Raw genomic sequence first — 60948 nt, forward strand, 5'->3', positions numbered from 1 at the left:
CAAAGACCACCATTGTCATTCCAATGCATTTTCTCTTACATACAGCACGTTTTTGTTTGTTTTTTTTTTGCCGTAATGTTCACAACCGCGCCAGATTTCACTTTTACTGTTAATATATGTTTGCATCCAAATTGAATAATCTGGTTGTATTATTTAATATTATATATTTTATATAATATATTATATTATTTTATATTTTTTACATTATATTTAATATTTGTAATATGCTTGCATCCAAATTGAATAATCTGGTTGCATTTTTAATATTTAATATTATATATTTTATATAATATATTATATTATTTTATATTTTTATATTATATTTAATAGTTGTAATATGTTTGAGTCCAAATTGAATAATCTGGTTGTATTTTTTTTATATTTAATATTATATATTTTATATAATATAATATATTATATTATATTTTGTATATTATATTTAATATTTGTAATATGATTGCGTCCAAATTGAATAATCTGGTTGTATTTTTTATATTTAATATTATATATTATATTATATATTTAATATTTTATATAATATAATATGTTATATTATTTTATAATTATTATACTATATTTAATATTTCATATTTTAATATGTTTGCGTCCAAATTGAATATTTGTATTGTATTTTTAATATTTAATAATATATATTTTATATAATATAATATTTTATATTTTTATATTACATTTAATATTTAATATTTTTAATATGTTTGCGTCCAAATAGAAAAATCTGGTTGTAATTTTTTAATATTATATATTGTATTATATATTTTATATAATATATTGTATTATTATATTTTTATACTATATTTAATATGTTTGCATCCAAATGAAATAATCCGGTTGTATTTTTTAATATTTAATATTATATATATTTTATATATATTGTTATTTTATAATTTTTAAATTATATTTAATATTTTTTTAAATATGTTTGCGTCCAAATAGAATAATCCGGTTGTATTTTTAGAGCATAATACAATTAGAAAGACGCCAGCCTCACAATGTCAGTGGGAGATTACAGCGATAGCTCCAAGGTTTTAATATGTCTGAATATATATTTAATATGAGAAAAGACAGCTTTGGGTGCTCCACACTGACTTCTAGCCGTCTTAAGCATTAATATTAAAGTGCATTAGGCGTTGATAAATAGGCTTATGTAAAGTTTATGTAGGCTAATCTCTCTCTCTTTCTCTCTTTTTCTCTCTCTCTTTCTCTCTCTCTCTCTCTTTCTCTCCCCCGGAATATGTCCAGACTCCTCCTCTTTATGATAATGTGACAGGAGCATCTCCAGCTCCGAGACAAGCCTCCATTCCGAATCAACTATGTGATCTCTTTTATCCTTTCATCCTCTCATCTTCGTCGATGAACTCCATCCCTCCCACAAAGCCTTCACGCCGCGGCAAAGTTACTTTCTTTCACTTAAAAGTTTACTTTTTTTCCCTCCTCCGATAATTCCACCGACCGGAATGGCAACGACAACTCCGGCCGCTCCGACGCTGCTCCCCGTGGCTCCGCTCGGCCACCACCCGGCGCCGAGTTCCGCCTCACCGGCCACTCACTCGCCGCCACCCGCGGCCACCTCCGCTACTTCCTCCCCGGCTCCTCCGGCGGCGCGCCCGACGCTGCTCCACCATTTCCGGGCGGACCTCTTACTCCCGAACGGGACCCAGCTGAAAGTCGGCCCGTTGTCCGGCGCCGCCGGCAAGCCCGTGTACGCCACGCCGTCTCCGGTGGAGAGCACGCCGCAGAACAACGAGTGCAGGCTGGTGGAGGTGAAGGGGGCCAAGCTGGCGTCGTTCACCGTGAAAGACACGGAGCTCATTTGCCTGCCGCAGGCCTTCGACGTGTTCCTCAAGCACCTCGTCGGCGGGCTCCACACCGTCTACACCAAACTCAAGCGGCTGGACATCACGCCGGTGGTGTGTAACGTGGAGCAGGTCCGAGTGCTCCGGGGACTCGGGGCCATCCAGCCCGGCGTCAACCGCTGCAAGCTCATCTCCAGGCAGGACTTCGAGACGCTCTATAACGACTGTACCAATGCGAGGTGAGCTCCGGGGAACGTGGGGGTGGTGAGGTGGTGGGGTGGTGAGGTGGGGGGGCTGACCCGGGGGGGAGGGTGGTGGTGGGGATTTCGGGGTATCTTGTTGGGTAACTGTCCACCCGTGATGTCAAGCTGTGGATGAGGTTAAAACTACTTCTGGTGTAAAGTAGCAGCACAGGAGTATGAGGGCTTGGATAATTGCTGGAGTACAATTCCCATCCAATTGACACCATTGGGAGAGGTGGACCGGAACACGGAATAAGGTAGCGGGGTCATATAAAAACTGAAAATAATGCAAAAGTCCAAACTCCCTCACCTCTTGTTTGTATTTATGTACCTTTTTAATACCTTAATTAATTAATTAATACCTTAATTAATGCATTTCACTTCACAAATCACATCATAGCAATAATACACAATGACACAAATAATCCAAAAATCAAACCCTCAAAGTCATTATGTGTAACAAAATGTCATCTAATTAATAATATTTCTCCTGTCGCTGGTTCTTCATGATAACTGCCACATTTCATTATAGCAATGAAATACCACAGCTCAAAATCATCCAACAGTCCAAACCCACGCCATGCCCACTCAACCTTGCCTACACTTAATAAAGCTGTTTCATTGTTACAAGCGACCAAAGTGAGTGGTTGGGTTCTCGCATTGAGATAAGATGAGAACCTAGAAGCACTCTTGTCCCCACTTGGAGTAGAACCACCGTATTGAGTCAGGAGTCAGGTGAGGTGGCTTCTATAGTCAGGATGCCTCCCAGACGCCTCTCTGGTGAGGTGTTCAGGTGCACGTCTGACCAGTAGAGGGCCTCGGGGGGAGAACCAGGACACGTTGGAGAGACTATGTCTCTCAAACTGATCTGGGAACATCTCGAGATCTGCTGGGAGGAGTTGGGTGAAGTGGCCAGGGGAGTCTGGACTTCCTGGATGAGAGTTGTGGGGGGTGCTGGAGCCTATCACAGATGTCTTCGGGCGAGAGGCGGGGTACACCCTTGACTGGACTGGTGGCCAGCCAATCACAGGGCACATATAGACAAACAACCATTCACACTCACATTCATACCTATGGACAATTTGGACTCGCCAATTAACCTAGCATGTTTTTGGAATGTGGGAGGAAACCCACACAAATCTCCACCCAGAGATGGCCGAGGGTGGGATTGAACTCGGTTCTCCTAGCTATGAGGTCTGCACACTAACCACTAGACAGCCCTCCTGTATTTTATCAGAAAAAAGTTTGTTTCTACCTTTTTTCGTTCCTTAGTAATCAGCAGTGGAACGTAGGTAAGTTTCAGGAAAATATCAGTTCCCAACTAAAAAAGAGAGCATAACTTTCACTTTGACATAAATTGGGTTGCCAATTAACCTAGCATGTTTTTGGAATGTGGGAGGAAACCGGAGTACCTGGACAAAACCCACACAAACCTCCACACAGAGATGGCCGAGGGTGTGATTGATCTCGGGTCTCCTAGCTGTGAGGTCTGCGCACTAACCACTAGACCACTAGACCACTGTGCAGCCCTCCTGTATTTTATCAGAAAAAAAGTTTGTTTCTAGCTTTTTCCGTTCCTTAGTAATCAGCAGTGGAACGTAGGTAAGTTTCAGGAAAATATCAGTTCCCAACTAAAAAAGAGAGCATAACTTTCACTTTGACACAAATTGTTTTTTTTGCTTTTGTGACAACTTTAATATGTAAGCAACTATATCACAACAAAAACAACACAAACAAGCATGCATGGGGAGAACATGCAAACTCCACACAGAGATGGTTGAGGGTGGGATTGAACTCGGTTCTCCTAGCTGTGAGGTCTGTGCACTAACCACTAGACGACCGTGCAGCTTTCCTGTACTTTATCAGAAAAAAAAGTTTGTTTCTACCTTTTTCAGTTCCTTAGTAATCAGCAGTGGAACATAGGTAAGTTTCAGGAAAATATCAGTTCCCAACTAAAAAACAGAGCATAACTTTCACACAAATAATTTTTTTTTGCTTTTGTGACAACTCCGATATGTAAGCAACTATATCACAACACAAACAAGGTAACAAGCAGCATGTGTCTCCTAGCTGTGAGGTATACACGCTAACCACTCGACCACCGTGCAGCCTGCTATGACTACATACGTATGCATAATAAAGGTGTCATTTATTTCAAGTAAGTAAGTTATTAGTTTGCAACTAATTCATGACAACAGCCACAGTCAGGGAAAGTCAGTGGGGGCCAGTGGGGGCCAGGAGAAGGCCACCCCCAGACTGGTCCCTCGGTAAATCCCAGCAGGGCACATATACCAAACACCCATTCATACTTTTTTGCTGTAATTTTAGACCATGGAAAACCAGAACTCAGAACCATCCCAACGGAGAATAGAACCCTGCAGTCATGATACCGTACCACTTGTCCACCGCGCGGCCCAGAGTGTTACTTATTATGGCAAATTAATCCCATAATAGGCCAGGATATGTCATCTCCAAGTGAGTGGAGCCAGTTGTCTCTTTGTACTTGCCACATTTAATTTCTTGCTCTGTTGCTAATCATAATTTTAACGCATGATAAGAGTTATGATGGCGGCGATAATGAACTCTAGTAAGCCTCATAAAAAAAAAAAATGAAAAAAAAACACAAAGTTTGTCATGTTATCGTAAGCTGCGATCTCTTGCTCTCACTAACACACACACACACACACACACACTCGCTGTTTGACATATACACAAGCATCCGTGCACTTGGCGAATCTGACACCGTCATTCTTAGAAATTGATTCTTCACAGAAATTAATTAATTTTCATTTGGCCCCAAGCGGCAGCTCAAATCAGGACAAGCTCTCTCACTCTGTGATCCCTTCACTCTCGCGTTCTCTCTCACCTCCCTTAATAACTCACTGTCTTATCATATCAACACTCTTTAGCCCAGAGCATCAGAACAGAGGAGATGATTAAATGAATTCTCAGAATTTATGATGAGATTATGGAAATGAGCTGTTTTTGCAGAACGCTGATGATGATGATGGTGGTGGTTGGTGGTTGGTGACCAACCACGTGGGTTCATCAATGCAATATACCGCAGAGATGTTTGGATAAAGGCGGGCTAAATTGGCTGGGATTTGTGGCTTCCCGTGGAAGACCACATGCTCATAACAGCACGAGATGTGCAAGCAGAAGTTTGTGGATTAGCCCCCCCCCCCCATTCCACACACCCGTATGGGGAATTTGTATTGTTTGGCGGCTAATCCCTGATCTTTGGAGTCTGAGTGATCCAATTTACACCTGCCACTAAATGCAGATGAGGATATGTCAACACCGGTGCGCTTCTTTTCCCAGCATTTTTTTAACCCGAGCTTCTTAACTGTAGATCAGATCTGTCAACTGTGTTAATTTTCACCCGCTGGACACTCGCACGGTGTGGGAAAAAAAAAATAAAAGTTGTACCGTAGCAAGGAAAAAAAAAATTGTAAAAAAAAAAAATACAGCTAACATGAGGGATGATGGATTTGACCTCCAGGCGTCTTGAGAATTATTACACTATTTAACCTGCAATGTGGAATATTTGGGATGAGGTTACTGCGGCCTCGGTGAGGTCAATAACTGATTATAGAATTGATTTGGATGCATTCAAATTTTTGGAGCTCTTATAACAACTTTGACCTAACCATAGATAAAACTTATTATTCATAGATTTCATAGGTTTTATGCAATTTTTTCACAAGAAAAACATTAAAAAAAAACAACAAAATATACACTTTTGTACTATATTCAGGATAAAATGATTACAGCCTTGACCAAGGACGCTACATGAATACGAATGTATTATATTATTATGTATTATATATATTCTGCCATAGAACAGAAAATCCGCCATGATGGAGACCAAGAGAGGTGGGCGGGGCTTGGTGCACAACCGTGTATAATGCATATAATGCATATTATAATGCATATATACAGTATTTTCTGGACTATAAGTCGCTCCGGAGTATAAGTCGCATAAATCCAAAAATGCATAATTAGTTGGAAAAAAAAACATACATAAGTCACACTGGAGTTTTAGTCGCACAAGGCCAAAAATGCATAATTAGTTGGAAAAAAAACATACATAAGTCACACTGGAGTATAAGTCGCACAAGGCCAAAAATGCATAATTAGTTGGAAAAAAAACATACATAAGTCACACTGGAGTATAAGTCGCACAAGGCCAAAAATGCATAATTAGGTGGAAAAAAAACATACATAAGTCACACTGGAGTATAAGTCGCACAAGGCCAAAAATGCATAATTAGGTGGAAAAAAACCATACATAAGTCACACTGGAGTATAAGTCGCACAAGGCCAAAAATGCATAATTAGGTGGAAAAAAACATACATAAGTCACACTGGAGTATAAGTCGCACAAGGCCAAAAATGCATAATTAGGTGGAAAAAAAACATACATAAGTCACACTGGAGTATAAGTCGCACAAGGCCAAAAATGCATAATTAGGTGGAAAAAAAACATACATAAGTCACACTGGAGTATAAGTCGCACAAGGCCAAAAATGCATAATTAGGTGGAAAAAAAACATACATAAGTCACACTGGAGTATAAGTCGCACAAGGCCAAAAATGCATAATTAGGTGGAAAAAAAACATACATAAGTCACACTGGAGTATAAGTCGCACAAGGCCAAAAATGCATAATTAGGTGGAAAAAAAACATACATAAGTCACACTGGAGTATAAGTCACACAAGGCCAAAAATGCATAATTAGTTGGAAAAAAAACATACATAAGTCACACTGGAGTATAAGTCGCATTTGACCAAAACAAACTACTTGACCAAAACAGACATTACATCCTCTTGGAAGGCAAGTTCTAAGTCCTGAAGTCGCCGTGACACTTGTGTTAGATTGCTACTATTTAGTGCAGCTGCCAGGTGACGACCTTAAACTACACACTCTCAGATATTTGTCTTCAGTTGTTGTATCGTTTTTGCGTCCTTGTTAGACCCAGTTTGTGCTGCTCTCTGAAGTGAGTAGTTAACAGCATGGTAAGAGATTTTAGTTTTTAGATTTTTAGATGGCTTTTCTAATCATCTATTAGCCTTATAAAATGATGAACTTGGATTAGCAGCCATACCAGGAGATTGATGCAGAGGACTGACAGTTGTTGATAGTAGGCCTCTATGCAAAAATGTACATCCTTCTTTGAAAATCATATGATTCATTTTAATTGTTTGTAAAATGGAAAAAAAATTGTTTGTGAAATGCATGAAAATGTGTTTTTCTTTGGTAAACAAAGAAATTTGCAAGTGATCCCAAACTTTTGAGCGGTAGTGTATATATGTATATAATATATGCATATTCTTTATTTGACTTAACTGGCAGTATTTACACAATACAACATTTATTATTTGAGTAAGGGCATTGTTAACACAATTAATAGAGTATAACCTAAATCATCTGACTTGTCATTAATTCAACTAATCACCCATAGAAACAAATAAGCCTAAAGCTACTATATATTGTGTGGGACACTCTGGAGTTTTGGCACGGTCCTGTGTCCTATTGGCAACAACCAAAGTTATAAATCCACAAAATTTTTACGACACACACTTGTCTTTGTTTTTGGAGAACTTGAAAATGACAAATCTGTTTTTTTGGAGCATTAATTAATGGCGGAGCATTGTGCTGAGGTCATGTTGACAATGCAATGTCTTTGAATTCTGCTCACCATCATGGCGGCCAAACCCACGTAGTAGGGCATACTAAGAAAGTAGATGCCCAGTTGATTGTCCTGTTCAGAGAGTTGATTCCAAAAACTTTTCACCCTTGGGTCCTAAGCTAGGCCCTCTCATAAAAGTTTATTATTAAAAAATAAGCAAAACTTATACATTTTGTCCTCTAAGGTGCCGTAAGAGTTTTTAATTTGCTTTTATTTCCAGTATTGTAGTTCTGGATGACTGGCACCATCACAGAACGGGGTCAGTTTTCCATCTTTAAAGTCACTAGAGCAGGGGTGGGCAAACTTTTTGACTCGCGGGCCGCATTGATATGACAAAATTTACGGGGGGGGGGGGGCAGACTATATATTTTACACGTAACAGTCCACCTGGTATTATTGTATCTGTAAAATTGTCATGCAATCTGCTATTATTATTTATTATTTTATATTTATATTTAAATATTTAAAAAATAATAAAATATTATAATAATTACAATAAAATTAAATTAATAATTATTATATTATTATTATGTAAAATATGCAAATATAACAGTAATATTATATTTAATTAATATAATAATTAGCATTAATATAATAATTATAATAATCATAATAGTTCTAATAATAATAATAATAATAATAATAATAATAATAATAATAATAATAATAATTATTATTATTATTATTATTATTATTATTATTATTATTATTATTATTACTATTATGTGCTTGTGTCCCTTTTTTCAGGAGCACTTTGTAAACAACAGACCATGTCAAAAAACGATATACTTTGGAAAGATTGGGCGGGCCGTATTCAAACACTTGGCGGGCCGGATGTGGCCCCCGGGCCGTAGTTTGCCCACCCCTGCACTAGAGCCATAACAGAGGCGGGATGCCACCTGTGTGAAAGGGTAAGGCTTTGTCAGGTGTATAAATGGCGTTTCTGATATCTTGCTATTTTGTTGGATCTCTGTGTGAAAGAGGCTTCCCGTTCCACCGCCCCCCCCCCCCCGTATGTATGTGAGAACCCTGCAGCAAAAAAAACACTAAATCCCGATTCGTCTTATGGCTTCTCTGGGGATTTCTCCCATGTCAGGTGTTAATGGGAACGCTGTTATACAACGGCGGCAAGTGCGCAGCCTCCGCCGTGTCTCATTATCCACACAACACCCAAACAGTCTTAAGCTAATGAGATCTAAAAACATCAAACTCGTCGTAAATCTTCAAACGACTCGACTTTTTTTTTTTTTAACAGAGTGAAGACTTTATATTTGCGCAACGGCGTCAACGTCCTGCCGGAAGAATGGGAAAGATAGCTTCCAAGAACATCTCCGAGAACGTAATGTCAGGGCTCCCTGACTTTGTCAGGTCACAGCAGGTTACTGAATAAGACAACCGTCACTTATTACACGTCTGGGGGGGGGGGGGGGGGGACGGGGGGGGGGACAAACAACAGCCTGGACCGACGTGTTGACGTTAATGACAGAACAAGTAAACACTCCATTCTTGTAACTGCTTCCCTCGCGTTAAATGAAACCACTTAAAGGGACGGTCTCGGAACTGTTTGTCTCTCCTGGTTCCTTTGGTTTTTACTCCTGCTGTGCACTGAACTGACCGCTCATTAGCGCCATCTTTGCATGAATTCCCATCATAATGTGTTTTTGAGGAGGGCTAACAGGTAGTGTTGAGTATTCGACTCTGAAACTGGCGTATTTTTGACCGCTTTGGGGTTCTAGTCTGAGAACACAAAGTCATCAAATGGAGTCATCAACGTTAACCGCGGGTCAACTCATATTAGACTAAGGATCGACCGATACATCGGTCGGACGATATATCGGGCCGATATTTGCGTTCTTTACTTGAATCGGCGCATGGGTTCGCCGATGAATTGATTTACAGACAGGCATCCGCCGGGCAGCTTTGTGTTGCCGTAGGACCCCTTTTAAAGTTGATAATGCCGTTTAAATGTGTGTTTAAGAAAGCTCATTGTCTTTTTTTCATTTAAATTGAGGCAGCAAAAGCAGTATCGGCCACAAATATCGGCCCAAGCAAAATCGGCAATCGGCCGCATGATTTACAGACAGGCATCCGCCGGGCAGCTTTGTGTTGCCGGAGGACCTCTTTTAAAGTTGAGAATGCAGTTTAAATATGTGTTTAAGAAAGCTCATTGTCATTTTGTCATGTAAATTGAGGCAGAAAAAGCAGTATCGGCTACAAATATCGGCCCAAGCAAAATCGGCAATCGGCCGCATGATTTACAGACAGGCATCCACCGGGCAGTTTTATGTTGCAATCCTGTTGCAATCCTTCTTACCATCAATTCTCGAATATTAACCGTACCTGATTATAAGCTGCACCCACCAAATTTAAAGAGGAAAAACAAGTTGTACAAATAGGCCACACTTGTCTATAAGGTGTAATATGGGATATTTACACAGAAAGACACTATAAACCTTGCAATTCTCGTTAGACACGGTGTTCCTAGCGGCCCATGCAGTGGTCGATTAAACTTACTAAAGTCTTACTTAAGACTTAAAATCTTGATATTAGCATCCACTACACTTGTGCACTATAATCGGAATTGACGGTAAATGTGCAAGAAATGGTTGCCAACTGCTCATGTCGACAGAGACTTATCCCTTCATGGCGGCCATATTTTTTAACCAATCTTGCTCAAATTTTACAGACGTGCTTGTCAGTCCCCGAACCGCAACAATCCCTGTTACCGTCAATTCCCGACTATTATGGGATATTTACACAGAAAGACACTATAAACCTTGCCATCCTCGTTAGACACGGTGTTCCTAGCGGTGCAAAGCTGTGGTTGTAGTAAAGCTACACTCGATCAAACTTACTGAAGTCTTACTTAAGACTTGAAATCTTGATATTAGCATCCACTACACTCGTGCACTATAAGCATCATGGGAAGCGTAGTTCTTGTAGCCATAAATTAACCGCATAATTGTTTCCGCTTCAGGTTTCGATGCGTTTGTTGTTATAGTCCAGAAGTTGATGGTAAAGTTGACGGTAAATGTGCAAGAAATGGTTGCCAACCGCTTATGTCGACAGAGACTTATCCCTTCATGGCGGCCATATTTTTTAACCAATCTTGCTCAAATTTTACAGACGTGCTTGTCAGTACCCGAACCGCAACAATCCTTTTTAACGTCAATTCCCGACTATTATGGGATATTTACACAGAAAGACACTATAAACCTTGCAATCCTTGTTAGACACGGTGTTCCTAGCGGTGTAAGCTGTGGTTGTAGTAAAGCTACACTCGATCAAACTTACTGAAGTCTTACTTAAGACTTCAAATCATGATATTAGCATCCACTACACTCGTGCACTATAAGCATCATGGGAAGTGTAGTTCTTGTAGCCATAAATTAACTGCATAATTGTTTCCGCTTCAGGTTTCGATGCGTTTGTTGTTATAGTCCAGAAGTTGATGGTAAAGTTGACGGTAAATGTGCAAGAAATGGTTGCCAACCGCTTATGTCGACAGAGACTTATCCCTTCATGGCGGCCATATTTTTTAACCAATCTTGCTCAAATTTTACAGACGTGCTTGTCAGTCCCCGAACCGCAACAATCCCTGTTACCGCCAATTCCCGACTATTATGGGATATTTACACAGAAAGACACTATAAACCTTGCCATCCTCCTTAGACACGGTGTTCCTAGCGGTGCAAAGCTGTGGTTGTAGTAAAGCTACACTCGATCAAACTTACTGAAGTCTTACTTAAGACTTCAAATCATGATATTAGCATCCACTACACTCGTGCACTATAAGCATCATGGGAAGCGTAGTTCTTGTAGCCATAAATTAACCGCATAATTGTTTCCGCTTCAGGTTTCGATGCGTTTGTTGTTATAGTCCAGAAGTTGATGGTAAAGTTGACGGTAAATGTGCAAGAAATGGTTGCCAACCGCTCATGTCGACAGAGACTTATCCCTTCATGGCGGCCATATTTTTTAACCAATCTTGCTCAAATTTTACAGACGTGCTTGTCAGTCCCTGAACCGCAACAATCCCTGTTACCGTCAATTCCCGACTATTATGGGATATTTACACAGAAAGACACTATAAACCTTGCAATCCTTGTTAGACACGGTGTTCCTAGCGGTACAAAGCTGTGGTTGTAGTAAAGCTACACTCGATCAAACTTACTAAAGTCTTACTTAAGGATTGAAATCTTGATATTAGCATCCACTACACTCGTGCAATTTCCCGAATGTGCACTATAAGCATCATGGGAAGTGTAGTTCTTGTAGCCATAAATTAACCGCATAATTGTTTCCGCTTCAGGTTTCGATGCGTTTGTTGTTATAGTCCAAAAGTTGATGGTAAAGTTGACGGTAAATGTGCAAGAAATGGTTGCCAACCGCTTATGTCGACAGTCTTGAGGGGCGTCGACATGAACGGGATGCAGCTTTAACATCATTAAATTCAATCTACAGTATTAAATCCACTGTACTTTACTTTTGTAGTATTTCAATCCCGAGTTTGTAGTAACAAATTAGCTATTAGCATGTATAGCTTTCTCTTCCTGTGTATCGTATAGAGTCCCGTTACACCCCCACTAGTTCTAATTGCTGTTCAGGCATCACACACACACACACACGTACACACACACACACGTACGGTCACGGCTGTGTGTTTGCTTGGCCTCGCTGCTAAATGACATTAGTTCCACCGAGGGAACACGGCGTGTAGGAGGCAACCTGATCCTCCGTCCTTTTCTTTCACCATCACAAAGGAACAGTTTCATTCACTAGTAGAACCACACACATTAGGTCAAGCTGTTTGCATGTGTGTGTGTGTGTGTGTGTGTGTGAGTGTGTGTGTCGTCTATGTATGCTGACACATAAAAGAAGTGTAATGTAACAAACCGCAGCTCTTGTTACTATTAAAAAAGGGAGCATGTGTTCATAGCAACACATGGTTTCAGCTTTTGGACGCACAAAGACGTGAAATTTAAAGCGACAGTGCGCCTGAATAACACAACTTTGCACTTGTATCTCGGTTAGTCAACTAAATTGTTCTTTTTGACACTGAAAGATCTATTTATGTAACATGAGAGCTCAACAACAACAAAAACTGACTTAAAAAAATGACTTATGATTATTCTTTTTGATAGTTGCTAGTTTAGTTAGTTGCTAAGACATTTTCCTTGATTGCAGCCATGTTTTTCAACCAATCTTGCTGAAATTCTACAGACATGTGCTTATCACTCCCCTAAAGATGTGGAGCAATTTGTGTAGCATGTTGTGGCGATTTGGCGAAAAAAACGTGACGTTACAGTGTGTCTTTGCAGAGCTACGTGAGGCATTTGAGGTCAGTTTGACTCACGGGCTCAAACAGAAAATAACAGTCTAGCGCAGTCACAATCGTTTTGTCTGTTTTAATAATAATAATAATAATAATAATGAATTGTATTTGTATAGTGCTTTTCAGAGTACTCAAAGATGCTTTACAGTAGAAAAAAAAATAGAGTTGAGTAAAAACAGAGTAAAAGATGCATTAATGGTAATGGTTAAATTTCATTTGAACATGCATCAGATTACAATTGAATGCATCACATAATCAGTTCACAGTTCCACATGTCCAAAAGGAGTAGGAAGAAGCAAAGCTTATTAAATCCTACCCCTCCATCTGGTACTTTTACAATCAGTAACTGTTACATTTGTTCACTTCCTGCTTTCCATAATACAGTTTAAGGTTTTTTTTTGTTTTTTTTTTAAAATAATGTACCTCGTACCGAAGTTCGAGGTGATATATATATATATATATATATAACATTAAAAACGGATTTAAACAAGTGGGTTTTGAGTGTGAAAGAAAAACTCCAGGAAGTCGGTATCACGTGATGTTGATGTTTACGATTTACTGCGAATGCCCCATTGACTATTCTGGTTGATTATAGCATAGACACACGATTGGAATATTCTTTTCCATGGATACCATTGTTTTTGGAAAGATTCCATTCGGAATCCTCCTCATGTAAACATAGCTATTGTGGTACTTTGTTTACATTAGAAAAAACCTCCCATTTTCGCCGTCTTCATCCACCACCTCCTACTTTTCGCAACTTTGAAATCGCAGATAACTGATAAACGGGGGGGGGGGGGGGGTATGGGTGGTGTTTCTTTGCCTAAAATATCCCCAATCATGCAGCATAAGCAGATAAGTGCGGCACATTTATTCCTCTCGGGGGGGCGGGGGGGTGAATCTGGCCCTTTAAGGTAACCGACCGGAGATGGACTGGTGCTGAAACAGAATCAGCACTTTGTAAGCAAGGTTTCATGTCTGCGTGTGTGCGTGTCTGTGTGTGTGTGTGTGTGTGTGTGTGTGTCTTTGAAGCGGGCCCATTTATAAAAGAGCCAAATGTGAAGCAGGTGGAGAATAAACATGAGACCCAAGTTATGATGATAAATGATAAATGAGATGAGGCGGCCTGCAGAGTGCAACAAAAAACGCTCTTTGTGTGTGTGTGTGTGTGTGTGTGTGTGTGTGTGTGTGTGCTCATTTTTCTGTCTTTGTGTGGCACAACTTTGGACATCTCACCTTTTATTGTGGGGACATTTTGGCAAGAAAAATGCAGTGTGTGTGTGTGTGTGTGTGTGTGTGTGTGTGTATAGTCTTCAAAGCTGAGCCCCATTGCCATGTCATAACTCACTGTCAAAGCGAGCTCCATTAGAGCGATGGTTTTTCAAATGGCGGTGGCGGGGGTGGGTATTGTGTGTGTGTGTGTGTGTGTGTGTTTTCGGGTGCTGTGTTTAGCTCAACTTTAACCCTTGCACTCGTTTGATGTTGTATCAAGAAGAGCGGGATGAGAGATAGGGAATCTTCTTGACAGGCCGTAATGGAGTGAACACACACACACACACACACACACACACACACACACACACATGCTACTGACATCGTCTTGACCCTGGAATGTTAGAGAGGAATGCAAGACGGTATCAGTCTAGGAAATCGGATTCTTACCGTGATCAAACGTCCTGTGTCTGTGTGCATTAGTGTGTTTCATCCCGCCTGCTGGCTCCCATGACATCATCCCGCAGGATTCCCAATAACAGCACCGCTTTTTTTTTTTTTTTTTTTTTTTTGCAGATCCTTCGATTCGTCAAAAAAAAAAAAAAAAAAACGGTGTCCATGTTTATGATGATGATGGCGGCGGCGGTGGTGGTTATGATTTATCAAAGCCGTGTGACCGTGACGGCGAATACAAAAGGATAGGGATCATGGGAGCTGTAAAAGCTAATGTATTCCAAACGGAATCTCGCATGCTTCCCGATGTTCTCACACTGTGTGGCCTCCGCTCTAATAGACGCTTAATTAATCAGCGGGAAACAAAACTCCTTTCCGCCCCCCCCCCCAAATCCTAACATTTTAACTTTAACTTAAACTAACATTTAAACTGTCATGTAACATTTTGGTAAAAAAAAAAAAAAAAAAAATCCTGGTACCCACATTGGTGTCCCATTTTCGTAGAAGTAAAAGAAAGCTTGAGATAGTATTTTTATTTACTGATAGCCTTCAAAACGCATGCGCTGTGGCCCGCAGGACACTAGTTTGAGCCCCCCACCTTGATATGAAAGTTTAATGTTGATATGGATGCTGTATGGCAGGGGTCTCAAACACGCGGCCCGCGGGCCAAATGTGGACCGCAGGACACTAGTTTAAGGCCCCCCGGCGTTGATATGAAAGTTTAAGGTTATACAGATGCTGTAAGGCAGGGGTCTCAAACACGCGGCCCGCGGGCCAAATGTGGGCCGCAGGACAGTAATGTTAGCGTTCGGCATTCCTAATGCTAATGTGTAAGTTTTCATGTAATGTGAGTGAAAAGCTGCCTATAGGGGTGTTAGTGTTTGTCTAGAGGGCTCTAATAGTGGTAAAAACCGTATTGTAGATGACTTTTCTATGCTTTCTATGCTATACTCCGGTTTCCTCCCACATTCCAAAAACATGCTAGGTTAATTAGCGACTCCAAATTGTCCATAGGTATGAATGTGAGTGTGAATGGTTGTTTGTCTATATGTGCCCTGTGATTGGCTGGCCACCAGTCCAGGGTGTACCTTGCCTCTCGCCTGAAGACAGCTGGGATAGGCTCCAGCATAAACAACACAAAAATGGTCGTTTTACATGAAAATAACTATTTATTTACTAACATTACACTATTAACTATTTACAAATTTCACATTTGGAACATTTGGAGACCAGGGTTCAATTCCACCCTCGGCCATCTCTGTGTGGAGTTTGCATGTTCTCCCTGTGCATGCGTGGGTTTAGTCCGGTTTCCTCCCGCATTCCAAAAACACGCTAGGTTAATTAGCGACTCCAAATTGTCCATAGGTATGAATGTGAGTGTGAATGGTTGTTTGTCTATATGTGCCCTGTGATTGGCTGGCCACCAGTCCAGGGTGTACCCAGACAGCTGGGATAGGCTCCAGCACCCTTTGCATCTGACCTTTTGTAACGGATTAATGACCCAAATAAACCGAGGTTCCACTGTACCGGTACTACTATAAAAATACTATATACTATATACTAAATAAGCAGTTAGTGCCGCACCTCCGCTTGTCTCAGCATCGGAGTAAATAAACGCCGGTCGCTCCATTGAGGCAAAACACACAAACGCAGCTGCTCCCTATCAGCACCTTTAGCTGTTCCACTGTTTTGACTCCCAACGCTTCCTCTTCTTTCATTCCATTTCTCCCCGACTCCTGACTGCCGGTGTCTCCATTATGATCCTGATCTGTCATCTTTTGTTATGTTTTCTTTTCTGTTCCACCTGTGCTAAGCTACAGCTGCCATGTTGGCCGTTTCAAGTTACACACAGGTAACACACGCATACACAAAAAAGTCAGTAAGGGTAGATCTCAATGTATCGTCATGTGTGTGTGTGTGTGTGTGTGTGTGTGTGTGTGTGGCCAGTGCTGGCATGAGGGAGGACGTCTGGGTGAGATTTTAATTAAAGTTTGAGACAAAGAGGTCATAAGCCATACACCCCCCCTCCTCTGCACACCTTACACACACACACACACACACACACACACACACACACACACACACACACACACAATGCACTGTTTTCTCTTTCCCCCTCCTCACTCTCATTCCATCCCCTCAGCTTGATGACTTTTCCATGAAAGGCTTTTTCATTAATCCTACCTCAGGGAACCCAGCACTCTTCACCCTCACACACACACACACACACACACACTTACATGAACAACAACACACACACATATATAGACCTCCCTCTGCGGGTCACTTTGATGTATCAACACACTTGAAGACTAAACACAAAATTAGGTTCCAATTCTCTACCCCCCCCCCCCCCTCTCTCTTAATGCAACTCACACAAAGGTGCAGCGAGCCATCAGCAACACACAGGCCATTAATTAGTGTGTGCAAATAAACAATTGTGAAGGAAAGGGAAGCCACCGCTTTGTTGGTGTCGTACATTTCCACACTCCCAGTCGCTGTTGTTGCTTCTCATTTTGAAGTGTGTTATCATTTTCAAGGCGCGTTGCCTTCCAAGCCGGCCGCCTAAAAATATGTATCCTGCTTTTGTGTGTGGCCGTGTGTGCATTTGAAACTAATAAATAGGCTGGGACAAAAGTGGCGGTAGAGTTTAGAGCAGGGGTTTCAAACTTGTGGCCCGCGGGCCAAATGTGGCCCTCAGGATGCTAGTTTGAGGCCCCCCGCCTTGATGTGAAAGTTTAATGTTGATACGGATGCTGTATGGCAGGGGTCTCAAACACGCGGCCCGCGGGCCAAATGTGGCCCGCAGGACACTAGTTTGAGGCCCCCCCGCCTTGATATGAAAGTTTAATGTTGATATGGACGCTGTATGGCAGGGGTCTCAAACACGCGGCCCACGGGCCAAATGTGGCCCGCAGGACACTAGTTTGAGGCCCCCCCGCCTTGATGTGAAAGTTTAATGTTGATACGGATGCTGTATGGCAGGGGTCTCAAACACGCGGCCCGCGGGCCAAATGTGACCCGCAGGACACTAGTTTGAGGCCCCCCGCCTTGATATGAAAGTTTAAGGTTATATAGATGCTGTATGGCAGGGGTCTCAAACACGCGGCCCACGGGCCAAATGTGGCCCGCAGGACACTAGTTTGAGGCCCCCCCGCCTTGATATGAAAGTTTAATGTTGATACGGACGCTGTATGGCAGGGGTCTCAAACACGCGGCCCGCGGGCCAAATGTGGCCCGCAGGACACTAGTTTGAGGCCCCCCCCGCCTTGATATGAAAGTTTAATGTTGATACGGATGCTGTATGGCAGGGGTCTCAAACACTAGTTTGAGGCCCCCCGCCTTGATAGGAAAGTTTAATGTTGATACGGATGCTGTATGGCAGGGGTCTCAAACACGTGGCCCGCGGGCCAAATGTGGCCCTCAGGACACTAGTTTGAGGCCCCCCGCCTTGATATGAAAGTTTAATGTTGATACGGATGTTGTATGGCAGGGGTCTCAAACACGCGGCCCACGGGCCAAATGTGGCCAGAGTGGTTTTACTTTATTTTAGTTGTATTTAACTGTGGTTAATTTTATTTCTGCTTTTCTGTTGAGTCTTGGAAGTTACTTTAAACTTACTTTAGTTACATTAAACTCCACAACGTGACTGTTTTGCTCTGCAGACACCTTCTTCTCTAGATTTTACTTTTATTTGACCTCCAAGATGGTTAAAGTGTTATTTAAAACCTTTCCCATACTGCTCCAGAGTGGTTTTGCTTTATTTTAGTTGTATTTAACAGTGGTTAATTTTATTTCTGCCTTCATGTCGAGTCTTGGAAGTTACTTTAAACTTACTTTAGTTACTTTAAACTCCACAACATGACTGTTTTGCTCTGCAAACACCTTTCTGCTCCTTTACCTTGCTTTCATTAAACAGTGGTTAGCTTCTTTTTACGCTTGCATGACAGTATTGCTCTGCAAACACCTTCTTCTCTAGATTTTACTTTTATTGGACTTATATGATGGTTAAAGTATTATTTAAAACCTTTCCGATACTGCTCCAGAGTGGTTTTACTTTATTTTAGTTGTATTTAACTGTGGTTAATTTTATTTCTGCTTTTATGTCAAGTCCTGGAAGTTAAAGAAGATGGTTAAAGTGTTATTTAAAACCTTTTTCATACTGCTCCAGTGTGGTTTTACTTTATTTTAGTTATATTTAACAGTGGTTAACTTTATTTCTGCTTGTATGTCGAGTCCTGGAAGTTACTTCAAACTTACTTTAGTTTACTTTAGTAAACCTTTCCAATACTGCTCCAGAGTGGTTTTACTTTATTTTAATTGTATTTAACTGAGGTTAATTTTATTTCTGCTTTTATGTCAAGTCCTGGAAGTGAATTTAAACTTACTTTAGTTACTTTAAACTCCACAACGTGACTGTCTTGCTCTGCAAACACCTTCATTAAACAGCGGTTAGCTTCTTTTTACGCTTGCATGACAGTTAAGAATGTTAAACGGCTGCCTGTGCGGTTAATAAAGGTTCTCCGAGCCTCCAGTGAGTTATTTCACTTTACGTTATTTGCTGTGGGAAAATACCGTTTTGAAATTAGAACAACTTAGAAGTCAACCAGCGTCACAGAACAGATTGCGTTTGATGTCGCTGCCAAAAATACTTTTTAATACGCACATTTGCCGACAGACACCTATTACACATTCCTATGTGGTAACCTAAACGTGTGTGTGTGTGTGTGTGTGTGTGTGTGTGTGAGATATCTGATGTCAGCTGTCACATCCCAGTCGGTCTGGGCCCATAATAAGAGACAATAATAACAACTCATTAAAACCGAGGGCAGGAACTGTGGAGCTCATCGGCTCATCAAATTAACCTTTGAACACTTCACACACACACACACACACGTGCACACACACACACACACATGCACATGTGTGCTCATGCTACCTGTTTTTCTCCCAGTTAGCGGCTACATAATCTTTCTCTCTCCGCTCTCGCAGCCAGTGGGTGTGTCAACAGGGGATTGGTCCTTTCTGCTGGGTAATTGATGAATTATATGCAATATGCAAATGAGGCGCCATTAATCTCCTGACTGACAGCTTCGTTTATGGGGCCTTAATGACGGCTGGATTAGATTCTAATTAAAATCTGCTCAAAGACACCCCACGCTAGGAAACGGCTGCTGCTGCTCGTCTATCGCCCTCATTTTTTTTTTTTTTTGTTTTAATCTCTCGGACCCTCCTTCCATATATCTCTCCCTCCTCCACTTTTACTTCTCTTCTTCACACTTTCTTTGGCTGTGCTCTATCTTTTAATACCCCCCCCTCGCGGGCATACGAGCGCCCACAGGCTTCATGTTATGAAGTGTGTAGTACGAGAGGAGATGAGCCGCACCGCTTGTCATTAAGCCTGATGTGGCCCGTGTTATTCCCCCTGTCAGGACATTCACACCGTTTAGTCAGAGCCCAAGTGATGTCTGACAGCTTTTCAGCAACTGCACACCCCCATTTTCTCACCCGAGTGGGATTGATTGAGCGTATAAGGTCCACGCTCACGCTACACCGAGCGCTGCGTCGTACCGTATCCGAGCACGGTACACTTACCCGGAAGTGTTAATACACGATGTAAACGCGTACGGTCAAGAATGACATCATTTATTCGCTCAAACCAGAGCAGAAACAAACATTTATACTTGGAATACAATCGGCAAAACAGCATCACCTAGTGGCGAAAGGATGCAATTGAGCACAATTGAATGTTTGCAACTGAATTTGATTTTTAGTAAATGTAAGTTGAGTAAGCTGCACGGTGGTTGAGTGGTTTGTGCGCAGACCTCACAGCCAGGAGCCCCGAGTTCAATCCCGCCCTCCCGCCATGTATGTGTGGAGTTTGCATGTTGTCCCCGTGGGTTTTTTTTCCAGGTACTCCGGTTTCCTCCCACATTCCAAAAACATGCTAGGTTAATTAGCGACTCCAAATTGTCCATAGGTATGAATGTGAGTGTGAATGGTTGTTTGTCTATATGTGCCCTGTGATTGGCTGGCCACCAGCCTCTCGCCTGAAGACAGCTGGGATAGGCTCCGGCATAAACAATACAAAAATGGTTGTTTTACATGAAAATAACTATTTATTTACTAATATAACACCATTAACTATTTACAAATTTCACATTTGGAACTGAGACCCGGGTTCAATTCCACCCTCGGCCATTTCTGTGTGGAGTTAGCATGTTCTCCCCGTACATGTGTGGGTTTCCTCCCACATTCCAAAAACATGCTAGGTTAATTAGCGACTCCAAATTGTCCATAGGTATGAATGTGAGTGTGAATGGTTGTTTGTCTATATGTGCCCTGTGATTGGCTGGCCACCAGTCCAGGGTGTACCCCGCCTCTCGCCCGAAGACAGTTGGGATAGGCTCCGGCATAAACAACACAAAAATGGTTGATTTACATGAAAATAACTATTTATTTACTAATATAATACAAGTAACTATTTACAAATTTCACATTTGGAACTGAGACCCGGGTTCAATTCCACCCTCGGCCATTTCTGTGTGCAGTTTGCATGCTCTCCCCGTACATGTGTGGGTTTCCTCCCACATTCCAAAAACATGCTAGGTTAATTAGCGACTCCAAATTGTCCATAGGTATGAATGTGAGTGTGAATGGTTGTTTGTCTATATGTGCCCTGTGATTGGCTGGCCACCAGTCCAGGGTGTACCCCGCCTCTCGCCCGAAGACAGTTGGGATAGGCTCCGGCATAAACAACACAAAAATGGTTGATTTACATGAAAATAACTATTTATTTACTAATATAATACAAGTAACTATTTACAAATTTCACATTTGGAACTGAGACCCGGGTTCAATTCCACCCTCGGCCATTTCTGTGTGCAGTTTGCATGCTCTCCCCGTACATGTGTGGGTTTCCTCCCACATTCCAAAAACATGCTAGGTTAATTAGCGACTCCAAATTGTCCATAGGTATGAATGTGAGTGTGAATGGTTGTTTGTCTATATGTGCCCTGTGATTGGCTGGCCACCAGTCCAGGGTGTACCCCGCCTCTCGCTCGAAGACAGCTGGGATAGGCTCCAGCACCCCCTGCGACCCTCGTGAGGCTAAGAGAAAATGAATGACTCTTCATACTACATGTTCTTCTTCATGTAATATTTGGACTTTGTTCCCATAGTATTTCATTAATATTTAACATTCCCAAAGCTACTGTAATTCCAGATTTAGTTGGTTTATCATTATATTACAACTTTATGGCAACTTCTTTAATATTTCAACTTAGGTTAATTAGCGACTCCAAATTGTCCATAGGTATGAATGTGAGTGTGAATGGTTGTTTGTCTATATGTGCCCTGTGATTGGCTGGCCACCAGTCCAGGGTGTACCCCGCCTTTCGCCCAAAGAGAGCTGGAATACCCTCGTGAGGAAAAAGCAATAGAAAATGAATGAATGAATGAATTTTCTTGTCTTGTTTCTCCTGTTTAATTTTGTGAGTAAGTTCATGATGACATTTCTGGAAACGTGAATTTCTCTTGGCGGTATCAGTAGTGTGTAACCGTGATGGTGAAGAATTATGAAAAGAGAAGCAAACGTCCAAGTGAGGGAAGCAAGAGGAGTGGGCGAGCGCACATTTAATAAGCAAACAAATGAATGAGTAAGCTGAACTGTAATGAGGCCCTTTATTGATGCCATAGGGGAAACTCCTTTTCTGCTTGCTTTGTATCCACGGAGGTGGGAGGGCAGATTTGCTGTGTACAGCCTTCCAGGATTTCAGGTTTTTTTCTTCATTCATTGAGTTTCATGCACTCGAAGGCCATTTTCTCCACAAGCGGGCCACCCATCTCTTTCTCAGCGTGATTCAGAAAGAGAGAGAGAAGTAGTAAAAGTGGCTAATAAGCAATGTTGTGTTCTTGCAGTTCAAGGCCCGGACGACCGCCCAAGAGGCTGCAGACTGTGACCGAGGGCGGGACTCACCACATGCTGTCCCACGGCGGTCTGATGCACGCCGGGATCATGCCTCCAGCAGGTGACCACCCAGTACTCGTCACGCACGCATGCTAAATGTCACACACAATGACGCGCCGTTGTCACGTCATTGTGTCGGTTTTTATACCATCTTTCCGTGGGCCAAATCCGACCCCTTGATTGACATCACAGCGTTTCTACGGTGGGCTTCAGTCTTGTTTCTGCGATATCTTCCTAAAAACAGCAGAACGTCTCAGTCGTATACAAGATATTTGACTTTGGTATTTTGTGCAGTATGCTGTTAAAAATAGCAGAACACCGCTCAAAAGTTAGGGAGCGCTTGCAAATTTCTTTGTTTACGAAAAAAAAAATTCAAAAAATTTTCATGCATTTCATCACATTTATACTCTTTTTATTTACAACATATTGCGCAACTGCAGGGTCTTGAGACACATGCTAAATCGCAAACTAGCGCGCTAGCGACCTAAACAGTAGCCTTCAAGTTATTTCCTTTCAACTTCATTCATTCATTCATTTTCTACCGCTTTTTCCTCACGAGGGTCGCGGGGGGTGCTGGAGCCTATCCCAGCTGTCTTCAGGCGAGAGGCGGGGTCCACCCTGGACTGGTGGCCAGCCAATCACAGGGCACATATAGACAAACAACCATTCACACTCACATTCATACCTATGGACAATTTGGAGTCGCTAATTAACCTAGCATGTTTTTGGAATGTGGGAGGAAACCGGAGTACCCGGAGAAAACCCACGCATGCACGGGGAGAACATGCAAACTCCACACAGAGATGGCCGAGGGTGGGAATTGGTCTCCTAGCTGTGAGGTCTGCGCGCTAACCACTAGCCCGCCGTGCCGCTCCCTTTCAACTTAAATAGCCAAAAACTTACCACTTCCACACGGATAGGGAGGATAACTATTAACAGTTATTTAACCTTTTAACGTGAACATTAATCAAACGTAGTAATTTTTCCTGGGTACACGATACCATACAGCATCCATATCAAACATTAAACTTTCATATCAAGGCGGGGGCCTCCAACTGGTGTCATGCGGGCCACATTTGGCCCGCGGGCCGCGTGTTTGAGACCCCTGCCATACAGCATCCATATCGACATTAAACTTTCCTATCAAGGCGGGGGGCCTCAAACTAGTGTCCTGCGGGCCGCATTTGGCCCGCGGGCCGCGTGTTTGAGACCCCTGCCTGACAGCATCTGTATAACCTTAAACTTTCCTATCAAGGCGGGGGGCCTCAAACTAGTGTCCTGCGGCCCACATTTGGCCCGCGGGCCGCGTGTTTGAGACCCCTGATATAGAGGATCTTTGACTGTTTTTGCATTTTCTTCCTCAAAACAGCAGAGCGCTCCTGTCTTATAAAAGAGCTTTTCCTATTGTTTTTGCAGCAGGTCCTTCAAAACATATATATATGTATACGTATCAGCGCTCTCCATAGTGAGTTTAATATGGAGTAACTTAAAAGCCCTGACCACAAAACATTGGCATTTTTTTTTTCCATATCTAGTCTCTAATCTCCCGTAGTGATGAACTTATGACGCATTGTTGCACAACAAAGTTAACGGCTCGGCAGCCGTCAGGTTAAAAAATGAACAGGTTGCTTACATTACGGAATAATAGATGGACCTTCAGCGCTTTTTCCTGCAGACCTTCATAATGACACATTGCACCCATCACCACTAGTAGCTTGTAGGAGGACGGCGAGAGGTGGGGGGGGGGGCTGTGCCAGGCGACTGATTAATCAGATTAACACACACACTGCTGACACCTCGGATAAAGACCTGCTTGCAAACTTTTTTTCCCAGTTGAACTACAAAGTTCACAAAAGTCCTTTGTAACTTTGTGGCAGTTATTCATTATCTGCTGATAAGTTGAAGCATAATTAGATTTTTTTTTTTGGGGGGGGGGGTGACTTTTCAATGTTGTAGCGCACGAAAAGCAAGGACAAATGTTAGCGGAGTTACTAAGCCAAATTCAACTGTAGTTTGCACTCATAAGACTCCAAAAGGGAAACATTTCATTTTCCGTAAATGCCTCTAAAACTCTAAAAACAATGGCATTAACAACTGCGGCTGTAGGCAACCTCCTGCAGCTCTGTCTACCTCTGCATGTTTTGGTCACGCAAGTGTAAAAAAAATAGCCGCTGTGAAAGGTAAGAACAATGACATACGTTTACATTTGCGTTATGAAAAAGTCCCTAATATTCTTCTTTGTTCAAGCAGTTCTTCTTTTGAAATAAGTGTTGCTTAAAATATCGCTAATCCTTTGATACGCCCAGAAATCGATGTATTCCATTAGTGAGAGTCGACATTTTTGCGTCTGATTTTTCAATAACGTGACCAGCTTGCCTGGCCAACTGTTGCTCAGAGTTTATAGGGCTCAAAAATAAGTAAAAATTCATTTAAGGCGACCGATTATGCTTTTTAAATATAGTTATAATGTTGTATTGTTGTGGTAAACAATGCCAAAGTATCAGGTAATGAGGTTTGAACGTTTGGAAGTGAGCCCTGAAAGAAGTTTGGTAAGGTTCTGAACGCTGAGTTTCAGAGAGTTTTTTCTAACACTGGCTCTCTGTGATGTCACAGAGTGTGGGCTTCCTTATATGGGCGTGCGCTGTCGGCGAGATACGCTCTCGTCTCTGTTTACGGTGTCAGCAATGTCTCCCAGGAGGTGTTTCTTGGGGTGTACGACAAAGCTACATTTGTTTACAATTCCCAAATAAATTAGATTAATTAGATTAATTAATTCATTAAAAATTAATGTAATGACAAACAAAGAAAAAGAAAAAAACCTTTGTTTGTCATTTTTTGGCCGGCACGGCGGTCGAGTGGTTAGCGCGTAGACCTCACAGCTAGGAGACCAGGGTTCAATTCCACCCTCGGCTATCTCTGTGTGGAGTTTGCATGTTCTCCCCGTGCATGTGTGGGTTTTCTCCGGGTACTCCGGTTTCCTCCCACATTCCAAAAACATGCTAGGTTAATTAGCGACTCCAAATTGTCCATAGGTATGAATGTGAGTGTGAATGGTTGTTTGTCTATATGTGCCCTGTGATTGGCTGGCCACCAGTCCAGGGTGTACCCCGCCTCTCGCCTGAAGACAGCTGGGATAGGCTCCAGCACCCCTGTGACACTCGTGAGGATAAGCGGTAGAAAATGAATGAATGAATGAATCTTCATACTACATGTTCTTCTTGTAATATTTGGACTTTGTTCCCATAATATTTCTTTAATATTTAACATTCCCAAAGCTACTGTAATTCTAGATTTAGTTGGTTTATCATTATATTACAACATATGGCAACTTTTTTAATATTTCAACTTAGGTTAATTGGTGACTCCAAATTGTCCATAGGTATGAATGTGAGTGTGAATGGTTGTTTGTCTATATGCGCCCTGTGATTGGCTGGCCACCAGTCCAGGGTGTACCCCGCGACCCTCGTGAATGAATGAATGGTGAGAAGCTAGAGTGCATTAAAAAAAAAACTCTCTCTCTTTGAGCATGAAGCGTATTGCACAACACGGCATCAACAGAACCGATGTTGCAGTATCTTTAAGGAGCAATTTGCTCAGCCGGCACTAATACCGCTGATTGGTTTCCTGTAAACAACAAACGGGAGTTGCACACCAGCAGCTGAAGAGCGGAACTGACACTTCAAAGCGCATGCAGAGGTAGATAAAGCCGCTGGATGCTAAGCACTCATGATACTTCACTTGTGAAGTTGATTCAATTAAGTGTGTGTGTGTTTTTGTGTGTGTGTGTGTGTGTAGAGAGAGGGAGAAAAGCAATTGTCGGCCCCCCTCACCGATCTCAAAGTTGCCCTTGCCTTTGTGTCGTCCCTTTGCAACCTGATCTTTTCATTCTCTTGCTCAAAAGAAGCCATTTTCTATTAGCCGCCGCCACTTCCTCTCCTTGTTCAAAGGTGCGGTTGTTGTGATTGCACCGCCGCTGGAGTGGCGTCTCTCTCTCTCTGGGAAAAAAAAAAAAGAGTTCTCTTTCCCACCTCAAGGAGAAGAGGGCGAGGCGGGCAATGTCAGCGCTACTGATTAGAGTCGACCCACATGAGAAGGCAGAACGCCATCGAGGACATTTTGAGCGTTAAAAAGGCTGAAGGAATCTTTTGATGCCGTGCCTCCTTAGTGTGTCTTCGTCGCCACTCAAACACACAAAAACACACACACACACACACAGACGCAACATGGCGGCCAGGCGTCCCACTGTGATGCTGACATTTGAAAAGGTAACATAAGGAGACGAGGAGGAGGCGAGGGGGGGAGGAAAGGGCAGTTCAGAAGAACGGAGATGATGAGAAGAAAAGGGACAATTTGTTGTGGTTGTCCATATTTTGGACACATCTTTTTCTGTGTGTGAGGCAGGGCTCTACGTTAAAAACAAAAAAATGACTTTCCCACGGGGAATCCTTAAGATGAGAACTACTTGCCCGAAATGAAAAGACTGCCATAATGATATCATATATCAATACAGTAAAGTATAAAAATATCGATATAACCGGACTGTCGATATATCCGATCCTGCGCCGAACTGCATTAAAAGTGGGCAATAATGCACCGATTCCCGCAAAACGGACATTTTCCGGTATACGCATATAACGGATTTCGCTTATATCGGACAAAACCAGTGGGAACAATTGAATCCGATATATATCCGAGGTTTTAGTGTAGTAAAGTGTTTTTAATCCAGAAAAAAAAGCTCAATGGTCAAACAATAATTTGTGAAGCAAAGGTGAGAAAAATACACAGAGAAATTGAACCGCTAGATTTTGTAGCTTGTGCAAAATCAGCACTTGGTATCGGATCTAATCGGTTGTGTTTTCATTGTTGTCACTTGTTTAGAGGCACTGGTTCATCACTTTTTGCTGAATTAGACCATGTTGGCAGGGACGCCATGATTGATGTTTTCCTAGTCAAACCATTGCTGATTGGTTGATCGCGAACAAGAACAGATGTGGGTAAAACACGGACCGTGGTCTAAATAAATTATTCTGATTGGTCCATTTTAAGATTTGCAAGGATTGGTTTGCAAATTACCACCGGAATTACGCAGTTTGTGTTTTACCAACACCCAACAAGAACCGAATGCTAAAGTGCACTTCTCCGACGGGAATATTAATGATTGGTTTTAACTTCATCGGTACATCGTTATTGTCGAGCCCCGGTGTGAGGAACAGTAGAAGAAAAAAAAAAAAAAAAAAAAAAAGCAGCCGAGTTTGGAGTGTTAATGTTTCCATGCAGCCTAGATCAGGAAATGAAGACTTTAGGCCATGTTTGTATTTCCTCGCTGGTGTTTGCACAGTTGTTCGCTCTGTCCGACTTTAATAATTTAGCCATGTTTGTCTGCATTAGTTGCGAGACATATTTAATTTTCTGCGTCATACAGATTTTTTTTTTTAAAGGTTACTCCGCGGGTCAAAGTGTCCTTTGGGGTTCAAGATGTACTGTAAATTAAAATGCGCCCCAATTCTCTTCACTCGGAGTATCCTATTATGCAAAAAAAAAAAAAAAAAAAGAGCATAACCTCTATTAAAAATATGTGCACTTGTTTTTTTCCTGCTAATACGTTGTGGGTAAAGGTGGTGGTGAGTACCCCCCCCCCTCCTCCCCGAGTGCTCCGCGTGGGAGAGATGAATGTCCTGCTTGATTCCCTGCCAAACTAAATGACCAGTGCAGTGGTGCAGTCACAATGAATGTCTTCCAATGACAACCTCCTGCACGTCCGCCGCTCTTAATCTTTCACCGGGGTCATCCATCTCATGACTATTGATCTCCTTTCTCTGTCTCCTTCTCTCTTACCTCCTCCGCCGCCGCCAATGAGGTTGTGTTTAGTTACATCAGGGTGGCTTGATTTGTTTGTTTGTTTGTTTTTTCTACTAGATTTTTCTACTGTTTTGGATCAAAAATATATATTTATTGTATGATACACAGAGAATATGTCCATGTCTATATGTCTGGTTCTTATTAAGTTATTATTATTGTCATTAATCCATATATAATAATAAAATAACATTATTTAATTGTTAAAGTTTTTAAATGTAAAAATGTTTTTATTATTTTTTATAATAATTGCTTGTACTCTACTCATTTATTTAATACTTTAAAATATTTTTTATTATTTATTATCATTACTATTATTATATTTAAATGATATTGAAATTTAACTTGGTAAAGTTAATTTTTTTTATATATAAATTTAATTTCTCTATGTCTATATATCTGGTTCTTTTGAAGTTATTATTATTGTCATCAATCCATATATAATAATAAAACAACAGCATTTACTCGTTAAAGTTTTTAAATGTAAATCATTTTTTAATAATATCTTTCATCATAATTGCTTGTACTCTACTCACTCTACTAATTTATTTAATATTTAAAAATATTTATTATTTGTTATCATTACTATTATTATATTTAAATGTAATGATATTAAAAATTTAACTTGGTAAAGTAAAATTTTTTTATATATAAATTTAATTTCTTTTTTAAAGTTATTATTATTGTCATCAATCCATATATAATAATAAAACAACAGCATTTAATTGTTAAAGTTTTTAAATGTCGGAAAAAATTATAATATTTTCTTGTAATAATTGCTAGTACTCTACTCATTTATTTAATACTTTAATATATATATTTATTTAAATTATTATTATTATTATTATTATAGTTATTATGTTATTATGCTATTATTTAAAATAATAGCATTACTATTATTATATTTAAATGTAATGATATTGAAATTGAAAAATTATATATAAATTTAATTTGTCTGTTTATATATCTCGTTCTTATTAAGTTATTATTATTGTCATCAATCCATATATAATAATAAAACAACAGCATTTAATTGTTAAAGTTTTTAAATGTAATTTTTTTTTTACAATAATTGCTTGTACTCTACTCACTCAACTCATTTATTGATTACTTAAAAATATTTGTTAATATTTATTATCATTACAATTATTATATTTAAATATTATGACGTTGAAATTTAACTTGGTAAAGTTTAATAAATTTTTTTAATATCTAAAATTAATTTGTTTTAAGTTTTTTATTTATTATTATTTTTTAAGAAGGCCAGAAAAGGGGCCCATCTTTGATTTCCATGTATACCCACAATTAAACTTGATGGCAATCATTTATTTATTTATTATTTGTGACTCTTGTCTTCCACACAGATTTGTCCGCATTGGCGAAAAAGATCAAGCTGGAGATGGGCGGTTACCACAGCAACCAACAACATCATGGCGGCCCCAATGGAGAGAATGGCGATCACAGTCCCGGATTGGGTGGGTGTCACCTGTTTCCCCCACCCCCCCCACATACACACACATACACACACATACACACAACGCAAAACCTTTAATTGCTTTGTTATAACACTCCGCACGATTGTTTTGTCCTGTCGCACATCTGTCAATATGAGTCGCCAGCTGTGTTTACGTGCGGCTGATTGAAACCAGGATGTGACATCAGCCGCCGTTGTTTCCTCTGAGAGAGGAAGGAGTCTGTCACTCTGACTTGGGTATATCATCCAACGCCAAACGTCGTTTATTTGAGCGGTTCATTATTATCTCCTGGGGACATTTTTGTTTTTGGCTTATTTTGGCTATGTTGGAAAAATATAGGAGACATTTTCCAGATGCTAGTTTGAACCAAAGGCTGTTTGTTTTTAATTGTTTTATTTGTATCTATTATCTGTATGCAACTACTCCTTATTTCTAAAATCACAAATACTTCAACTTGCTGATTTAGTTAATTTTCAAACAGCAAAAATAATGCATAAGGCTAAAAATAACCAATTAGCTAAAAATGTCATCCAATACTTCTCTACAAGAGAGGAGAAATATGATCTCAGGGAAGAAGTACATTTGAAACACTTATATGCTAGGACTACGTTAAAAAGCCATAGCATTTCAGTATGTGGAAAAAAAAAATTTAACATTGAAAAAAAAAAATTCATAAAAAAAAAATAACAAAAAAAATTAAAATAAAAAAACAAAAAAATATATCTTAGGAAAGCAGGAAGTGAACAAATGTTACAGTTACTGATTGTAAAAGTACCAGATGGAGGGGTCGGATTTAATAAGCTTTGCTTCTTCCTACTCCTTTTGGACATGTGGAACTGTGAATGTGTCATGATGTGCTATATATATATCACTATATTGACACTTACTATGGTACCCATTATGGCATTGTATGCTCATATCACCTTGTACTTCGGTACGTGACAAAAAAAAATTATAAAAATTTAAAAATTTTTAAAAATTATTTTAAAAAAAATTGAAAAATTATAAAACAATTATAAAACAATTGTAAAAATTATAAAAAAAATAATAAAATATTTTTTATTATATTAGGAAAGCAGGAAGTGAACAAATGTAACAGTTACTGATTGTAAAAGTACCAGATGGAGGGGTAGGATTTCATAAGCTTTGCTTCTTCCTACTCCTTTTGGACATGTGGAACTGTGAATGTGTCATGATGTGCTATATATATCACTATATTGACACTTACTATGGTACACATTATGGCATTGTATGCTCATATCACCTTGTACTTCGGTACGTGACAAAAAAAATTATAAAAATTTTAAATTTTTTTAAAATTATTTAAAAAAAAATTGAAAAATTATAAAACAATTATAAAACAGTTGTAAAAATTATAAAAAAAATAATATTTTTTTTTTATTATATTAGGAAAGCAGGAAGTGAACAAATGTAACAGTTACTGATTGTAAAAGTACCAGATGGAGGGGTAGGATTTAATAAGCTTTGCTTCTTCCTACTCCTTTTGGACATGTGGAACTGTGAACTGATTATGTGATGCATTCAATTGTAATCTGATGCACGTTCAAATGAAATTCAACCATTACCAACCATTTTTTATTACCATTACTTTTTCCCATTCAAAGCATGCAGCAAAATGCCTCACTTACACAGTTTAATGTTGTGTTTGTTGACCCTGGGAACGGTGTGCGTCTATGCCACTTTAGCGTTGTTATTCTGTGTTTTTTTGGCTAAAAGCACGGCATATTTAAGAAGAGGGGTGGCATGCCGGCCAGAAGGACAGATAGACAGATAGAGAGATGAATAAGATGAGAGGCTGAAGCCCCAATCAATAGTCTTCTCTCTAATTCACTACCTTGAATGCAAACGACAAACGCTGCACAATCAATGATGCAACACACACGCGCATACGCACAAAATAAGGCGGATGCACCAACCCCGCCCTCCGCCCTCCGCCCTCCGCCTTCGCCTTCCACCCGCTGTTATCGACAGGTTAAAGCGACATCAGTGTGTTTAGACAGATGACAGGGCTTATACGGAGGTCTGTGTGGAATACACTATCAATCTACAGTTTATTCTTTATTTTTATGCCCTCGTTATTATTGTCTGTAGCGCTCACGTTGTGTAAACAGGAGTGTTTACCGTTGTGCTAGCTACGGATAGTAAAACAATAGTATTTAATTGTTAATTAGTATTTAAATTATATATTTTTATAATAATTGGTTGTAATCTACTCATTTATTTAATACTTTAAAATATTTATTATTTATTATCATTACTATTATTATATTTAAATGTAATGATATCCATATTTAATAATATATAATAATAAAACAACAGTATTTAATTGTTAAAGGTTTAAATGTAAATACTTTTTTTTAATTATATTTTTTTATAATAATTGGTTGTAATCTACTCATTTATTTACTTACTACTTTAATAAATAATAAATAATAATAAAACAACAGCATTTAGTTTTTAAATGTAAATATTTTTTAAATAATATTTTTTATAATAATTGCTTGTACTCTACTCACGCTACTCATTTATTTAATATTTAAAAATATTTATTATTTGTTATCATTACTATTATTATATTTAAATGTAATGATATTGAAATGTAACTTGGTAAAGTTAAATTTTTTTAAATATATAAATGTAATTTCTCTGTGTCTATATATCTGGTTCTTATTAAGTTATTATTATTGTCATCAATCCATATATAATAATAAAACAACAGCATTTACTTGTTAAAGTTTTTAAATGTAAAAAAAATAGATTTATTTTAAATAATAATTGCTATTACTCTACTCATCTATTTAATACTTTAAAATATTTGTTATTATTTATTAGCATTACTATTATTATATTTAAATGTAATGGTATTGAAATTGAATTTGGTAAAGTTTATTTTTTATATATAAATTTAATTTTTCTGTCTATGTTTGGTTCTTATTAAGTTATTATTATTGTCATCAATCCATATAATAATAATAATAATAATAATAATAATAATAAAACAGCATTTAATTGTTAACGTTTTTAAATGTAAATTTTTTTTAATAATAATTGCTTGTACTCTACTCACTCAACTCATTTATTTATTTTAAAAAAATATTTGTTATTATTTATTATCATTACTATATTTGAATATTATGACTGGACACCCTGGACTGGTGGCCAGCCAATCACAGGGCACATATAGACAAACAACCATTCACACTCACATTCATACCTATGGACAATTTGGAGTCGCTAATTAACCTAGCATGTTTTTGGCATGTGGGAGGAAACCGGAGTACCTGGAGAAAAGCCATGGAATCGAACCCTGGTCCTCCTAGCTGTGAGGTCTGCGCGCTAACCACTCAACCACCGTGCCGCCCTGAAATTTAACTCGGTAAAGTTTAATTTAAAAAAATTTAATATCCAAATTTTTTACGTTTTTTTTATTTATTATTCTCCTCATTATTATTGTCTGTAGCGCTCACGTTGTGTAAACAGGATTGTTTACCATTGTGCTAGCTACGGATAGCATCTGTGTGTAGTTAGGTGGCATGGTTACCGGCACCCATTAGAAACCTGTAAAGCTTAATCACTCTTAATGGTAGAGTCAAGTGGAAACACACACATGAATGCAACATGTTTTGTTTTCCAAAGCACCGCCCATTCCACCCACCCAACCACCCACCCACCCACGGCCTTATGGGAAGCATAGGCAGATACTCGTTCTCGTAGTACTGCAAACACGATGTCAGCTCACACACACAAAGAAATGCTGAGCGTGACACCTTGTAGGTCCCGGGAAGAGCGCAAGCAGCCATTTGTGCGTTTAACAAGATCTTCTGGGAAATTTACAGCAACTGTTTGTTTACAGTAATGGTTTGTTTGGATAAACATAAGAGAGCCACTTTGACTTTTGATGTTTTTTAATGAAACATAAGAGCGAGGGATGGGCGGGGGTGGGAATGAAATGATATGTAGAAGGGGGTTTGATCAAGGAGCGACGCGGCGGACATGCGGTGTTACCTTCGCTGTCGCATCAAAGCTGGGATGGACTCGGGAGCAGCGGGCGATAGCGATTATACGTATTTTATTTTTTGGTTTTCTTCCTAAAGTTCTTCGGAATTTACTTACTTTTCTGTACTTTTTCTTTTCTTCCATTTTGTCTTCATTTAGTCGTCTCTTGCTATCCTTTGCTGTCCTTCCCCTTCCTTCCCTTCCTTACTTTACTGTTCTTCCTTCTTCATTTCCTTTCTCCTTCCTCCTGTCTTCATTTACTTCTCTTTGATTCCTTTATGTACTTTCCTTACATTGTCGTTCTCATGCTTCCCTCGCTTCTGTATTCATCCTTTCATTACAGTTTATCCCTCCTTCCTTCTTTCACTTCCTTATTCTTACACTTCTATTCATTCATTTTGTACCGCTTTTCCTCACAGGGGGTGCTGGAGCCTATCCCAGCTGTCATTACAAGAAGAACATGTAGTATGAAGATTCATTCATTCATTCATTTTCTACCGCTTATCCTCACGAGTGTCGCGGGGGGTGCTGGAGCCTATCCCAGCTGTCTTTGGGCGAGAGGCGGGGTACACCCTGGACTGGTGGCCGGCCAATCACAGGGCACATATAGACAAACAACCATTCACACTCACATTCATACCTATGGACAATTTGGAATCGCCAATTAGCCCAATTAATTGATTAACCTAATTAACCTAATTAATTAATTAACCTAGCATCTTTTTGGAATGTGGTACCTGGAGAAAACCCACGCATGCACGGGGAGAACATGCAAACTCCACACAGAGATGGCCGAGGGTGGAATTGAACCCTGGTCTCCTAGTTGTGAACCACTCGTCCGCCATGCGGCCCCCTTCCACTTCTATATTTTTCTATATTATCCCACATTCCGAAAAAACATGCAAATTGTCCATAGGTATGAATGTGAGTGTGAATGGTTGTTTGTCTATATGTGCCCTGTGATTGGCTGGCCACCAGTCCAGGGTGTACCCCGCCTCTCGCCCAAAAACAGCTGGTATAGGCTCCAGCACCCCCCGCGACACTCGTGAGGATAAGCGGTAGAAAATGAATGAATGAATGAATCTTCATACTACATGTTCTTCTTGTAATATTTGGACTTTGTTCCCATAATATTTTTTTAATATTTAACATTCCCAAAGCTACTGTAATTCTAGATTTAGTTGGTTTATCATTATATTACAACTTTATGGCAACTTCTTTAATATTTCAACTTAGTTTCCAAATTGTCCATAGGTATGAATGTGAGTGTGAATGGTTGTTTGTCTATATGTGCCCTGTGATTGGCTGGCCACCAGTCCAGGGTGTACCCCGCCTCTCGCCTGAAGACAGCTGGGATAGGCTCCATCATACCCCAGCGACCCTGCTTTCCTTCCTTCTTTTCTTTATTTTTTCATGTTCTTTCCATTCATTTTCTGTATCCGTCCTTTCATTTTTCTTCTTCCTCCTTTCACGTCCATTACTTCTTCCCCTTCCTCCTTTTTTTTCTTCATCTCCTTCTCCTCCTTCATTCTTTCCTTTCCTTAGCTGTCCATCCTTCATGCCCCCCCATCCCTCCTTTCATATTATTTATGACAATTGTGCGAAATGGCATCCAGCATTGTCCCCCCCCCCATCCTTTGTGTGCATCATAATTACCCAGCATGCATTGCTTGGCCCAGCACCAGAACTGCCATCAGTTCTTTTGTTCCACTTCCTCCCCGTGTGTGTCTTTTGTTTTTTGCTTGTGCCTTTATTAAATGATAAATATTTATGTCATAACCCCCCCCCCCAAGCCCCCACCATCCCAACATCCACAGTCTCCCCAATCAGGAGTGTTTGTGTCAGGACCAGAGGGACGACAACAAGCCACGGGGGGGCTGTTGACAGAAAGGATTTCCCTTTTAAAGCGAGTCCATTCTTGACTTAAAGAGAGCTTTGCGGACAATAGATCCGTGGGGAGGAGATGAGGTGGAAGTGGTACAAGACGTGTTTTGTTGTAGCCGGTCAGGGTATCGGAATACTGGCAGCGAACGCAACAAGAACACGGACCGTTACAGTACGATTCCGAACTAAGTCTCTGAAACGTTGGTTGTGTTACATCTCATCGGGCGGGAATTCAACCGACGTCTCTTCTTGTCTTCTCTGCTGTTTTAGTTCTGGACCAGTTGCCCTTCATGATGATGTCACATCCTCTGATCCCGGCCAGTCTGGCGCCTGCCTCGGTTTCCATGGCGATGGGCCAAATGAACCGACTGAGTACGCTGGCCAGCATAGCCAACATGGCGCAGCTCCACGCCAGCCCCGCCGCCCGGCCCCCCGCCTCGGTTATTAAGGTGAAGGCAGCCACTTACGTGAACGTTTTTATCGGGAATCATACAAAAAATGGGCAAATTAGATTGAAGTGGGCTATTTTTGGGGTTCTGCATTTAGCAACAAAGTCCACAAAGATGGCGGACATTGATAAATTGGAAGTATACAGTGGTATCCCCATTTAAAGACATTAAAAAATATGAAAAATATTGACATTACATTACATTACATTACCTTAACAGTGCATGACATGATAGATTGGAAAATAGTTCTCCTCCCATTCAGTGTGGAAGTGGTATGTTTAGGGCTTCTTACTTACTACTTACTTTTTTCCCCACTTCGTTTGAAACCTTTTCTTAAGTTCAGAATAAAATAAAATTCAAAATTGTATGACTAGTTAGCTTGCTAGCATGCTATCCTTAAAGCCATGGACGTCCGACTCTTGCGTCCCTGCAGTGATCCTGTAGCCTGCGCAATCGCAATTCAGTGTAAACAGAGATTAATAAAAGTGTAAATGGGACTATAGGGGTGTTATTTCCTGTCTACGAGGCTCTACTAATGATAATGAACCATATTTAGAATTTTTATTTTTTATTTTATTTTTATTTTCTGTGCTCTAATTAACTTATCGTGGCATGAGTGTAGCTAAATTATTAATAAATTAATAATTAATACATTTATTAATTTTTATTATTTTTTTTATTAGTTTTTATGAACATTTAACTAATAATAAACAAATAATATTTACTTTTTTTAAAGAGTTTGAGCAGATAAGAAATGAAAAAGATTGCAATGGAGTTTAGTATCTTCCCATTTGATTAATTTCAAAAAAAGTGCTCAAAATATTTCAAAAATGTTTTGATATTCCTATGAGAAAAACTTTATTTACAGTAAGCCTCACTATACTTGCCAATATCTGTGTGACATGTGACCAGAAGTGTGACATGTGACATTGTTTTGTTGTTGTTTCCCCAATAGGAGTGCATGCACGACAGCCCCTCCCCTTCCCCCTCGCTGGAGGAAGCTCAGATGTCATCCAATCACAGCAGCAGCGTGTCCAGTTCTCCTTCCCACACAGACCGGCCTACAGAAAACATACGTGTGTACTTCTCCTGTACTCCTAAGCAGCACATTATACACATAGTACAACGTCAGTATTGATGATTATTTGGACTCCTTTAGACCACCTCCATGATGGCGTCACATTAAGTCACTGTGTGTTAGCCCAGTCCGGCATCAAAGAGGCAGACTCGATGGAATACGGCAAGGAAAGCAAGAGGGGACGCGCTGATAAAGGTGAGGAAAATATTCAATACCTTAAGTCGAATTTTAGATTCACGGTTTGGAGTAATACAAATTCATTAGACAAAATTGTTCAAGGGCTGCACGGTGGACGAGTGGTTAGTGCGCAGACCTCACAGCTAGGAGACCTGAGTTCAATCCCGCCGTCTGCCAGGGTTTTCTCCGGGTACTCCGGTTTCCTCCCACATTCCAAAAACATGCTAGGTTAATTAGCGACTCCAATGTGAGTGTGAATGGTGGTTTGTCTATATGTGCCCTGTGATTGGTTGGCCACCAGTCCAGGGTGTACCCCGCCTCTCGCCTGAAGACAGCTGGGATAGGCTCCAGCACCCCCCGCGACCCTCGTGACGAAAAGCGGTAGAAAATGAATGAATGAATCTTCATACTACATGTTCTTCTTCTAATATTTGGACTTTGTTCCCATAATATTTCTTTAAGATTTAACATTCCCAAAGCTACTATAATTCTAGATTTAGTTGGTTTATCATTATATTACAGCTTTATGGCAACTTCTTTAATATTTGAACTTAGGTTATTTAATTGGCGACTCCAAATTGTCCATAGGTATGAATGTGAGTGTGAATGGTTGTTTGTCTATATGTGCCCTGTGATTGGCTGGCCACCAGTCCAGGGTGTAGACAGCTGGGATGTGCAAAATAAATGTTTAAAAAGATGTCCAGGTGCTGGGCGAGAACCTGCACCCTCTGCCTTCAAAGGCAGCAGCTGTACTATGACACCAACAGGTACTTGACAAGTGAGCGGGTCGATTTTTATTATTTATTATTTCAGAAAACGTGGCCTTATGCACAGCACGCGTAGGTCGGGGCGACCCTAAAAACTGTCCTTGGGATACATTTTATGAATCGGGGAGAGACTTATTATTACACAGAAGAATAATTTGGAGTGCATGAGAAAGCGGAAAGTGAAATTTAGCTCTCTGGTCATTCATTGGCAAGCAACAGAACCAATGTTGTAATAGTAACAGCAACATTATAAAGCATGCAGAGGTAAATAAAGACAATAGATGTAGCTGTGGTTGTTTATTTTGTAAAGGAGGTTGCCTACAGCCACAGCTGTTTATGATAATGGTATTTTGACACTTTTGTAGACCAAGCACTTGAAATTGGAGCCTTTCTGGACCAAAAAGTGAGCTTTAAAAGAGTTATTGCTGTTTTTTTTTTTTTTTTTTTTTCCCGAGACATTCTTGTGACAGCGATTAATCATTTGTAAATGTTTAATCAGTAATGATTATTCCAGGGACAAATCAATAAGCTGGGAACACAGCCTGCCAATTTGAATAGTTTGAATAATCCATGCATGTGGGTCACACAACAACTCGACGAGGAATGGCGTTATACATCCAAACAGGAAGTTGATGATCCTCATCTGGCACCCTCGCCATTCTCTCCCACTGAGCGCAAAACCGAATCCGATCTGTACGACAGCAGAGTCGCATTAGCGAGCCATTTACCGGGGCGGCGGCGGTGGCGGCGGCCTTAACGAGCCGGGGCAGGCCCTCCCGTGTTTCTCGGGCCCGGTAACTCATCTGCATAACGACCCGCCTCCTTGTCGTTAGGGCCCGGGTTGCCGCGGCGCTGCAACGTCAGTTTGTTTGCTTCTCTCTGTCAGGGAGCTTTGCATTAGCTTAATGAGGACTTGCTCAAGGACAAACAGTCAGCAGAAAAAAAATAAAGAGCCGGGGCGCGCCTGTGTGTGCAAATGTATTCTAAATACCGAATCGCATTATTTTGTAATCGAATCTCCCCAATCACATCCCGGGTTGGGTTTTAGGAGGAAGGGGGGGGGGCTGTCAGGTTGCTGTGAACGTATTGACAAAAGCGACATAAGAAGGCCCCTGGTGGACATTTATGCAATTGACTTTCAATTGATTTTTTTTTTTTTTTTTTTTTCCCTGCATGCAAATGAAGGCGGCGTACATTTGCAGGATTACATGGATATCAGGAGGCCATGTTTTTCAAAAAGGGCACGTCGGCGCTGTCATTCTGTCAATCCATTGTGCTTAAACTTACGCATGTGTGTGTGTGTGTGTGTGTGTGAACCGTTTTTTTTTGGCTGTGTGCGCTGTTTCAAACCCCCCCCCCCCCACTCCCCCTCTCCGCTCTTTGAACAACGTATCCACGCGGCGGGGAGATCAGAGGCCATCCCTGACACCTCACTCCCATTAACCAAACATCAGCACATTTTTTTTATTCCATCTCTTTTCCGTCCTCCTCTCTTCCCGCTGACTGGCAGTCTTCACACGTGGTGATGTTCCGTACCCCCCCCCCCCCCACCACCACCACCACCATCACCACCCTTGGGGACGGCCCGGGAGAGGAATAAGGAAAAAAAAAAAAAAGGAGCAATGAAGTTTTGTAAAGGGAGGGGAGGAAAAACAGACAGTGACCTTGGTTAGGGAGATGGGTAAATGATCAAACGTGTGAGCGAGCGAGCGAGCGAGAGAGAGAGAGAGAGAGGTAAAGTAGGCGTAAAACAGTAACTCAATAAAGGATCAGTCACATCCAAGGAGCCAGGGGAGCCCACGTTGCTGACTGAGCACTTCAGTGTGCTATCAATGTGTATGTATATATATATATATGTGTGTGTGTGTGTGTGTGTGTGTGTGTGTCACAAGAGTGTCGTTGGATGCCCTCCGCTGAGCTCGCCAGCACCTGCTAATTACCTTTCTCTGCAGAGCAATGCTCTTAGCTAGAAAGTAATAGAGGATAGTGTGTGTGTGTGTGTGTGTGGGTAGGGGGCCCTCATCTGTGAAACACCTTGAATGTGACAGTTGCCAAGACGTGAGGCCGCGCTGGATGCAAAGATGCTGCGGTCAGCTAAGTGCAGAAAACACTGTCATTTGTCACAGAATAAAAAAAAAAAAAGTGTCAGGGTATCAAAAAGTGCACGTTTAAGCTATGTTACCTAGCGTCGGGGCCTCTACGGACATGGACGACCCCCCCCCACTCGAAACCTGCCCTCTACAAGTCTAAAAAAAAAAAAAAAAAAAGCAAACCTCACAGCTAGGAGACTAGGGTTCAATTCCATCCACGGCCATCTTTGTGTGGAGTTTGTCCGACAGTGGAAAAAGGTTCTCCTCGCATTCTGTGTGGAAGTGGTAATTATTATTTTTTTTTTAGCTTCTTAAGTTTCGAGGAGGCTGCACGGTGATCGAGTGGTTAGCGCGCAGACCTCACAGCTAGGAGACCAAGGTTCAATTCCACCCTCGGCCATCTCTGTGTGGAGTTTGCATGTTCTCTTCGTGCATGCGTGGGTTTTCTACAGGTACTCCGGTTTCCTCCCACATTCCAAAAACATGCTAGGTTAATCAGCGACTCCAAATTATCCATAGGTATGAATGTGAGTGTGAATGGTTGTTTGTCTATATGTGCCCTGTGATTGGCTGGCCACCAGTCCAGGGTGTACCCCGTTCTCTTGCCTGAAGACAGCTGGGATAGGCTCCAGCATAAACAACACAAAAATGGTTGTTTTACATGAAAATAACTATTTATTTACTAATATAACACCATTAACTATTCACAAATTTCACATTTGGAACTGAGACTCGGGTTCAATTCCGCCCTCGGCTATCTCTGTGTGGAATTTGCATGTTGTCCCCGTGCATGCGTGGGTTTTCTACGGGTACTCCGGTTTCCTCCCACATTCCAAAAACATGCTAGGTTAATTAGCGACTCCAAATTGTCCATAGGTATGAATGTGAGTGTGAATGGTTGTTTGTCTATATGTGCCCTGTGATTGGCTGGCCACCAGTCCAGGGTGTACCCCGCCTCACGCCCGAAGACAGCTGGGATAGGCTCCAGCACCCCTCGCGACCCTCGTGAGGAAAAGCGGTAGAAAATGAATGAATGAATCCTCTTACTACATGTTCTTCTTCTAATATTTGGACTTTGTTCCCATAATATTTCTTTAAGATTTAACATTCCAAAGCTACTGTAATTCTAGATTTAGTTGGTTTATCATTATATTACAACTTTATGGCAACTTCTTTAATATTTCAACTTAGGTTAATTAGCGACTCCAAATTGTCCATAGGTATGAATGTGAGTGTGAATGGTTGTTTGTCTATATGTGCCCTGTGATTGGCTGGCCACCAGTCCAGGGTGTACCCCGCCTCTCGCCTGAAGACAGCTGGGATAGGCTCCAGCACCCCCCGCGACCCTCTTGAGGAAAAGCGGTAGAAAATGAATGAATGAATTTTCATCTTGTCTCGCCGTCACGAAATGCGTCAACACGCGTACGTCTCGGGTTTCCAAACAGATGGTCATCCATAATGCAGCTTCTTCTTCTTCTTCTTCGTCTCCTCTTTGCTGCTTTTATGGGACGTGTCAAGCTGCTGTGATGCATTATCAACAGGCACCGTGCCACGTCATAAAACGCATCAATTAAAAAAAAAAAAAAAATTCCAAACCTTAAACCCGGGACAACCAAACATTATTATAAACAGCCATTTAATATGAAGCTTTATGTGTTTACAAGAGAATCACTCAACAAATTACAAAGATGTAAATTCTACAAATGTGCTGCTGGCTCAGGCAGGGCGTTACACCGAAAATAGCATCTGGATGGATTTATTTAACAGGGAATCGGCTTGTATTATGGGATGTACTGTAAGTTAGCGCAAGAAAAGACTTGAATTTCAATGTGGGTTTGATAGCAGCTGGCGTAGTTTGTAGTGTTGCGATCGTGACGCTGAAGCTGAGGCTGAGGTTTAAATTTGCCCAAAGAGGACATGGCGTCAGTTACGCAACAGTAGCATGGACAGAGGAGTCCAGAACATTCAGAGAGAGAGAGTTTCTTGTTGCCGGCTCTTGCCACTGCACGCTTTGGATTCTGCGTTTTCACTCCATCATTGTTATTCCATTGGCTATGTCCAAAATAACAACAGGAAGTAAAAAAAAAAAGAGCAGCAATACAATGCATGAGTCTACATTATGTCTCATATTTGGTCATAAAAACGTAAAGATGACTATGAGGTGCTCTAATAATGTTCACGTCATATTTAGAAGGTCATAAACAGGTTTTCTAACCACAAAACTAAATAAGCAATCATTCATTCATTTTCATTGATGGAGCCTATCCCAGTTGTCTTCGGGCGAGAGGCGGGGTACACCCTGGACTGGTGGCCAGCCAATCACAGGGCACATATAGACAAACAACCATTCACTCTCACATTCATATGTATTCATACCACACAGGGGTGGTATTGAACTCGGGTCTCCGAGCTGTGAGGTCTGCGCACTAACCACTAGATCACCATGCAGCCCTCCCGTATTTTATCAGAAAAAAAAGTTTGTTTCTACCTTTTTCCGTTCTTTAGTAATCAGCAGTGGAACATAGGTAAGTTTCAGGAAAATATCAGTTCCCAACTAAAAAAGAGAGCATAACTTTCACTTTGAAACAATTTTTTTTTTTTTTGCTTTTGTGACAACTCCAATATGTAAGCAACTATACCACAACAAAAACAATACAAACAAGGTAACAAGCAGCATCATCCAGTCACAGGGCACATATAGACAAACAACCATTCACACTCACATTCATACCTATGGACAATTTGGAGTCGCTAATTAACCTAGCATGTTTTTGGAATGTGGGAGGAAACCGGAGTACCCGGAGAAAACCCACACATGCACGGGGAGAACATACAAATTCCACACAGAGATGGCCCTGGGTGGAATTGAACTCGGGTCTCCTAGCTGTGTGGCCAGCGCGCTAACCACTCACCGATAAATACAAAATAATATCTATTATTAATGAAATATTATGGTAATATTAATGTTAAGATAAAAAGTCGAAATTCAGAGATAAAAAGTCAGAATTATGAGATCGAAACTGTGCCGCACGGTGGACGAGTGGTTTGCATGTTCTCCCGGTGCTTGCGTGGGTTTTCTTTCGGTACTCCGGTTTCCTCCCACATGCACACGGAGAACATGCTAACTCCACACAGAGATGGCCGAGGGTGGGATTGAACTCGGGTCTCCTAGCTGTGAGATCTGCGCACAAACCACTCGACCACCGTGCAACCGTGCAGCCATAAGCAATCATACTTTTTTGGAAAAGGTCTGGAACCGATTAACCTAGTAGTAGTCTACATGATTACTATATTTGGTCATGTTAGGGTAAAGGTGACTATAGGGGTGTTATTTCAAGTCGAGAGGTCTCTAATTATGTTAAAAAAAATATTTTTAGAAGGTCGATAACAGGTTTTTTATGCTTTAAGGACGAAAATATTTCATTTATGAATAAGGAATCGCAGGAATTCACTTATCACAGCCGGGTATGGAACTAATGTGTAGTATTACAGTATCAGTTACACTGATAAGACAATAGCTACATAAGGAAGTACTGTACAGAACAACAACAAGGAACTCACCCAATGCTAACATGTGAGTCTGCATTATGTCTTATTTTATGTTTATGGTTCTGTTGCTGCTGTGTTGTGCTGCTACACTTGTTTATAAATAGAGCACTTTCTCATGCACTCCAAATCATTATTAAAATGGACTTGCCTCTATATTAGTCGTCTGAGAAATGCTCCCCGCTTCAATGTCTTGTAGAATCCAACTCAGCTGACAGACAAGTCTACCAGAACCCCCCACCGAGCTGCGAGAAGGCGCCTTACCCCGCAGGACAGAAGCTCCCAGCAGGTCTCCACCACGCTCCCTTCATCTTCCCGGAAGGCCTGTCCTCCATAGAGACCCTGCTCACCAACATCCAGGTGAGGCTCTGCCGGGGCTTTGTTGTCTTTATTGTCAGCAGCGCTCTTTTCCGTCAAAGAGATGAATAGAAGGGCGGCGGCAATGAGACGCTCTTTTGAGGATGGCCCGGAACGGCGAGCAACACGAGGAGGAGGCAAGACATTTAGGATGCAGTTAAATTGCGATGGGCGTGCGGTGACCTGCTTCTCGCATTGTTAGCTCTTTGTTAGCGTGAAAGAACTCCATCGTTTGGTTTTCACTTCTTCACAAGAAGAAGAAGGGGAAAAAAAACATTTTAACCTAATCTGACCCCAGCGGGACAATAGCCGCACTTATTTCATAACATAAGATATGACATTATTGGACTTCAAAATTATATAACTTTAGTTTTATTTAGTTGAGTAGCAGTTTTCTTTTATTTATATATGTTTTGTATGTTGTTAGCATATTAATATTGTATTGTATTTAGGTATTCCGATATTGGATTTTCTGCCAAAAAACGATATGCCAATATTGTCCAACTCTCAATTTCCGATACCGATATCAGCCGATACGTGTACCATGACATACGGTACTGATATCCGACATCCCTAATGATATTGTTTCATATATGTTTTATGTGTTTAATTGTTTTGATTTCATTTAAATATCAACAATATGTTTTGTATTTTATTTTATTTTATTTCTTCATGTATATATTTATTTATAATAATGTATGTATTCATAATGTAGTTTAGTTTATTTTGTTTTTTTAATTTAATTTAATTTAATTATTTTGTATTTTTTTATTTTATTTATTTATTTATTTACTTTATTTCTTCAATTTATTCATAATAATGTATGTATTCATAATGTAGTTTAATTTATTTTGTCTTTTTTTATTTAATTTAATTTTATTATTTTTTAATTTTATTAATTTAATTAATTTATTTTTATTCATTTATTTTGTTTCTTCATGTATATATTTATTTATAATAATGTATGTATTCATAATGTAGTTTAGTGTATTTTGTCTTTTAATTTAATGTAATAATTTTTTAATTTTAATTTTAATTTTAATTTTATTAATTTAATTTATTTAATTATGTATTCATTTATTATGCATTTATTATGTTTATGTATTTATCATATTCATTATAAAAATTGTATATAGTTGATATACGTATTTGTAATTCACTTGTTCCTGTTTGATTAAAATTCACACATTTATGATATAAAATATAAAAATAATCTTCTACAATTGAAATGAAAGTAGTATTAATCCATCCCATGTAACATTACTTGAATATGAATCTGTGAATATGAATATTTCACCCAGTCAGACTGGAATGAGGATCAGGTCTCGGTGGGGTTCTACATTTTGTTTCCTTTCCTGGCGTTTGATGTTCAGGGTGTAACCTGCTGTTGATGTGCGCCTGTGTGTCTCCAAGCAGGGTCTGCTGAGGGTTGCCATAGAGAACGCCCGGGCGCAGGAGAAGCAGGACCACCTGGAGAGGACGGAGCTGAAGATGGAGCTGGTTCGAGAGCGGGAGCTGCGGGAGACGCTGGAGAGGCAGCTGAGCGTGGAGCAGAAAAACAGAGGTACCGAAGTGCCTTGATGATGATGATGGTGATGATGATGGTGATTCATAGCCCGGCCAAATGTGACATCATGCGTGATCTTCCTCGTATGATCTCACCTGACGTGATGTCAGCCTCCGGTCAAGGCCAAAACTAATAGATTGGATCATCCTTCCTCCATCCTCCGACTCTCCTTTCTTCTAGTTCTCATCCAGAAGCGTCTGAAGAAGGAAAAGAGGAATAAGAGGAGACTTCAGGAGGCCTTGGAGGAGGAGGTGAAGCTACGAGATCAAGCCGAGCACGGCTTGCTGCACACCGCCAACACGCTCACAGGTACAACGACATACGATCATACAACATACAATCACAGGGCGCATATAGACAAACAACCATTCACACTCACATTCATATGTATTTATACCACAAAGAGGTGGCATTGAACTCGGGTCTCCTAGCTGTGAGGTCTGCGCACTAACCACTAGACCACCATGAAGCCCTTCTGTATTTTATCAGAAAAAAAAGTTTGTTTCTACCTTTTTCCGTTCTTTGGTAATCAGCAGTGGAACATAGGTAAGTTTCAGGAAAATATCAGTTCCCAACTAAAAAAAGAGAGCATAACTTTCACTTTGAAATTTGAAATCAATTTTTTTTCCAATATGTAAGCAACTATATCAGAACAAAAAAAATAGAAAGAAATAATATGCTAATGTAAGTCATAATGAGATTATAAGTTGAAATTCAGAGATAAAAAGTCAGAATTATGAGATAGAAACTGTGCTGCACGGTGGACGAGTGGTTAGCGTGTTCTCCCCGTGCATGCGTGGGTTTTCTCCGGATACTCCGGTTTCCTCCCACATTCCAAAAACATGCTAGTTGCTAATTGGCTCGGTGAGACATTAGCTTACATGAAATTACCTTAACACTGCATGAAGTCATGAAGATGACAGAGTAAAGAAGTCTTCTCCTCCCAATTAGTGTGGAAGTGGTCTGTTTTGGGTTTCATAAGTTTCTAGGCTAGGTGGTTCACTCGCTAGCTAGCGGCCATCTCGAGTTCCTGCTGAATATGAGCTGGCGACTCCAATTTGTCCATAGGTATGAATATATGAATATGAATATATGAAATATAAATATAATATATTAAAAAAATATATATACATAATATATATAATATATATAATAAATATAATAATAATAATAATAATAATAATGATAATAATAAATAATAAATAATAAATAATAAATAATAAATAATAAATAATAAATAATAAATAATAAATAATAAATAATAAATAATAAATAATAAATAATAAATAATAAATTAATTGATTTCAACACTATACATAACAATTGTTGCAAGTGAAGAAGTCTTCTCCTCCCAATTCGTGTGGAAGTGGTCTGTTTTGGGTTTCATAAGTTTCTAGGCTAGGTGGTTCACTCGCTAGCTAGCGGCCATCTCGAGTTCCTGCTGAATATGAGCTGGCGACTCCAATTTGTCCATAGGTATGAATATATGAATATGAATCTATGGAATATAAATATAATATATTAATATATATATAAATAATAAATAATAAATAATAAATAATAAATAATAAATAATAAATAATAAATAATAAATAATAAATAATAAATAATAAATAATAAATAATAAATAATAAATAATAAATAATAAATAATAAATAATAAATAATAAATAATAAATAATAAATAAATTGATTTCAACACTATACATAACAATTGTTGCAATTAGGAAAAATCACTCAAGGCATCTGCTAGCATTGAGCTTCAGGGAAAATATGGCTGTGAATGAATACTTACATACTCTCAAAAAAATGCGCCACAAAATATTAATATTCCCTTGAAAGATGCCTCAGAAAATAAAACGACAATATGAATTGTGGACTAGCATTCTTACATCAAGTTAAATAGGATTCATATGATTTCATATAAGTGGGAAATAACACATTGTATGGACTCCAATGTAAGATCCCATGCGTATATTTCACTTGTTTTCTATTCTGGGATGTACACATGCACATCAACAGGTGTCACCAAACGACACCTCCCACTAGCAGCTCAGAGCTTTTCTTCCCGACACACACGTCCAGCAATGACCTGGCGACACAACAAGAAGCTTTGACTCCTTCGTATTTGCATGTCAACAAGCTCGGACTGTTCATTAGCTTCGTAATTGACTTCCTCTTTTAATTAACGAGCAAACTGCAACGCATCAATCACCAGCTGACTCTCCCCCGACAGAGTGCGTGACCCAGGACGCGGACGGGAGCGAGCACGAGGACAACAGGATGGACGCCAAGGCCACAGTGCAAGGTGCGAAACAAAGACGGCGGAGTCGTACCGTCGTCCGTGGAACAACGGCGTGCGTCCTTAGATGTCCTTGGGGAACCAACAGTCATATATGAAGGGTCATTAGTGCTCCAGGTACCAGGCCAGGCTTTGTTAGACTTCACTTTAGACTTTACCAGACGCCAAGGATCAAGGAACATTATTATAGAAAGTAATCTTGAAAGTAACATTAGAGTAGTCTGTGTACAGCTTGTAGAGCGGTATTGATGTACTATTCACTGAAAGTAACTTAATACACAACCATAACAATGTCAAATAATGCTAAATACCCACTTGTGGGTATGCTGGAGCCTATCCCAGTTGACTTCAGGCGAGAGGCGGGGTTACACCCTGGACATGGTGGCCAGCCAATCACAGGGCACATATAGACAAACAACCATTCACACTCACATTCATACCTATGGACAATTTGAAGTCGCTAATTAACCTAGCATGTTTTTGGAACCCACGCAAGCACGGGGAGAACATGCTAATTCCACACAGAGAGCGGAGATTCGAACCCAGGTCTTCCCCATCTCCTCACTGTGTGGCCGACATGATAACCACTCGTCCACCGTGTGGCCTGTTAATGTATAAACATAAAAATAACTAAAATGGATGGAGTGGTATATTACAAATATTAAACATATTTATTAAATATAAAATAAAAAATATTTTTTAAAGCTGCAAAAATGGGGATATTACAAATACAAATATTACAAATATTTATTAAATATATGATAAAAATATACATTTTAAAAAGCTGCAAAAATTGGGAAAATAGAGCAGAAAGAAATAATGTGAAGAGCATATGTTGAATAACAATAATAATAATAATAATAATAACTAATAATAGCAAAAAGCTATACAAATATTACAAATATTTATTAAATATATGATAAAAAATATACATTTTAAAAAGCTGCAAAAATTGGAAAAATAGAGCGGAAAGAAAAATTGTGAAGAGCATATGTTGAATAACATAATAATAATAATAATAATAATAACTCATAATGGCAAAAAGCTATACAAATATTACAAATATTTATTAAATATATGATAAAAAATATACATTATAAAAAGCTGAAAAAATTGGGAAAAAAAGAGCAGAAAGAAATAATATGAAGAGCATATGTTGAATAACATAATAATATTAATAATAATATTATTAATAATAATAATAACTAATAATAGCAAAAAGCTATATATTTGTTTATATATTTTAAATATATATATATATTTTTTTAAATAACATTTTATACGTATATGCACATATACAAGTTTTTATTTTTTTATTTTATTTTTATTTCTTTTCATAGATAGATACATTAATATACATATATAAATATATATATATTGTATATATGCAAATATATATATGTATTTATATATATAAATTAAAAAATAACAAAATTTTATACATATGTGCACATATACAAGTTTTTATTTTTCATATATATATATATTTATGTATATATACTATGCATTCTTCAAATTTGTAACTCATCCACTTGCATAGTAAATTGCATAATATAATAAATTTCCATAATAAATTGTATGGAAAAAAATAAATATATGGAAAAAACATTTATAGTTTTTGTATGACACCTATTATTTTAAAGCCTTTTTACCAAGTAATACATATATATAAATATATATATCCAAAAATCTCCCAGTGGCCCCCCGCATCCTTTTGATTAGATTTTCCGGGGAAGTGAAGCCGGCTGGAAGGTCCCCCCCTTCAGAGAACGCGAACGGCGCTGAGCGCGATGCAGTTGATGCAGCTAATGCAGAGTGACGTTTAATAGATGTATTTGTCTCCACGGCGATAGATCAACCGCAAAACGTGTAAGACAGAGCGAGCGGAAGACTTAGTGGCTGTAGACTACCTCTCTGCACCCACCGGCCCCCGCTACCCAATGGACCGGACCCGGACAGCTAGCTTGTTCCAAGACCTTTTTTCTTTTTTTTTTTTTTTTTTCTTTTGTTTTTTAATTGAACGCCACTGAAGCAAGAAGAGAAGTGGCCACTAATTAACGGCTGTCTTAATTGTTCTGGTGATGAGTTTGTTTGGACATCATTTGCATAATTAACAGCCAGTAATAAATCATTTAAAGGGGAATTGTCTGTCAGACAGCGGGGGCAGGATGTGCTTCCTTTGTGCCAGGAAGTTTAATCGCACAGAAACGGAGGGGGGGATCAAGGCTCCTTCAGCTGAGCCTGACTTATCATGAAGCATCTTCATGAATGGTCAAGTCTGCGTAGGACCTTGTAGGATGTTTATTACGCTAATGAAGTGACGGCGTCAGGAATTGAACTGCGGGAATCATGACTCTCATCCGTGTTTGTGTCTTGTTTTGTCTTGCAGAGGGCCGAGTCTTCCTGCAGGCGACCGGGATGTACTGAAGAGACGCGTTTCCACTCTTCTCGCCTTTAATTTATTGCATTTATCACCAATCCTGGACCCTAGTTGAGAACCTTTATTCAGATGATGTGTGTCTTACCCCCCCCCCCCAACCCACCCACCACCCCCCATCCCACCACCCACTTCTCCCATAGTTGTTTTTTGTCTGGACACAAGTGATCAGTGTAACACAGCTGTGTACATATATAGTCATCGCTTTTGTTGTTATTATTATTATTATTATTATTATTATTATCCAGAAAAGGCATGTTGTATAGTCAGTACATGTATGGTGTGTGTAATGCAGTAGGGCAGTTTGACACAAACAATACAAATACTTTTTATTAATTATTACAGTGTCCTTTTTGACTCTTTTTTTTTTTTTTGCAGTTCACACAAATGTCATGAGTGATTTTTTATGCTGATGGTTTTTTTTGTCACTGCACTTTATTTATAATTTACATCAAGGATATCAAAACTCTAGCCCGTAACTTATTTAAAAAACTAAAACAGCAAAAACTAAAATTTTAAAAAGCAAAAACTAAAATTAAAATACATATTAATGCATAAAAAAATGCTAATTTCCAAAATATCACACAAATACTAATCACGGTTTGTTTCATCTTTTTTGTACAAATTTTATTTTATTTTATTTTATTTTATTTTATTTTATTTTATTTTATTTTATTTTATTTTATTTTATTTTATTTTATTTTATTTTATTTTATTTTATTTTATTTTATTTTACAATTGACTAAAACTCGTATATGCGGACACAAATCAATACAACCTGAACAGGCATGTGTCAGACTAGTCATGCTAAAATGTAAATATTTTATTTTATTTTATTTTATTTTATTTTATTTTATTTTATTTTATTTTATTTTATTTTATTTTATTTTATTTTATTTTATTTTATTTTATTTTATTTTATTTTATTTTATTTTATTTTACAATTGCCTAAAACTCATATATGTGGACACAAATCAATACAACCTGAACAGGCGTGTATCAGACTAGTCATGCTAAAATGTAAAATGAAGGTTGGAATTGAACCCTGGTCTCCTAGCTGTGAGGTCTGAGTGCTAACCACTCGTCTGCCGTGCAGCGTACGTATGTTAAGTTTCAATGAAATACTTTGGAAAAGAACGGGCGGGCCGTATTTCAACACTTGGCGGGCCGGATGTGGCCCCCGGGCTGTAGTTTGCCCACCCCTGATCTAAACTGTTCTGTGGCGGTTTTGGAATGTGCGAGGAAACTGGAGTACCCGGAGAAAACCCACACATGCACGGGGAGAACATGCAAACTCCACACAGAGATAGCCGAGGGTGGAATTGAACCCTGATCTTCTAGCTGTGAGGTCTGAGTGCTAACCACTTGTTCACCGTGCAGCGTACATATGTTAAGTTTCAATGAAATACTTTGGAAAGAACAGCCGGGCCGTATTTAAACATTTGGCGGGCCGGATGTGGCCCCCGGGCTGTAGTTTGCCCACCCCTGATCTAAACTATATACCAACCATGTGGTATCTTGTGCAACGAAATATATACAGTAAATACGTTGCCGTTTATAGAAACATATTGTTGTTGAATAAGTTAATACAGTTAAAAATGCAGCATTTCCAGAAATGCTACAAACCTCAAACAGTAAAAAATTGCCTGTGATGAAATACAGATGTTGTGTTGTGACGACTTAACATATAAACATACACATATAGTGTACTACTAAAATGTCCTAACATATTTGTTGTGTAGCGCTAGTTCTTTTTAGCTGGTCATGTGACATTTCCAGGAAGTGATACTGTACTTTTGTTCCTAGCATGCAGTGTGACTCACACATGCATTAATGAATGAATCATCATTTTTTTTTTTTTTTTTTTTTTTTTTTTTTTTAGCATGACCACCTCCGAGGCGTCCCATAAAAGCTTTTGTGTCTTCTATTGGACACACTTCTACTGTTTCACACACACACCTCACAATTGAGCGAGCATCATTGTCCTGCTGAGAGATGCGTAATGGAAAAGATAAATGGAGGATAAAGCTAAGGTGACAGGCCTGAGCGTGTACATGTGTGTGTGTGTGTGTACATGTGTGTGTGTGTGTGTGTGTTTGCACGTGTGCGCACTGCACAACAGAGCAGCAAACCATCTGCTCATCTCCTCTTAATGAACAAAGCAAACAGCAGGAGTCAAGGCTGTCTCCAAATCTGCTCTCTCTTTATTGGCACACACACACATCAACACACACACTAACACACACACACACACACACACATCTTTGTGCTGTTTAATCTGATTATGTTTGATTGAGAACAGGAGCAAAGCAACCTTTTTAGACCTGACTCCTCCACCGGTGACAGAGAAGGTCTGAAACACAATTAGCAAGCTGTTCCTTTCAGCTCTGCGCCGCGCTCACATCTGACCGCGGCGAGCAAATAGAGCTAATGGGCGGGAACTAACCAATGGGAACTAACGGGCCCGCTGCTGTATGACGAGATGCCATGCTATTAGACAGCTGTTGTGTGTATCTCTGGCGCAAGAGATGTACTTTGGAACATAACGTGAGAACCGGATCAATTGGAGATCCGGAGTCACATGTGATTTCAGGAGCAGGGGCCTCTCTTGGACCTTGACGGTCTATGATATGGTCATTGAAGTACACACTGTACATATCGCTTTGTGTACGCCAAGTACTCTTGAAATGCTGCACATTGAGAACAGTTATGAAGTCGCAAACTTTGACTTGAAATTTCTCACACCTCAATTTGCTGTACAGCACATCCGTGATATCTTTAAGGTGTTTTTGGTATTTTTGGTACACGCCTTTAGCAGCATATTATTAGTTTAAACATACCCTTACAACCTATAGGTAGATATCTTCATCAATACATCAAATGCATTTAAAATTACCATTAGCCAAAAATAACCCATGGCTTATTTTCTACAAAATAAATAAATAATAAATAATCATTATTTATTATTATTGCATTATGAATTAATGAAAATTAATTAAGTATTAATACATAAAAATTTTATTATGATCATATAATTATTTTTTTGGATGATGATTATTATTACTACTATCATTAAATATTTTAATCCATTATTTTTAAGTCTTGTCAGTAATTACCATGAAATTTAAAATATAACTACAAAAATATAATGATTAATACTCATTTTCACCTTCGTTGGAAGTCTTGTTAACACTGTGATATACCACCCTCTAGTGGTCAAATAGTGCCACTATTTTTGAACACAACTTATAGGTAGATATCTTCATCAATACATCAAATGCATTTAAAACCATACCATTAGCCAAAAATAGTCCATGGCTTATTTTCTACAAAATTAATAAATAATAAATAATCATTATTTATTATTATTGCATTATGAATTAATGAAAATTAATATAAGTATTAATAAATATAATTTTGATTATAATAATATAAATAATTATTTGGATGATGATTATTATTACTACTATCATTAAATATTTTAATCCATTATTTTTAAGTCTTGTCAGTAATTGCCATGAAATTTAAAAAATTACTACAAAAATATAATGATTAATACTCATTTCGTTGGAAGTCTTGTTAACACTGTGATATACCACCCTCTAGTGGCCAAATAGTGCCACTATTTTTGAACACAACTTATAAGTAGATATCTTCATCAATACATCAAATGCATTTAAAACCATACCATTAGCCAAAAATAGTCCATGGCTTATTTTCTACAAAATAAATAAATCATAAATAATCATTATTTATTATTATTGCATTATGAATTAATGAAAATTAATATAAGTATTAATAAATATAATTTTGATTATAATAATATAAATAATTATTTGGATGATGATTATTATTACTACTATCATTAAATATTTTAATCCATTATTTTTAAGTCTTGTCAGTAATTGCCATGAAATTTAAAAAATAACTACAAAAATATAATGATTAATACTCATTTCGTTGGAAGTCTTGTTAACACTGTGATATACCACCCTCTAGTGGCCAAATAGTGCCACTATTTTTGAACACAACTTATAGGTAGATATATCTTCATCAATACATCAAATGCATTTAAAACCATACCATTAGCCAAAAATAGTCCATGGCTTATTTTCTACAAAATAAATAAATCATAAATAATCATTATTTATTATTATTGCATTATGAATTAATGAAAATTAATATAAGTATTAATAAATATAATTTTGATTATAATAATATAAATAATTATTTGGATGATGATTATTATTACTACTATCATTAAATATTTTAATCCATTATTTTTAAGTCTTGTCAGTAATTGCCATGAAATTTAAAAAATAACTACAAAAATATAATGATTAATACTCATTTCGTTGGAAGTCTTGTTAACACTGTGATATACCACCCTCTAGTGGCCAAATAGTGCCACTATTTTTGAACACAACTTATAGGTAGATATATCTTCATCAATACATCAAATGCATTTAAAACCATACCATTAGCCAAAAATAGTCCATGGCTTATTTTCTACAAAATAAATAAATAATAAATAATCATTATTTATTATTATTGCATTATGAATTAATGAAAATTAATATAAGTATTAATAAATATAATTTTGATTATAATAATATAAATAATTATTTGGATGATGATTATTATTACTACTATCATTAAATATTTTAATCCATTATTTTTAAGTCTTGTCAGTAATTGCCATGAAATTTAAAAAATAACTACAAAAATATAATGATTAATACTCATTTCGTTGGAAGTCTTGTTAACACTGTGATATACCACCCTCTAGTGGCCAAATAGTGCCACTATTTTTGAACACAACTTATAAGTAGATATCTTCATCAATACATCAAATGCATTTAAAACCATACCATTAGCCAAAAATAGTCCATGGCTTATTTTCTACAAAATTAATAAATAATAAATAATAATTATTTCTTATTATTATAGCATTATGAATTAATGAAAATTAATATAAGTATTAATATAATATAATTGTGATTATTATCATATAATGAATTATTTGGATGATGATTATTATTACTACTATCATCAAATATTTTAATCCATTATTTTTAAGTATTTTCAGTAATTACCATGAAATTAAAAATACAACTACAAAAATATAATGATTAATACTCATTTAAAAATATGTACATATTGAGTACATCTCTGGAAGTTTTGTTAACACTGTGATATGCTACCATCTAGTGGCCAAATAGTGCAAGTACAAGAAGCTATCAAATAAATGCCTTTTGGACCAATGTGCTTCCCGTAGTCTATTCCGTCTTCACTTCCTGTTCTTCACTACTCGTCCCAACATGCATCGCTTGGAGAACTTCATTTCGCTGTTTTGTTTTTAGTTTTACAAGTATCCCTTGTGTTATAAAGCCACTCGACGCCATGTTTACCACCACTGGTTCCCGGGGTTTGTGTGAGTATTTCCGGTTTGATAGACTTCTGTCAATGGCTACACGTTAGCTTAGCTAAGTAGATTAGCGTCGCTTGTCATTCATTTATAGGAGGCAGCGGGTAGTGAAGTAAATATGATTTTAGTTAATGAACAACCTACATCTTATATTTTATCACTTGTGTTAAGCTAGCTGTGGCGTAATTGTGGGAAATATCGAAACTGCACATGTGAAATGGTGAAGACTGTTTGATACATTTGGTTAGAACTTCCTGGTTGTTCTTCTGCTTTGTATGTGTCTGTACCATAATGATTTGTGTTTGCAGACAAAGCGCCTCTGTCTAAGGGCCTCCTGTTGGTGCTTAGTGGGTTGACGGTGATGCTCAGCCTCCTTCCACAGTACCAACACATGTTCGAGTACAACATGCAGGCTGTCAGTCAACAGCAACAAGTATATAAACGCTTCTAATCCATTTCTCTACCCTCAAATGTGTGAATGCATACTTGTCTAGCAGAGCTAATATAGTAAATAAAGTAAATCAAAGTAAATTAATTGATTGCTACAAAGATTTAAGCATGTAATTCCCCGTTTAAAGTGCTGTAGTACGGTTCAATGATGACCTCTAGTGGCTGGGATTGGTATAGCAATGGCATCAGGGTAATCTGATTGGACAATTAGTAAATGATGTGATCTTCTAGACATGCCAGGTCCTCCTTAAGCATATAGCTTTTTTTACACTCTCATTTTTGATGACAACTAATATTGAAAATGCTCAAATGTGTTTGAACCCACTACAGATGTGATTGTGTCTCATATTTTGGTTGTTAACCCGTCACGTTGTAGGTGTGGAGGTTGTTGTGTGGCAGGCTGGTGTGTCTCGACGTGAAAGACTCCTTCTGCAGCGGCTTGCTAATCTACAATTTCAGGATCTTTGAGAGGAGGTTTGGCTCCAGGAAGTTTGCTGTAAGTAGCGAATGGTTTGTACTTTTGTACACCGCGCCGTATACTGAACACTGAACACGCCGTTCACTTATCATTGGGTAGTAGTACTCAACATTAGTATTTTTATTACTGTATTTCATGTAATCTGCGCACATTGACACCAAAAAAAGGTTTGCAAAATAAATCACAAAATGAATGTACTCGATTAATAAATCATATTTGTCCTACTGCTGTCATGGGAGTGAAATGGAAAAGGAAAGGAAGGGTGCTTTTTTGCAGCTGTGCTGTAATAAGACCCGCTTACTTGTAGGCATACAGGGACCGCAGAGAACCCCAGACGTCTGTATTAGGTATTGTTGTCAGGAATAAACAATCTGGTTCTCATTCTATAATTTGGTTCTTTAAGGTTCCCTTATCCTCTATTCGAAATCCACTTAGAGTCCTCGGGGGGGAGGAGTTCTACATTACTGTCTTTCATGTGATCCGTGCACATTGTGAGTGACTTAAAAGAGCTCATGACACCAAAAAAGGTTTGCAAAATCAATCACAAAATGAATGTACTCAATTAATAAATCATTTTTGTCATACTGCTGTCATGGGAGTGAAATGGAGTGGTTATTTTCACACTCCCCCACCCCCAACGCCGCCATTTTGGCTGTGATGTCACACACGGGAACCCTTTTGGCAGTCCCTCCAGCCGAGGAGGCATAGCAACGCGAGGAAAAAATGAGGGCTAGTTTCTGACATTTCAGACTGTTTCTTTCTGGTAGTTGAAGAAGACGAACGTTTGAGGGAGTGTTGGGCATCAGATCATACAGACCCGGGTGGGGGGGGGCACCGTGGGGACAAATTCTGACCAATATGAAAACCAGGCAGACAGTGATTTCATTTGGGATGTCATTTAGGTGCAGTAGGGTCTCCAAAATGACGGTCTTTTGCGGCCAGCCTGAATTTTTTTGTTTTTATTGTTCCGTGGTACATTTGAAAAAAATACAATAAAATGAGAAAAAACAAAAAAAATTATAAATAAGTAAAAGTAATTTTTGGGGTATTAAATTAAAAAATAAAGTCATAATATTACAAGCAAAAAGTCTTAATTTTAGGAGAATAACATAGTATTGTGAGGCTAAAAAGAATAATGATAATAACATAATTAGTTTAATAAGAAATAATATATGGTTTTATGGTTTTATTTCATATGAACATGCATCCCATAACCAGTTCACAGTTCCACATGTCCAAAAAGGAGTAGGAAGAAGCAAATCTTATTAAATCCTACCCCTCCATCTGGTACTTTTACAATTAGTAACTGTTACATTTGTTCACTTCCTGCTTTCCTAGTATAATAAAAGAAACATTTTGGTTTTATTTATTTATTTTTTATTTTTTTTTTTTTTGTCACGTACCAAAGTACGAGGTGATATGACCATCCAATGACATAATGGGTACCATAGTAACCATCAATATAGTGATATATATAGCACATCATGACTGGTTCATCCTTGTATTTAGCAAACATCAACTATATACATTGGAATAAATTCAAATTAAAATTATTTTCTAAAGTTTCCTTATGATAAACAAAACCACAAATAGTCCAAATATATGAATACAGAAAAAAGGGTATTTTTAGACTAATAATATGCTTTTTTTGTTGTGGTTATGAGTGTTTAATGACTATGATTGCCTGATTATACCTTGTTGTTGTCCTGCCAGTCTTTCATGTTGGCCACTTGGTGTCTCTCTGCGCTGCTGGACCTCCTATTGGCTCAGGCTGTCTACTTTCTCTTTGACTACGAGGTGGAGGAGCTTCCTGCTGGACTGTGAGTCGCCTTACCGAGGTCTTGTTATTAATATCGATAAAAAAAAAAAGCAAATGCTAGTAGTCTCTGATATCCACAGGCTGGCCCCGGTCTTCTCCCTCTTTGTGCCTTTTTACTGGTCCATCCCTAAGGTGCCAGTCACCCAGGTGCTGGGCCACATCAGCATCACCAACAAGACTCTGGTCTACATAGTCGGGCTGCAGGTAGTCCGCTTTTATTTATCTCGCTTTCTCCCCCTACTTGTATGCTCAAGTGTCTTCCTCCATGTCGTAGCTGTTGACATCCAGCCCCTTCATGTGGCTACTGGCGCTCAGCGGACTGGTGAGTCACATGACCGTGCTGGTTTAATCAATTAATTATTAGTGTTTTTTCATCGCTAATCAGATCTCATTTATTTAGATCTCAGGCGGTTTGTACCACGGCAACATTCTCTGGGTGCGGAAGATTCTCTTCGTGCCCGCTTGGTTGGGTTTCGTCGCACGCTACATCCTGGAGCCCATCTTTTCCAGTGAGTTCAATCACATGACCATTCGTTCATTCGTTCATTTATTTTCTACCGCTTTTTCCTCACGAGGGTCGCGGGGGGTGCTGGAGCCTATCCCAGCTGTCTTCGAGCGGGAGGCGGGGTACACCCTGGACTGGTGGCCAGCCAATCACAGGGCACATATAGACAAACAACCATTCACACTCACATTCATACCTATGGACAATTTGGAGTCGCTAATTAACCTAGCATGTTTTTGGAATGTGGGAGGAAACCGGAGTACCCGGAGAAAACCCACACACCGAGGGTGGAATTGAACCCTGGTCTCCTAGCTGTGAGGTCTGCGCGCTAACCACTCAACCGCCGTGCCGCATCACATGACCAAATCTTCAATAAAAGATATGACGTGATTCTTTTGCCTCCAAGGCTCACAACCAACCGGCGAGGCTCCTCTCGGGATGGGCGCCACCCTGGACATCCAGAGACAACAGAGGATGGACCAACTGGATCAACAGCTGCTGCTGGCCCAGTTCAACGAGGCCCACCTGAACGCCAGACAAACGCCACAGGTAGATTACGCACCAACGCACACACAATCACATATGCAAATGTACAGGGATACTTTTGTTCTTCCGGAGGCCGGGTTGCTACAGTGGACCAGGTTGTTTCCCACGCTGAGGCAAAGAGCACAGAACCGGGCCCCCGCCCAGCCCGGCCCACAGGCTCAAACGCACCCCTCCGCTCAGGCGCCGCCACTGGACAACTCTGTTGCAGAGGAACAGGTGCGTGGCAGAGGTGTCTTTTGTGGAACGATATGTTTTACTGCGGTTGTAGTTTGTGTGCACAACTGTTCCTAATAAACTAAATGGAGCACAGTAAACTACAACCACAATAACACACAAAAAAAGTACAATACAAATACGTCACTCGGTGGTGCTGTACGTGTGCACAGGTTGCAAGGCTGGTAGAAATGGGCTTCTCCAGAATGGACGCCCTGGAGGCCCTCAGAGCATCAAACAACGACATCAACATGGCCACCAATTTCCTCCTGCAACACTGAGAGAGAGAGAGAGAGAGAGACAGACGGAGAGCGAGCGAGCGAGAGAACATTGGTGTGAGAGCAGGAAATCCGTAGACGCAAACTAAAGCAGAAGAGGCAAAGGCAAATATTGCCTGTACAGGTAAATACAAGGCACCGTGCTGCCGATTGCGCCTCAAGACGGAACAGTTCTGACCCGCGGAGGATTCGGAGCACAAAGTGGGACACCACGGGCGGGGGGGAGGGGGCCAGATATAGTGTAGCGTTCAACAACACAAAACCCACACGTGATCTTTTCTACTTTCGCCCTCGTAATATATGCAAAACACCACACAACAGATACGCCATATATTTTTATACAGTATTCATCTCACACTGGATTAATAACCCCCCCCCCCCAAGCTTGTATTTAACTCCGTAGGAAGGTTAAACAGTCCAGGACCTTTTATCGAAAAACTACAAATACCAAGCACATTAGTACGTTCATGCTAACGCTGGCTTCTTCCTTCATATTTGTTTGTCTCATGTC

At 39.3% G+C, this 60948-nt stretch overlaps 2 protein-coding genes across 3 annotated transcripts; both read left to right on the forward strand.

Annotated features, from left to right (window-relative positions):
- Positions 1-1265: 1265 nt before the first annotated feature.
- On the forward strand, positions 1266-51029 carry dachc (dachshund c). Of its 2 annotated transcripts, none has more exons than XM_058059002.2 (11): positions 1266-2053; positions 22671-22780; positions 29940-30050; positions 36222-36400; positions 37356-37476; positions 37560-37673; positions 44258-44418; positions 45829-45979; positions 46163-46291; positions 48218-48289; positions 50673-51029. In XM_058059002.2, exons 1-11 carry the CDS (start codon positions 1476-1478, stop codon positions 50708-50710), a joined length of 1764 nt encoding a protein of 587 aa, XP_057914985.2. In that variant the 5' UTR covers positions 1266-1475; the 3' UTR covers positions 50711-51029. The 2 variants fall into 2 exon arrangements, with proteins under 2 accessions (XP_057914985.2, XP_057914986.2); XM_058059003.2 differs by having other exon boundaries at positions 1267-2053; positions 45832-45979.
- A 4976-nt stretch (positions 51030-56005) lies between these two features.
- ubac2 (UBA domain containing 2) lies at positions 56006-60688 on the forward strand. The gene is made up of 10 exons (XM_058059151.2): positions 56006-56154; positions 56457-56581; positions 56975-57094; positions 58790-58896; positions 58976-59099; positions 59170-59217; positions 59296-59404; positions 59807-59949; positions 60019-60162; positions 60333-60688. The coding sequence occupies exons 1-10, from the start codon at positions 56124-56126 to the stop codon at positions 60438-60440; spliced, it is 1059 nt and encodes a 352-aa protein (XP_057915134.2). The 5' UTR covers positions 56006-56123; the 3' UTR covers positions 60441-60688.
- Positions 60689-60948: the final 260 nt, after the last annotated feature.

Source organism: Doryrhamphus excisus, linkage group LG20 (genome assembly GCF_037039965.1).
Source record: "Doryrhamphus excisus strain RoL-2023G ecotype Guam linkage group LG20, RoL_Dexc_Guam_v1.1, whole genome shotgun sequence".
Classification (NCBI taxonomy): Eukaryota; Metazoa; Chordata; class Actinopteri; order Syngnathiformes; family Syngnathidae; genus Doryrhamphus; species Doryrhamphus excisus.

Excerpts from the sequence above, each read along its gene's own strand:
- dachc (XM_058059002.2), top strand. The coding sequence starts at position 1,476 with ATGGCAACGACAACTCCGGCCGCTCCGACGCTGCTCCCCGTGGCTCCG. Across the intron at positions 37,477-37,559 it reads CCGGCCTACAGAAAACATAC|ACCACCTCCATGATGGCGTC; the intron begins GTGTGTACTTCT and ends GGACTCCTTTAG. Across the intron at positions 44,419-45,828 it reads CCCTGCTCACCAACATCCAG|CAGGGTCTGCTGAGGGTTGC; the intron begins GTGAGGCTCTGC and ends TGTGTCTCCAAG.
- ubac2 (XM_058059151.2), top strand. The coding sequence starts at position 56,124 with ATGTTTACCACCACTGGTTCCCGGGGTTTGT. Across the intron at positions 59,405-59,806 it reads CCTGGAGCCCATCTTTTCCA|GCTCACAACCAACCGGCGAG; the intron begins GTGAGTTCAATC and ends TTTGCCTCCAAG. Across the intron at positions 59,950-60,018 it reads ACGCCAGACAAACGCCACAG|GCCGGGTTGCTACAGTGGAC; the intron begins GTAGATTACGCA and ends GTTCTTCCGGAG.